At 40.3% G+C, this 72,089-nt stretch overlaps 1 pseudogene; it reads left to right on the top strand.

Annotated features, from left to right (window-relative positions):
* The first annotated feature begins 53,341 nt into the window (after positions 1 to 53,341).
* LOC104247962 (nuclear pore complex protein NUP88-like) lies at positions 53,342 to 64,713 on the top strand (annotated as a pseudogene).
* The last annotated feature ends 7,376 nt before the right edge of the window (positions 64,714 to 72,089 follow it).

Below are 72,089 nucleotides of genomic sequence, written 5' to 3'. Positions count from 1 at the left end.
CCCATAAGCTAGGGTTGTGGCTCATCCCTAGTGTGGGTAATTGATGGGTCTTGGGTTTTGATGCTTGATTGTCTATGGGTGTTTGATATTTGGGCTAATTTATGGTTTTAATTGTTAATTAGTGGTTGCAAACACTAGTTTATGCCTAGTAGACTTTGGGTCTTCTTGAGAAAGAGAGCCTAAGTCCATGAAATTAGTCCAACAAGGAATTGGGGCGTACTCAAGAGATTGATAGCCCCAATTAAAGGGTTAAACCTAGAGATAGTAATACCCGACTTGAACCTTGATTGCTTGTGCAAATTTGCGTACCCAATTGGTCTTGAGAAAGTCAATTCGGGCAAAATCACTCGAACTACCGAGAGGTATAGAGTGAGTAGAATCGTGCAATGGTTATATCATACTCCCCAAATGTGACAATCTAGCTTTACACTCAAGAATCTGTCAATTGACCACCTAGGCGAAAGTGACTACCCTAGTGCCTTTTAATCATTTGAACAACTCACAATAGTTTAATCTTAGTTTATTTTAGTGTAATTTAGCATTGTAGTTTTAAAAAATTAGAATCATAATCAAAACCAAAAATGTGTAGGAGTGCAATTTGGAGCAAATACACAACTCCACTTTAGATAGACACTCGACTCCAATATCTAGCTCCCTGTGGAAATCGATCCCGACCTTAATCGGGTAAAAGTTGCTTCGACCTCTCTCGCTAGTCCATAGTAGTGTAGGGCTGGCCTCGATCACTTTTTGGCACCGTTGTCGAAGAGCTAACAGTTTTGTCTATCTATCTAAATAGTTTTGTGTATTGTTCTTCTTTCCTTCTGTGTTACTAATTTGTTTGTGTCACAACTTCAGGTACAAAATGGCAGCAAACATAAATAATTCACCTCTTTGAGATCTTCCACCAGGGGAGGAAGTAGATGACAATGTTGAAGATGAGGTCCTATTGTGCCTGAAGGACAAAGGAGAGGCCGCCAGGCCAATGATAATATTCCATACCCTCCCCCGCCACCTCCAAGATTGGCTCCTCGAGTGCTTCCAAACCAAGGCTATGCAAGTGCAATTGTCCCGCCTCGGATTCGGGCGGGCAAATTTCAAATTACCAATGTGATGCTGACATTGCTGGAGCAGCGTTTTATTTCACGAGCGCTGCCAATCAAAATGCTTACCAACATCTCAAGGGGTTCGTGGATACCTGTTGGGGGAGAACCAAGCTAATGTGTCCGAAGATGCACTTCGGTTGAGACTCTTCACATTCTCACTTAGAGGGAAGGCATTGGATTGGCTCGAGCGACTTCCCAACCATTAAATCACTACTTGAGATAAGTTGGTGGACAAGTTCATTGCAAAAAATTTCTCACCAGGGCATATGGCAGCATTGAGAGATGAGATCTTGGCTTTTAAGCAGGAGCCCACCGAACCTTTACATAAGATTTGGGAGTGTTATAGAACAATGGTGAAGGAAATCCCTAACAATGATATGATTGAGGCGATGATCCAACAGACTTTCTACCGAGGCATTAACACAATAAACCAATGCATAGTGAACCAACTTGCTAGGGGCAACTTTATGAAGCTGTCTTATGATGAGGCTTGTGACATTCTTGACGAGATGGCTGACACTTCTTCTGCTTGGCAAAGTAGAGCCAATGTACCCTAGGGTGACCCCACGGTCACTCATTTGCACAAAGAGTTACATGATCATGGGTAGGCTATAGCTGAGTTGACAACTACTATGAACCAACTAGCAAAGGCATAGTTGCATCAGGTTCAAAATCCTCGCCAAGTGAATGTCGTGGAGGGTGTCAACATGCTTGTCAACAAAAGAAGACAAAGAGGTCAATAGAACCAAGGGAATTCGGATCAATTTGACAATGACTGTGGTGGATTTCAAGATGATAGTTATGATGGACAGAGTGAAGAGGTGCAATACTTGAACAATTATCAAGGCCAAAGGGGCAATTCTTCCAACCAACAACAATGGAGACCCCAAGGCAATTGGGGCAATCAACAACAACAAGGCAATGGTAATTGGGGGAACAACAACCAAAATAACAACTGGGGTAATCAGAACAACAATCAAAACAATCAAGGAAATTGGAATGGTAACAACAACAATTGGGGTGGTAACAACAATCAAAGTGGATGGATTAATAGAAACTAAGGAAATCAGGAGCAAGGCTTTCAAAGGCCCCCAATGTACCAACAATCAAACAATCCACCCATATTTCCATCCCAAGGTCCTAGTTCTTCTAACAATGATATGGGTAGAATTGAAATGATGTTCGAACAAATGATGAAAAAGAATGCAGATTCTAATGCGCAGTTGGCTTCCCACAATACCTCAATCAGAAACTTGGAGGTGCAGTTAGGCCAAATCTCACAGTCTTTGAATACTCGTCCTAAAGGGGCTCTACCTAGTGATACGGTGGTTAACCCGAAGGGTGGGAACAATTATGTTATGGCAGTAACTACAAGAAGTGGGAGAGGCGGTGATGTGAATGCCTCCAAACGAAAGCAAATTTTGAGTGATGAAGTTGAGTTGCAAGAAGATAAAGTTCCTTTGGTGGTTGAAAATGTGATTAATGAGAATGTGAATGAAGAAGTGAGGATTGATATTCAAGATACCGAGGTGGAAACTCAAAATGATGTGAACCCGTCTAGGGAACACATAATAGACATGCCGGAGCCAATTGTGCCTAAAGCCAAGGCTCATTTTCCAAGGCCACCTCCACCTTACCCTCAAAGGCTTGCGAATCAGAAAAATGAGAATCAGTTTAAAAAGTTCATTGACATGATAAAGAACTTATCCATTAATGTTCCTTTAGTGGAGGCTCTTGAACAACTACCGGGCTGCTAAATTCATGAAGGACTTGGTGACAAAGAAGCGGTCTATGGATTGTAAAACTATAAAGATGACTCACCAAGTTAGTGCAATAGTGCATTCAATGGCCCCGAAGCTTGAAGATCCCGGTGCTTTCACCATTCCTTGCACCATTGGGAGTGCGGATTTTGCTAATGCTCTATGTGATTTGGTAGCTAGTATCAATTTTATGCCCTACTCAGTTTTCAAAACTTTGGGTATTGGGCAACCTAGGCCGACTTTCATGAGATTACAAATGGCGGATAGAACGATGAAGAGACTATTGGGTATTATTGATGATGTGCTTGTCCGGGTGGACAAATTTATCTTGCTAGCGGACTTTGTTATCTTGGATTGTGAGGTGGATTATAAATTTCCTATCATATTAGGGAGACCTTTACTTGCTACTGGGAAGGCATTAGTTGATGTGGAAGCAGGGGAACTCACCTTCCGAGTGAGTGATGAAAAAGTGGTCTTTCATGCGTGCAAGTCAATGAAGCAGCCCAACATTTTCGAGGTGTGCTCTTTTGTGGACCTTGTCACGGTAGTAATAGTTAATGATACCAGTGCAATGATCAATGTGAAGGACCCTCTTGAGGCCGTTTTGTTGAATCTTGACGTCAATGAGGATGCAAGACAGGTGGAGTGTGTGAATGCATTACATGGAATGGGCTCGTACTCTTATGAGCCTAGAAAACTTTCTTTGGATCTCGAGAATAGGAAGACTCCACCAACAAAGCCTTCAATTGAGGAACCTCTAGTGTTGGAGTTGAAGCCATTGCCTCCATACCTCAGGTATGAGTTCTTAGGCCCAAGTTCTACTTTGCCAGTAATTATTTCCTCTTGTCTTACTAACATGCAGGTTGATGCCACATTGGCGGTGCTACAAAAGTGAAAAAAGGCAATTGGGTGGACTTTAGCTAATATTCAGGGGATAAGCGCCACATTCTGTATGCACAAGATTATCCTAGAAGATGATGCAAAGCCCTCCTTGGAGCATCAAAGAAGATTGAACGAAGCAATGCAAGAAGTTATGAAAAAGGAGGTGATCAAGTGGCTGGATGCTGGGGTTGTGTACCCCATCTCTGATAGCTCTTGGACTTCGTCAGTGCAATGTGTACCGAAGAAGGGTGGCATGACCATGGTTGCAAATTCACAAAATTAGTTGATTCCTATCGAACCGCCACTTGTTGGAGGGTATGCATGGACTACCGCAAGTTGAATAAAGTGACCCGTAAGGATCACTTTCCATTGCCTTTTCTTGATCAAATGTTAGACAGACTTGTGGGGCATGCCTTCTACTATTTCTTGGATAGGTATTCTGGGTACAACCAAATCTTTATTGCTCTAGAAGATCAGGATAAGACCGCATTCACTTGTCTATATGGCACCTTTGCCTTTTCTCGGATGCCTTTTGGGTTGCATAATGCACCGGCTATATTCCAGCGTTGTATGATGGCCATTATCGTTGATATGGTGGAAGACATTTTGGAGGTGTTCATGGACAACTTTAGTGTTGTGGGTGATTCATTTGATGAGTGCTTAAAGAATCTTGATAGAGTTTTGGCCCGTTGTAAAGAAACCAATCTTGTTCTCAATTGGGAGAAATGCCACTTTATGGTGGAAGAGGGCATAGTTCTTGGGCATAAAATTTCAAAGCATGGTATTGAGGTAGACAAAGCAAAAATTGATGTGATTTCAAGGCTCCCTCCCCCTACCTCTGTTAAGGGAGTTAGAAGTTTTCTTGGGCATGCGGGTTCTACGGGAGATTTATCAAAGACTTTTCGAAGGTAGTGAATCCTTTATGCAAGCTATTGGAAAAAGATGCCAAGTTTGTGTTTGATGAAAAATGTATGCAAGCCTTTGAACTTCTCAAGAATAAGTTGACCACCATTCCTATTATTACCACACCTAATTGGAGCTTGCCCTTTGAGCTCATGTGTGATGCGAGCGATGTTGCGGTTGGGGCGGTTTTGGGTCAAAGAGTGAACAAAATGTTTCATCTAGTGTACTATGCGAGCAAGACAATGAATGATGCTCAAGTGAACTACACGGTGACCGAGAAGGAACTTTTAGCTATTGTGTTCACGGTCGAGAAATTTCGGTCGTATCTCATGGGTGCCAAGGTAATAATCCATACCGACCATGTCGCACTCTAGTACTTGATGATGAAGAAGGATTCCAAAGCTAGACTGATGTGATGGGTCTTGTTACTTCAAGAGTTTGAGTTGGAGATTGTGGACCGGAAGGGTAGTGAAAACCAAGTGGCAGACCACTTGCCCCACTTGGAGGAGGAGGGGAGGCCTTGTGATGGCCTAGAGATCAATGATTCATTTCCCAACGAACAACTCCTTTCGGTGTTGGTGAATGGTATTCCATGGTTTGCGGATGTTGCTAATTTCCTTGTGACTGGTATAATCCCGTGTGAGCTCTCTTCTAACCAAAGGAAGAAGCTCAAACGGGATAGTTTGGATTTCTATTGGGATGAGCCGTACTTGTTCAAGATTTGCACGGATGGTGTGATCCAAAGGTGTGTCCCGGAGGAAGAGCAATTGAGTATTTTGGAGGCCTGACATTCCTTTCCCTATGGTGGCCATCATGACGGGGCGAGGACGGCTTCCAAAGTTCTTAGTTGTGGGTTTTATTGGCCAACTTTGTACAAAGATGCAAGTGAACTAGTGAAGAGGTGTGATGAATGTCAAAGAGCGGGTGGAATTTCGAAGAAATATGAGATGTCTCTCAATACCATTCTTGAGGTTGATATTTTTGATGTATGAGGCAATGACTTTATGGGCTCGTTTGTTAGCTCGTGTGGGAACACATACATTCTTGTGGCGGTGGACTATGTTTCAAAGTGGGTTGAAGCCATGGCTTTGCCCAACAATGAAGCCTCGAGTGTTGTTTCATTTCTCAAGAAGAGCATTTTTACAAGGTTTGGTACTCCTTGTGCAATCATAAGTGATGGGGGGTCTCATTTTTGCAATAGAGCTTTTGACATTTTACTTGCAAAGTATGGTGTCAATCACAAGGTTTCTACTCCCTATCATCCTCAAGCAAGTGGTCAAGTTGAAGTCTCCAATAGGGAAATCAAGAGCATATTATCAAAGACGGTCAATGCAAATAGGACCGATTGGTCGAAGAAGTTGGATGACGCTCTATGGGCTTATAGGAATGCTTACAAGACTCCGATTGGTATGTCTCCGTATTGATTGGTGTTTGGGAAAGCTTTCCATCTACCGATTGAGTTAGAGCACAAGTCCATGTGGGCTTTGAGGAAGCTAATTCTTGAATGGGATGTTGCAGCCAATCTTCGTGTGGAGCAGCTTAATGAACTTAATGAATTCCGATTTCGTGCCTACTCTAGTTCGTCCTTGTACAAGGACAAGATGAAGTACCTTCATGATAAATTTGCTCGCAGCAAGGAGTTCAAAGTGGGTGATTTGGTTCTCTTGTTCAACTCTCGGTTACATCTGTTTCCGGTAAAGCTCAAGTCAAAATGGAGTGGACCTTTTGAAGTGGTGTGTGTGACCCCGTTTGGTGCACTTGATTTAAAGAACAAAAATGGGGAAATTTTTAGAGTGAATGGGCATAGGGTCAGGCAGTACTTGGGAAAAATTGATGACAGCCACGTGGTGGCACTTCTTCATCTCAAATGATTTGATGGTAACCTGCGCCGTGCCGCGACGTTAAATCAGGCACTTCTTGGGAGGCAACCCATGTGTTTTTCTTTTTATTTTCCTTTGATTTTCATTGTAGTGTAGGATTTATTTTTGGACTGACTGGTTATGAGATGCTACAGGATTGTGGTGATGCAGTGCAGGACAAAGTGGAAAAAATCGTTCAAGTCTCTGAAGTTTTCAATGCGGACCGCACTACATTATGTGCGGCCGCAAAGAACTTAGTGCGGGGGCACAAGAACCATTGCAGACCACATTGATGATAGTTGTAAAAACCAACTCTCTGAAGTTTGCCACCGCGGCCACATTACATTTTGTGCGGTCCGCGGTGGACCACTGCGGCCGTGAAGCATTTTGTGCGGACCGCACTGCATTTTGTGCGGACCGTAGAGGGTAGGTAAGTTGGGCCCCAGGACTTTTTCTATAAATAGTACATGAGGCCCACCGGTTGAACTTTTCGATCCATTTACTCTCAAAGCCCGAAAAATCATTGTTCATCAATAAAATTGCACAAATTCATCCGCATAATCTCGATTAATCATTAGTACTTCTCACATCTGATAACTTTAGCTTATTTATAATTGTTTAATTTTGTTATTTTCATTTAATTTTTGTTTTTCTTGATTTTTCTTCTTGCCCTACCCGTATTTCTTTCAGTAATGTAGCATTAGATTAGTTAATCCTTGGTTAAAGTAGATTAGGTAGTTAAAATGTTGGGCAAACACTTAGGGACTCGTTATTAGGGGTAAAATTGGACTTAAATTCAAAATATCATGAACCCTAGGTTGGTGCTGCTACTTGATGCTCTGTGCAGACCACGGTGGAAATTGTGCGGTCCGTGGTGCCCTTGTGCGGTCTGCAATGGTATTTTGTGCGCACCGCATTGCTAAAAGTTCTGAAATCTGATCATTGAGGACCGCGGACGCATTGTATTTTGTGCGGTCCACGGTGCCTCAATGCAGACCGCAATGGCATTTTGTGCGGTCCGTGGTGCATTTATTCAGAGAGTGGGTAGTTTGAACCCCACCTCTGTGTGGACCGCGGTGCCATTTTGTGCGGTCCGCAATGACCTCTGTGCGGCCGCACTGCATTTTGTGCGGACCGCATTCTGCAATGTTTTACTGTCTGCAACTATTTTTCCTACAGCTCTAAATTACATTGGTTATATTGATACTAACAATGGTGAAACAAAAAGGCAAGGGTGTTAAACAAGCAGGTAGAGGAGAGTCCTCCCGGGGTGGGAAACAAAGATGATAAAGTTGACCCCCCAAGACCGACAAAACATAAAAAACACAAGGAAACTCATCAGAGCTGCTGATAGGGCTATTGATCAGTCGGGGAGTAGGTACGAGCCCTCCTGGGAGGCATCATCAGATTCAGTGCCAGAGTACATTGCTGACTGGCCAGAAACAAACAGACTGAGAGACACTCTTCCACCTTCCCCCACTGCCCAAACTTCAGTGCATATATCTTCTGAGTCATCTGAGGGCTCAGCTGCTGGTAGTGAAAATGAATACTCCACCTCTCCCACAGCTTCATTATTCGGAGAGGGTGTAGAAGGAGAAGAGGAGGTAGTAGGAGAAGAAGAGGTAGTAGGAGAAGGGGTAAACCTCAGGTGGGAGGAGTAGCAAGAACTAGAAAATCAGAGTGGCAAGACTATTTTGTGAGTGAGGTGGCCATAAGTTCAGAGAATGGTGGCATGTGAGGCAATTGATTCCGGAGTGAATTTTTGTGGATAGAGACCTCTTGCCTCACAACCCCAATGTGAGAAGGCAGTTTAGAGAGAGAGTGGGCTGGGAGTACTTCTTAAGCAACTGTGTGGATGCAAACGAGCACCTGGTCAAGGAATTCTACACCAATACTGCCCACATCAAGAAGGGCACAAAGGTGACCAAGGTGCGGAATTTGAAAGTGCTATTTTATGGGAGAGCAATAAATGACTACTTGGGATTCAATGAGGAGGATGAATCACTGTATCTGGAGAAGATGGCATTAGGTGAGGCAGCCCGTCCTTGGTTGGCACAGTACTTGGAAATCCCAGGTACCACCCCCGATTGGTTGAATGCGGGAGTGAAGATCTTACGGAGAAGTTTAAATTTTGAGTCTAAGGGGTAGGAGACATTCGTGTGCAGTAGACTGGACCCCACTACCCACGACAACTCACTCCCTCTTCACTGGGAGGTACTGGTAGCATCAATTATGGCGGGGTACCCGATTAACATTGGGAATGTGATGTCTCGGGTTATTTCGCAGGTAGTGAGTGAAGGTGATAGAAACTACCCCTTCCCCAGCTTCTTAACCATGTACTTTGGGGACCTAGAGGTAGAAAAGCGGAAATTTGATGTCGAAGTAAAAGCAAAGGCACTATTCTCATGGTATAGCATGCAGGGTGATGACAACCCTAATGGAAAGAACTACAAGGGAATAGCCACTGCTTCAACTGGCCAGTCTGAAGATCCAGTAGTGGTAGTGGCTCCTACTCATCCTTCTTCTACCTCAGAGGACATGCCCTCTGGTCTATCCACTTCGGTAGTTCCAGACATAACCTCCACCCTGGCCTACCCAGTGACCGCCCATCGTCTGAGCCAGGCCCTTCTCTGCATCAACAACTGGATGCAGACAGCTTCCTCTAAGTTGTCTGTCCTTACTACTACAGTGGTAGATCATTCGGCACCTCCGCCTCCATAGGTCCCACAGTCTATTAAGGACACCCTCAAGGATATTCTGGACAACCAGAAGAAAATCCTTGACACTCAAAAAGTGCTTGCAGAGGCTATGGATTCTCATGGGAAACCTCTCAAGGAGCTTGCTAGGGAGGCCAAGAAGATGAGGAAGGCGCAGGCCTCCAAGGAGTCCGTGAAGGAGTTGCGGGTTAAGGTTGACAGGTTAAAGGAAGATCACCTACCTTTGGATTTATTGCTATGTGACCCGATGCTAGCAGCCCATCCCCAGCCAGTGCAGTCGAAGAGGCCTCCCAAGAGGAAGAGGGTGATTCCCCGTGCAGATGACGCATTTATATAGTTGGAGGACCCGCAGGGAGATTCCTCCAGCTAGCCCCAGGAGTTAGTCTAGGCCTCGGTCCAGGTCCAGGTCCCAGTAGCAGAGCCACAGGTCATAGGGAGCCAGTCTCAGGTTCCCAAGCTTATAGAGGACCCAGGGACCACTCAGGATCCCATGCGGACAGACGGGCCATAGGGAGTTTCTGTATCTTCTTCCCTTTATTTTTGGTGCTTATTTTGCTTAGTTGGCATTGAGGACAATGTCAGCTTTCATTTGAGGGGGTAGGCCCTACTTTGATTTGATTTTGATGACTGTATATATTTGATAGATTTTATGCTTTCTTTATTTTTCATCTTTGGTGTGTATATAATTTCAGCACTTCATTACCCTTTTCTTACTTTTTATCTTGGGTCTGTTTATAAAAGTTACATTACATTGTATATATTCATCCCCCTTATTGTATATTCGATCAAACCCCTCTTGTATATATTTATTTTACTCTTCGCAATTTTTCTTTCTTAGCTTCTTATTTGTGTTCGTATCTCCTTGTTTTGGATTTTTGCAATAAGTATTTGGTTTTCTTAATGCCACGGTTCTTTCCAAAGGTGGAATTTGTGTGAACCGGATGGCTCTTCCCGATGATGGATGGCATGACTACCTTCTTAAGGGTTTGAGTCTATTTTTCCTTTCTTTTTGCTTTTTAGTAGTTAGTGGTTAAGAGTACCTCAAGCAAAGCTTCACTTGGGCCTAGCACATTTGCCTTTGATCTTATGGTCAAAAATAAATCGTTGTGTATAGGATGGTGAAAGTTGTGACCTTGAGACTTTTGTTTTGGCCGATAATCATCAAGTGTTTTTCGGAACCATTGTGTGCTCAAATCTTATCTAAGGTTGTTGTGGGCCCCCTACTCTGTGTCTTTAGCAATCCCATAGCTTGTGTGGTGAGAAAATTTGCATTGCAAGTCCAAGTCCCGAGCCATTGGTCTAAAACTTGCCCTGAATGTTTGTTGAGGCAAAATCCTAAATGAATTTTGACTTGAGACATGATTATAGGCTATCATTGATCCAAATGATAGTTTGAACACTTCCATAGCCTACCAATGATAAAACCCCTAGTCAACCCTTTTGAGCCATAGATCTTTTTCCTTCAAGAACCACAACAAAGTCTTTACCCATTCTAAAAGATACCCTCTCTTGGCACCCGATCTTTCCTTAGCACATGACAAAAGTATAAGTTTGGGGGGAGAGATGAGTAATGCAACAAAGTGGTAAAAAGGCACTAAATGAAAAAACGGAAAGGCAATGAAAAAACAAAAAAAAAACAAAAAAGACAAAAAGAATGTTTAATGTAGAAGTGAAAAAAAGGGGGATTCAAGAAAAGTAAAGAATGAAAGGTGTGGAAAAATTGAGAAAGGAGAAAAGATTTGAAATAAATAAGAAAGAGTGACAGTGTGTGTCTGTCTAACCCCTTAGAAAGAGGAGAAAGGAATCAAAAAGTCAAGTGAATGTGTGCCAAACTGAAACAAAAGAAGTGCTTAAGGAAAGATGGAACCTACTTAGACCAAACATTACCTACCCTCAACCAAAAGCCTTCACTATGTCTCCATAAAAGTCCTATATGATCTTGAGTTGAATGAAGCTTACATTAGTGGTGACTCACATAAGGGGCAAGCATATGGTACTTATAGTTGTACTTGCGACTTTTCCTTGAGAGAGATGAGTGTATTTCCATTAACCTCGTTCTGAGTGCCACAATCTTAAAGGTGAGGTTTGCTTAGGGAGAGTTGAGGATGTGTGACCTTGGGTTCCACAATGACCAAAGTAATAGAAAGAGTTCTTTGATGTGTTGAGTCAACTCTTGATGCTCTTGTGTCACACTTAATCCATGGTGTTTAAAAGAGTAAAATGTTGTTAATGATTCATTTGTATTGAGAGCAATTGTTAGTCCCAATTGATGCTAGATGAGGTCACTTTAGGACAGCTGAATTTTCTTGGATTTTCTCTTAAGGGGTGGGTCTTATTTTGTTTGCTTGAGGACAAGCAAAAGCTTAAGTTTGGGGGAGTTGATAACTAGGAATTATGATGCATTTTACACTCCTTCATGCTCAAGTTTTGATTAGAAATGTGTACAAAATAGTCCCAAAGGCTCACAAGTTATGCTTGATTGTAGGTTTGATCAACAAGGTGACAAGATGTCAAAGATCAGCTCAAAAAGGAGTAAAACTTGCACAAGTACCAAGACAAGACAAAGCTCAGTCAACAGGGACCATTCTGTGCGGTCCGCACAAGTGAAGTTCAGAGAGGGTGTTATTCAGGCCAAAAGGCAATGCGGCCGCAAGGGGTTTTGTGCGGTTTGCATTGGGATCATTGCGGCCGCACTCAATTTACTGCGGTCTGCGGAGCCAAGGTTCAAAGAGGTGGTGTTTTGGAGGTTAAAGATCAATGTGGTCTGCAGTCCTTTTTGTGCATACCGCAATGGAAGGCACTGCGGCCGCACTCGATTTCGTGCGGTCCGCATTGCCCAAGTTCAGAGAGCTGGATATTCAAGTCAAGAGCCTTAGTGAAGCCGCACTTGATTTTGTGCGGTCCGCACTAGCCCCGCAGGGGTATTTTTGTCCAAGATTTTTAGCCTAGTATAAATAGATTCTTTTCCCATTTTTAGGTTATCAGATAGTTTTTGTACTGAGCTGCGCTCGTGACTTCGTTTCTTCGACCTATTTTGAGTAATTTTAGCATGATTGTAACATTGAATCTTCAAGTTTATTTTAGCAATTAATTATTATGAGTTTTTCTTCATCTATTGTTTTGTTTTCTTCTCTAATTATGAGTAGCTAGACCCATAAGCTAGGTTGTGGCTCAACTCTAGTGTGGGTAATTGATGGGTCTTGGGTTTTGATGCTTGATTGTCTATGGGTGTTTGATATTTGGGCTAATTTAGGGTTTTAATTGTTAATTAGTGGTTGCAAATACTAGTTTATGCCTAGTAAACTTTGGCTCTTCTTGAGAAAGAGAGCCTAAGTCCATGAAATTAGTCCAAACAGAAATTGGGGCGTACTCAAGAGATTGATAGCCCCAATTAAAGGGTTAAACCTAGAGATAGTAATACCCGATTTGAACCTTGATTGCTTGTGCAAATTTGCATACCCAATTGGTTTTGAGAAAGTCAATTCGGGAAAAATCACTCGAACTACCAAGAGGTATAGAGTGAGTAGAATCGTGCAATGGTTATATCATACTCCCCAAATGTGACAATCTAGCTTTACACTCAAGAATCCGTCAATTGACCACCTAGGCGAAAGTGACTACCCTAGTGCCTTTTAATCATTTGAACAACTCGTAATAGTTTAACCTTAGCTTATTTTAGTTTAATTTAGCATTGTAGTTTTATAAAATTAGAATCATAATCAAAACCAAAAATGTGTAGAAGTGCAATTTGGAGCAAATACACAACTCCACTTTAGATAGACACCCGACTCCAATATCTAGCTCCCTGTGGAAATCGATCCCGACTTTAATCGGGTAAAAGCTGCTTCGACCTCTCTCGCTACTCCATAGTAGTGCAGGGTTGGCCTCGATCCTATGTGAGTGGAGTTTTTGGGCCCTGGGCTACCATTACTACCCCAATATCTCCTTTCTTTGATATGCCACCTGATTGGAGTGTCTTATTCGTGGCTTGCAGTGCCTCGAAATTTGTTACCATCCCGCTCTTGATTCCTTCTTCGATCATTTCCCCGAGCTTGATGATATCAGAGAATTTGTGATTTTTTATGACCATCAGTCTCTCATAGTATTGTGGATCCTGTGCTCTGACGAAGATTTTATTCAGCTGTTCTTCGTCCAAAGCGGGCATGACCTTGGCAGCTTTCGACCTCCAACGAGTAGCATATTCGCGGAAAGTCTCAGTAGGTTTCTTCTTGAGATTCTGAATGTAGAAGACATCAGGTGCATTTTCTGTATTGAACCTGAATCGGTCCATGAAATCTGACACCATGCTTACCCAATTGGACCATTTCTTGGGATTCTGGATAATATACCAAGACAATGTGTCCCCAGTAAGGCTCCTCATAAAGAGCTTCATTAGAATCATTTCATCTTTTCCAACCCCGACCAGCTTGTCATAGTAAGTCCTTAGGTGAACCCTAGGATCACCGGTTCCATCGAACATTTCGAACTTGGGAGGTTTGTACCCTTCGGGCAATTCCACATCGGGCTGTATGCACAGTTCTTCATAGTTCAAACCTCCTATTCCTCTATCGCCTTCAACACCTTGAACTCGGCTTGTTAATTTCTTGAGTTCTTCGGCCATGTTCTTAATGAGTAGGTCCTTTTTGGAGGATTCCGGTGCATAGGATATTGGCTGGGTAGAATATGGTATAGTTTCTACGTATATGGGGTTGTTCTAATAGGAGCCAGGAACTTGGGTATAGTGATGGTCATTGGTGGAGTTTTGTGGATCAGGAATGAGTGGTGGTGTATTTTGGGAAGTGTGGTAAGTGGTGGTTGGTGGGTATGGGATTGGTTGGTGATCTTGTGGTGGAGTTGGTATCGGCAATGGATTGATATTTTGTGGTAGAGTTTCTTATTGATTTGGTATGGTATGATTTTTCGGCTATTGCTTTTGTGTGTTTTGAGGAGGTGTTGGGTTCTTTGTGTTCTGTTGGTAAATATTAGGGACATTGAGGGTGAGTGACAAGTTTGTCAGGTTGCGGACCTGCTCAAGTTCTCCTTGCAGTTCTAGTATCTTTTGTTCAAGTCTCAAAACCAGGTCATTCGGGGTCGGAGTACTACGGCCATCGGAAGTCCCTGCGTTCTCAATGTTTTCCTTTCGGATTCCGCTTAAGTCGTCCATCTTTGATTTCCCTCTACTTTTTGTGTTTCTTGGAGGAGGAGGAGGTGGAGGGCCTCTAGATCTGGTATGATATGCTGACGAGGCCAGTATGGATGAACTAACGTATGGGGATGGGAATAATAATAAAAAATAAACAAAACAAAAAGGTAACAAGTTAGTAGGGATCTTGAAATATTTGCAGTATTTAAACACATAGTGCGAGATATAAACTCGTATCCTAATTTGGGAGCCTCGTTGTGCCCGAGGTAGGCCTGGCGACAAATAAATTTGGAGAACTTCAAATGCCAATAAATGTTTCATTTCATAATATATAAAAGTAGATGAATCCAAAAACGACACTAACATAATAATAAAACAAGTCACTACTGGCACTTGGCCTTATTACATTTTAAGAAAAGCAAGTAAATCTAATTTATTTGGTCCCAGAAGGACCTTCCCTAGATTCGATCTTCCGGACTCCATCAAACAGATCTCCCAGCTCGCGCAGTCCCAGCAGCAAGTAGGCTCGGGCCAGATGTCCTCCCTCGGCTCCTTCATCATTCTAACAGTTTTCAATCATTTTTATGACTTTGCCCTCCAACTCCATTATTCCTCGCTCCAGGTATTCCAGTTTTCTGTTGGAAATGACTGCCATCTCTTTTCATTCCTCAATCAACTTCATGTTCCTCTCATGTAACTCCCGATGCTCATTCTCAGAGTCATAGACCCTCTTGACTTAGGCTTCAGCTTCCTCGTCTATGATTCTGTTCCCTCGACCAATCCCTGGCGTCATCGTTCCTTTCAGATTGTCCTCCAACCATGTATGGTAGAGAGGCTCGCACCTCGCGTGATATTTGTCTTGCTCAACAGTGCATTTCTCCACAATGATTTTGCAGTGCCGCATGTGCTGAGCTTGGCACTTGTAGGGTATGTCATCGTCTTGGAAATCTGCCGTGAAATGACTCATCTTTATGACCCTTGATACAACCTGCTTTCTGCCTGCTTGCCTCATAACTCGCATAGGGACATATGGATATATCCCTCTCAACTTGATCAACACCAAATGCGGAGCATCCCTAGACCTGATAATGAACTCGTCCGTTGGAAACCATTCAACCTACCACTGCACCTGTTCCTCGGTCAGATTATCGAAGAACTCTACCCATTCGCTGTCACTTTCCGGCAGAGCAAATCTGTCTGGAATGTAGGTCATTTGCTTAGGGTGATGGAAAGCAATGTGGTCGTTCCAAGCCCTTCGCGGAAATTCTTGGAGATAGTGACCCTTTTTGAGATGATCCAACAACCATAACTGCAGCAATAATTTGCAACCCTCGAAATGTTGTACCCCTCTTTGACAGCGCTCCAGGGCCTTATAGTATCAGCTATGATCATGGGGACTATGGTATATGTCTGTCCATTAATCCCCTCCATCAGAGTTTTGGTGACCATGGCCAACCTAGTGTGGATTCTTCCCTTTTTCATTGGGAACACTATTAGCCCTAGGAAGCACGCAATGAACACGACCATTTTGCGGTGGATGTGACCCAGTGAAGTAAGGGCGATCTCATCATGATAAGTGCGGAAAGACTTGCTATGTCCATACCTCTCGTAGAGATATTCGAAAGGTATGTAGGAATCTTTCAAGCACACTAGGTTGACATTCTTTTTCAGCCTCATCATCTTCAAAAATCCCCTGCCTGTACGGTTTTCCGGCACCAAAAGCCCGGGACTGTCCCAAGTCAACCCTACAAGTCCTATTTCCTCTAGGAGCGACCAAAAGCCCGGGACTGTCCCAAGTCAACCCTACAAGTCCTATTTCCTCTAGGAGCGGTGTTATTTCTATGTCACCGAAACGGAATACAGCTCTTTCACTATCCTAGAATAAGGTAGCAGCCTCGATCAATTTGTTGTTTGGTTCAATATCTAGCAGGGATGGCAAGTTACCCAGGTACTTTTTCACATGCTTCTTGTCACTTGAGGAAAGATCCTTCCACCAATCTAGCAACAATGGAGGGATATTGCTAACCATACCGAATCTGGGGATCTCGTGCCTCATTTTTTGCAAAACAAAAGGGTTAGTCCTTACCCCCACCGAACTCGACTATTTATACATTATGATCAGCATATTGGCATTTAGTCCTCCAAATTAATGCACCGAGCGTGGTTGCGTCTGTTGGGTTTATGGAAAACCCGATGGATTTTGGATAAGGCTTATCTTAAAGGATCATGATGTGGACACAATAACTGATCCGACTAGGTTTGACCATGATGCATGCACAATTTAAACAGAGTAAGGTTTCTATGGGGTTTTAGACTGGTACCCTCAAGCGGACAACTTGAGGGGGAAGGCACGGAACCATCGACTGCACCGCTGATCGACTGGTTTTACCGCAAAATAAGCCTTCCGAATTTAAGGGTAATAAATAGGAAGAGCGCAACCACTCTTAAAGCATTGCTATAGGATTTGAAACGCACGAGTGGAATATGATGTGGAGCATGATTTATGCAGCAGTTAATACTATGTAGGCAAGTATTTTCACGTAGGGAAAAATAAATACAGTATTTAAATAATTGAAAAGACAGTTACAGAAAAAGGTAAACAAAGAGACAAGTTAGTTTTCAAGGTAATAAAGAAATCATAAATGCTTGAAAAAATAGATAGTTAAATTTAGATAAGGGAGCAGGGTACGGGATAAGCATGCTTGGACTAATTTGTAAAGACAAGTTTCTTATGGTAAGAGCCTAAAAGCATCCCTAGTAGAGTCGCCATGCTGTCGTGCCCCCTTTTTTCCTCCGCTGAGAAAGTTCGGGTTTTGACATTCACGGGGTGTAATGACTCCTTTTCCTTTTGGGAATTGGGTATTTGAAGAGTCTCCACCTAACGAATTATGGTGCGTTAGGGCATCTAGAGTGATTAATTCTTGAGTTGGTTTGCATTACCAGAGATTAGGGTAATGGCTTGAAGTAATCTTGAAGGGAAGGTGTTAGGAACCCCTATTGGTCCAGAACTATGGGTCCCGACCGAACTTATATTTACAGATTAGTCCATATAAACAGTTGAATAAAATAAGTTGCAAGTAAAGCATGTTGGATAGTAGTAAGATAAAGGTTTGAACAAGTTGTAAAAGATGAAGGTTTAAATATAGAGAGAGGATTTGGTAAGGAGGGGTCGTAGGTTGTTTGTCCTATAGGATCACCCCATGCAATGTCTGGTAAACACTCCTCAATGAGGGGCTACACGTGACATTAATGCATAGTCATCATATCCCATGTCTATCCTTCCCATCCCCTTATTGGTCATGCAAAGTGAGTGTTTGGTCATTGATTCCTATTGCGTGCTGGTACTAGTCCCTTCTTAATAGTCCCGGAGGGAGTTAGGACCTCTACCTATAGGTAGTTCTAGATGCACCCCTAAGGTTTAGAAAGGCGAAAATTCTAAGGCGACAGTCAAAAACGTTTAGGACTTCACACATAATGGGAGCAATCAAGAGGCTCAGAGTTTTCTCCATAAACAGACATACAAGCAGCACGACTCAAACACAGTTAAGGTCTCATTAATCAACTTCCTAAAGCAGGATATCTAAGTGAATATGCAGAAACAAACAAACCTTTTATACCCAGAAGTTATAACCTAGTAGTTGTTTAGGGACTCTTTTTTTACAAGCTTATGAGAAACAGAAACGTTAAGCGACAGAGACAGCTTTAGGGAAATGTAGTTTTTGAAACGCCCTAAGGCTTGCCTATATGCAGAATACTACAGAAACAAACATGTTTTTTGAGATGGACTCCTTTAATACCTATAGGCATGATATCTAATGAGATTGAAGCAATTTTGAAAGAACTTGTTTCAGGGAATATTTGACACTTAATAAGACCAGTTTGAAAAAAAGAATTAGGCATAATGAAATTGATTTATTAGGCTAATTAGATTATCAGACAAAATTGCGATTAGAGATCCCTATAGGCATGGTATCTAGGCATATTACTGGTTTTACTCGATTTGCAATAACATATGGAAAGGCTTATTAGAACTTAATCGGAGTTGAATCCTATAGGCATGGCATCTATATTTAAGACGTGATTGTTTAGAACATATAAACATGGTTTCTAACATGACAAATGCAGAATCTTATGAACATGATTTCTACCTTATGCAAAAGAAATTAGAAATGAGATCCCATAGGCATGATTTCTATTAGGCAAAAGCAATCAGATTAAAAAGAGCAAGCCTATGAGCATGTTTTCTACTAAGTAAAGCAGGCAGATTTGAAAAGTAAGATCCTAAGAGCAGGATTTCTACCCATATTACCCCACAAAGTATACATCTACCCGCCCTATTACTAAATACCCCAAATATCTGTTTACAAATTATTACAGGCCAATGAATAAATTACATAAGTAAAATAGAAAATCAAGAAGCTATTATATAGGGAGCCTGCAATTAGGCCCAAGTTTCCCAAAGCCTCCAATGGTCTCAAAAGCCTCATTTCCATAGACAAATCAGAGTCTAGGTGCATCAAAGTTCCCTAAGGGTCTCAAGGACCCCGGGTAATGCTTACACCTAGACTTAGCAACCAAGAATTAAACCAGTGCAGTGTGGAAAGGCCAGCCTCAGTATGCCAGAGTTCAAAGGGCTCTCAAGAGGATCCCAAGGCAGTACGCATACTAGAGGGGGCAGAACTTATTGACTAAGAGTAAAGTGAGAGTGCAGGACACAAGTTGAAAAAGGTTTATTAGAGACTGTTTTGAAAGCAATTAGTAAAGCAACAGAGGTTGTTTGAAAAGAGGTGGGAGTGGTAAACAAAGTCAAGCACTTCAGGATAGGATCACACACAAAATCCAAATGAATTCAGTAATCACACAGGGGTCAAGGGGTTTGGGGATACACAAACATTTGACTGCAAACACATGACCCCAGCAATGGTTTTAGGACTGGTTTGGACATGCTCAAAAATAGTTGACACTGGCATAATCACAAACCAGTCAGGAAGAACATAAACACATAGAGGGGGATAGGGATTTGGGATTCATAAGATGGTCAGTACACAGTAGGTAAAAGACAATTGACAAGGCATGCTTTGAAACACACATAAGGGAATACATTAATCTAAATGGAGGGGAGACATAATAACATGCTGATAAGGTAACTTAACTACAAGTTTCACAACAGAACCACAAGTAGAAGCAGACTAAAAATAAGAGAAACTGAAATAATAAGAGAAGCATGTTGTTGTTGAGGCTTTAAATTAAAATTAGGACATACTAGTGAAGAGAGAAGTAAGCAGACTGAAAGAACAAGAGAGCACAGATGATTAGCCTTGGCTTGTAGCCGGCTAATAGTAGTAAATAGCACAAGAGAGAGGGGAGAGCAGAGATTTTTAGTAAGAGGTAGTTTTGAAAACCAAGTGTTCGTGTCATGTTAATGAAAGACTTAGAGTATTTATAGTTGAAAGTAGGTAGTGAAATAAGGTAAGAATCATAGTAGTATAATAATTGAAGAACTCAGAATCAATCAATTAGAGAATCAAGGGAGTACTCCCTTAAGTTAAGGGAATCAAATCAAACGGTAACATTCAGTATCATATAAGGCAAGAAGAAAAATCAATGCATGACTAAATAAGGAAGGAGTCAAGTTTTAGTAAACATAGAGTAGTCGATTAGGACTAAATTCATAAAACCTTAATTAGGGACACAACTCAGTAGAAATAAAGTATCATAGCAAATACGGTAATGAAATCAGTCTACTTAAACAGACGGGTAAAGCTTTTAGGGCTTTAAAAGAAAACCTTTCAATCACCATCAATTAAGGAAATCAGAATCAATCAAGAGGGAGTTATGATTCTGTATTTTCAACATATAAATAGAAAAGATCAAACAGACGTAGTAAACAGCAAGGTTAGCCATATTGACATAAAGAAGCAAGAGATTAACAAACAAAATGAGCACAGTCATACAGAAGTGACATAAGTAGGCTAAGGATTCAGTAAAACACATTCGAAGCATGGTAACCACTGAAGATTAACAAGAATCAAGTAAACAGGATAACACATAGAACCAAAGCAAAGAAAATCTTAGAAATTAGGGCTTTTGACATAGGCGAATTAAAAAGCAGTAAGAACATAAGATCGGTCATAATAAGCATGGAAAGAGGTTTAATCGTAAAGAAAATCAGTTAAAACAAGTGTAGAAAGAACTCCGAGGAAACCCTAATTTTTTAAAGAAAGTAAAATGGTTTGAAGTAGAGGATCTTTCAGAAGAAGTTCGAGAATAGTGCAAAACATAGGAAGAAACAGACTTAAAGCATAAAAATAGCACAGATCTAAGAGATTCAGACGAGAGTTAGGGTTTCAAAGGAAACCCAAATAGAAATCAAAAGAACCTGTTGTAAACTTCACCAATCGTGACATATAAGGTGTGATTTTGCCCAAAATCACACCAGAGAAGCCATGAGTAACAGAAACAAAAACCCTAGATCTAAATACGCATGGCCCGGGACCTTTGAAGGCCTTAGAGATGATGAGCAAGGCGGTGGAGTGACCATTGGAGGCTTGGGGTTGAGAGGTAGTCGCCGGAGATGACCGGAGAAGGAGGCGGCGGTTAAAAAGTGATAAAGGTTAGGTTGAGAGAGAAGAGAGAAGAGAGCATCAGAAGGCGGCGAGTTTAGAAAAGTGATTAGGGTTAGGGGGTCTTTAGGATTAAAAAGGAAGGGGATTGTTTAGACCGTTGATCTAGGAGATCAACGGTCAGGAATCAACCGGGTAGGTGGGTTCCGGGTTTAGGTAAGGTTTTATAGGGTATGGGTCGGGTTATTTAATAGGAAATTGGGTTGGGGATTGGGTCCAATTTGGGCTACAATTGAAAGCCAAATCTGGCTATTATTTAAATAGCCAGTTTTTTCCCTATTTTAATTTTAAAAATAATGAGTAATATCTGGAAAATAATTTAAGGTTCCAAAATGATTTAAAATACATAATTAACATTTTAAAAATATAGGGACCAATTTTACACATATATAATTTAATTATACCTTAAAATGGGCTAACATTGCAATTATATGCAATTTAGCTTAAACAAATACCAAACGTAATTATAAAATGCATGAAAATTATATTAGCCATATTTTGGAATAAGTATAGAAATTAAATAAATGAATTATCATAACAATAATTTTGTAAATAATTATTGGGGATTTTATGAATAAAGGGGGAGAAAATAAATCAATTTAAACCCTTGAAAATTATGGGAAAAATAATAAAAACCTTATGCATGATTATCTATGCATATATATGCTATTTTGAAGGCATTTATGCATATATATGCTATTTTGAAGGCATTTATGCATATCTAAAATATATTTGGAAAATTGGGTATCAACATTACTTTCCCGAGGTTATGCTAGGCACTTACCAGCACATGGGATCGGTTGTGCTGATACTACACTCTGCACTATGTGTAGATACCGGCATAGCAACTTTTGGACCTTAGCTTAGGGTGGCTGCCTTCAGTTCATTCGGATATCCAAGGAAGTCCTGAAGGCGTCTGCAGGCCCTGGCGTCTCCCTCTATCCTTTCATCCTGTTTCATTTATGTATTTCAGAAACAGTGTCGCATTTATTTTTCGGACCTTGTTTGTAGTATTCCTAAACCGTCTGTGAAGTTGTGACACAAGTTCTGGGTAATTTTTGTTTAAGAAGTTGTATTGACGTATTTAAATGGTTTTATTCGTTTCTTCCGCTTGTTTAAATTCCGTTATTATAAACTGTTGGTTCCTAATTGATTAAGGATTAAAATGGGAAAAAGCAAATTGTTCAAACAGTTGGCTGGCCTAGCTTTCACTAATAGGCGCCATCATGACTCCCGAGGGTGGGAAATCTGGGTCGTGACAAGTTGGTATCAGAGCTCTAGGTTACATGGGTTTCATAATTCACAAACAACCTTAGTAGAGTCTGAGACGCCTGTATTTATCCCACAGAGGCTACAGAGTTAGGATAAACTTCACATCTATTCTTTCCTGTCGTGCGATTTGGTTTCTTAATGCTAATTGAATTTTTACTCTGTTCTTTCGCAGATGGCGAGAACATGCGCTTCCTCATCCATGGATCAGCAGCCCGAGCCCCCAACAGCAGCTCCCACGAGGGGCAGAGGGCAAGGCCGAGGCCGAGGTCGAGGGCGAGGCCAAGGCCGAGGCCGAGGTCGAGGGCGAGGCCAAGGCCGAGGCCGAGGTCGAGGGCGAGGCCAAGGCCGAGGCCGAGGTCGAGGGCGAGGCCAAGGCCGAGGTCGAGGGCGAGGCCAAGGCCGAGGCCGAGGTCGAGGGCGAGGCCAAGGCCGAGGCCGAGGTCGAGGGCGAGGCCAAGGCCGAGGCCGAGGCCGTGCTAGAGGCCAAAGCAAAGGCAGAGCAACAACACCAGCGGCTGAGCCTTAGGTTGAGTTTGATGATGAGGTTCCGGCCCAGGTAGTTCCGGTGGGTCCAACTCAGGTCCCAGAGGAGTTCATTACTACCCCAGTACTCCAGGATGCTCTGGTCTGTCTAGTGGGCCTTATGGAGAGTGTCACCTGAGCAAGCTTGCTTCCTGTAGCACCAGCCTCTCTCAGGCTGGAGGAGGAGCCTAGACTCCTCCTACTCGCACTCCGGAGCAAATGGCTCCCCAGTATCAGATAGCTCAGCCAGTTGGAGCAGTTCAGCCGGGTGTGGTAGCTTAGATCGGTGATGGAGCAGCTATGTCTGCCAATGCCTTGTGGAGATTGGACAGGTTTACCAATCTCTTCACTACTACTTTCAGTGGTGCATCTTCTGAGTATCCTCAGGATTATTTAGACAACTGTCATGAGGTTCTCAGAAACATAGGGATAGTGGAAACCAATGGGGTCGACTTTTCTACTTTTCGCTTATCTGGATCCGCCAAGACTTGGTGGAGAGATTATTGCTTGGCTAGACCAGTTGGGTCACTAGCCTTGACTTGGGATCAGTTTTCTCAGTTGTTTTTGGAGAAGTTTCTTCCATTCACCCAGAGAGAGATCTATCGGAGGTAGTTTGAGCGTCTCCAGTAGGGTTCTATGACTGTTACTCAGTACGAGACCAGGTTTATCGATTTGGCCCGTCATGCTCTACTTATACTCCCTACTAAGAGAGAGAGAGAGTGAGGAGGTTCATTGAGGGACTCGTTTAGCCTATTCGACTTCAGATGGCTAAGGAGACAGGGAGTGAGATTTCTTTTGAGGAGGCGGCCAATGTGGCCAGGAGAGTTGAGATGGTTCTGTCACAGGGAGGTGGTCAGGAGTCTGACAAGAGGCCTCGTCATTCAGACAGATTCAGTGGTACCTCATTTGGAGGCAGGGATTCGTATGGTAGAAGCCATCTTCCTAGGCCTTTTCAGTCAGCACTTCAGGTTTCTCACGGCGCTTCAGGTGGTCGTGGTTCCCATGCAGTATTCTGATCAGTAGTCCTACAGTGCACCACCAGCTCATAATAGTGCACCGTCGCTCTAGAGTTTTTGGGGTGGTCATTCTGGTCGTCAAGGTCAGTAGCCGAGGGCTTGTTATACTTGTGGTGATATGGGTCACATTGCTAGATTTTACCCTCGATATCGAGCATCTCTCAGCATCAGGGTTCCCATGCCATAGTTCAAGCACTGAGTGTTCCACAACTCGCTCAGCCCACTAGAGGTGGAGGTAGAGGTGCTAGAGGTGGAGGTAGAGGTATTAGAGGTGGAGGTCAGGCAGCTAGAGGTGGAGGCCAGCCAGCAGCAGGCCATCCCAGAGATGTAGTTTAGGGTGGTGGGGCCTAGCCCCGATGTTATGCTCTTCCATCCAGGCTCGAGGCTGAGGCTTCCGATGCAGTTATCACAGGTATTGTTCTGGTTTGTCATAGAGATTCTTCAGTTCTATTTGATCCAGGATCTACATACTCTTATGTGTTATCTTATTTTGCACCGTATCTGGTCATGCCTAGTAATTCTTTGAGTGCTCCTGTATATGTGTCTACACCGCTGGGTGATTCTATTATGGTAGATTGAGTCCATCGTTCATGTATAGTTATGATCGGGGGTCTTGAGACTCGTGTAGATTTGTTACTTCTGGACATGGTTGATTTCGATGTCATATTGAGGATGGACTGGTTATCACCTTACCATGCTATCTTGGATTGTCATGCCAAGATAGTGACCTTAGACTTGCCGGGTGTACCTCGTTTAGAGTGGAGAGGGACTCCTGGTCATTCTACCCGTAGTGTTATCTCATGTATGAAGGCTCAGCGTGTGTTTGAGAAGGGGTGTTTGGCCTATTTGGCATATGTTTGTGATTCTAGTGTCGAGTTCCTTCTATTGATTTTGGGCCTATTGTTCTGAGTTTTCTGAGGTATTTCCTTCAGACCTGTCGGGTATGCCACGCGATAGGGATATTGACTTCTGCATTGATTTGGCTCCGGGCACTCAGCCTATTTCTATTCTGCCGTATCGTATGGCCCCGCCTGAGTTGAAAGAATTGAAGGAGCAGTTGCAAGACTTGCTTGAGAAGGGATTCATTAGACCTAGTGTCTCTCCTTAGGGCGCGGCGGTGTTGTTTGTTAAGAAGAAGGATGGATCGATGCGAATGTGTATAGATTACCGGCAATTAAACAAGGTTACAATCAAGAATAAGTATCCATTGCCGAGGATTGATGATTTGTTTGATCAGCTTCAGGGTGCCAAGGTATTTTCGAAGATTGATTTGAGATCTGGCTTCCATCAGTTGAGGATTAGGGCATCTAATGTCCCTAAGACCGCTTTTCGCACTCGGTACGGGCATTATGAGTTCTTGGTGATGTCATTCGGGTTGACAAATGCCCCAGTAGCTTTTATGGATTTGATGAACCGAGTGTTCAGGCCTTACTTGGATTCATTCGTGATAGTCTTCATTGATGATATTTTGATCTATTCCCGCAGCCGAGAGGAGCTTGAGCAGCATCTAAGAGTGGTTCTTCAGACTTTGAGAGATAGTCAGTTTTATGCCAAGTTTTCGAAGTGTGAGTTCTGGTTGAGTTCAGTTGCATTCTTGGGTCATGCCATTTCAGCAGAGGGTATTCAGGTAGATCCGAAGAAGATAGAGGCAGTCAAGAACTGGCCCAGACCTGCATCAACTACCAAGATCCGGAGTTTCTTGGGTTTAGCAGGCTATTATCGTCGGTTTTTGGAGGGTTTTTCATCTATTACAGCCTTGATGACCATGTTGACCCAAAAGGGTGCCCAGTTTAGGTGGTCGAACGAGTGTGAGGCGAGCTTTCAGAAGCTTAAGATAGCTTTGACTACGGCGCTGGTGTTGGTTTTGCCCACAAGTTTAGGGCCATATATAGTTTATTGTGATGCATCTCGTATTGGACTTGGTGCGATGTTGATGCAGGATGGCAAGGTTATTGCATATGTTTTGCGTCATTTGAAGATTCATGAGAAGAACTATTCGGTTCATAATTTGGAGTTAGCAGCCATTGTTCACGCGTTGAAGATTTGAAGGCATTATCTATATGGCGTGTCATGTGAGGTGTTCATGGATCACAAGAGTCTGCAATACTTGTTCAAGTAGAATGAGCTAAATTTGAGGAAGAAAAGGTGGTTGGAGTTGTTGAAAGACTATGATATCACCATCTTGTATCACCCGGAAAAGGCCAATGTGGTGGCTGATGCTTTGAGTAGGAAGTCAGCCAGTATGGGCAGTCTTGCTTATATTTTGGTCGGTGAGAGACCGCTTGCTTTGGATGATCAGGCTTTGGCTAATCAGTTCATGAGGTTGGATATTTCTGAACCTAGTCGTGTATTAGCTTGCACAATCGCTCGTTCTTCTTTATTGGAGCGTATCTGAGATCGACAGTATAATGACCCTCATTTGTGTGTCCTTAGGGACACGGTGCAGCACAGAGGTGCCAAGCAGGTTACCTTAGGAGATGATGGAGTTTTGAGGCTACAGGGTCGAGTTTGTGTGCCTAATGTGGATGGGCTCCGGGAGTTGATTTTAGAGGAGGCCCATAGTTCCCGGTACTTTATTCATCCGAGCGCTACTAAGATGTATCAGGATTTGCGACAGCATTATTGGTGAAGGAGAATGAAGAAGGACATTGTTGCATATGTGGCTCGGTGTTTGAATTGTCAGTAAGTTAAGTACAAGCATCAGAGGCCTGGTGGTTTGTTCCAGAAAATTGAGAATCCTAAGTGGAAGTGGGAGAATATCACTATGGACTTCATTGTTGGACTCCCACGCACTCAGAGGAAGTTCGATGCAGTATGGGTTATTGTTGATAGGCTGACCAAGTCAGCACATTTCATTCTGGTAGTAGTCTCCTATTTTTCCGAGCGGTTAGCTGAGGTCTATATCCGGGAGATTGTTCGTCTTCATGGTGTGACCTCATTTCGGACCGAGGTACGCAGTTTACCTCACATTTCTAGAGAGCAATTCAGTGGGTGTTGGGCACACGGGTTGAGTTGAGCACAGCATTTCATCCTCAGACGGACGGGCAGTCTAAGCAGACTATTCAGATTTTGGAGGATATGTTCCGAGTTGTGTCATTGACTTTCAAGGCACATGGGATCAGTTCTTGCCTTTAGCAGAGTTTTCCTACACCAACAGCTACCAGTCGAGTATCCAGATGGCTCCTTATGAGGCTATATATGGTAGGCAGTGTCGGTCGCCGGTTGGATGGTTTGAGCCGGGAGAGGCTCGGTTGTTGGGTATGGATCTAGTACAGGATGCCTTGGACAAGGTCAGGATCATTCAGGATAGGCTTTGTACAGCTCATTCCAGGCAAAAGAGTTATGTCGACCGTAAGGTTCGAGATTTGGATTCATGGTCGGTGAGGGGGAGTTGCTTCGGGTGTTGCCTATGAAGGGCGTGATGAGATTTGGGAAGAGGGGCAAGCTTAGTCATAGGTTCATTGGCTCGTTTGAGATTCTTGATCGAGTGGGTAAGGTGGCTTACAAACTTACGTTGCCGCTGAGCTTATCAGCCGTGCATCCAGTGTTTCATGTGTCCATGCTTCGGAAGTATCACGGCGATCCATCCTACGTGTTAGATTTTAGCACTGTCCAATTAGACAAGGACTTGTCCTATAAGGAGGAGCCGGTAGCTATTCTAGACCAGCAGGTTCGTCAGTTGAGATCGAAGAGTTTCCCTTCCGTTCGTGTTCAGTGGAGAGGTCAGCTTGCTGAGGCATCGACCTAGGAGTCTGAGTCCGATATGCGGAGCCGTTATCCCCATCTTTTCCCCGACACAGGTACTTCATTCTTATGTCTGTTCGAGGACAAATGGTTGTTTTAGAGGTGGAGGATATAATGACCCGAAAGGTCATCACCTGTTTTAGAAACAAATCATGTGTTCTAAGGCCTTAAAACTTCTTTTTTACCTCACCTCGATTTACGTGCATGGTCCGGACGTAAATTCGAAAAGCTTTTATGAGAAAATATGAGAAATAAAAATTTCTAGAGTTAAAATATAATTATTGTTGACTTTGGTCAACATTTTTAGCAAACGGACCCAGATCTGTATTCCGACGATCCTGGGAGGTCCTTAGTAAAATATGAGACTTGTGTGTATGCCCGGAAAGGGATTTCGAGGTCCCAAGCCTTAGAAATTAATTTTTGAAAGAAATTGTTTTGCTGAATTATTTATGAAATAAAGAAGAAAATTAATGTTTGAAACCATTATTATCGGGCCTATATTTTGGTTCTGGAGCCCTGTATAAACTTGTTAAAGTATTTAAATGATAACTGTGAAATTTGGTGGAAAATGGAGTTTAGTTGACGTGATTTGGACCTCTGGTCGAAGAGTTATGAACTTTAAAGTGTTCTTGATGAAAATGATGAGTTTTGAGGTTTAATTCATAGTTTTACATGTTATTTTCATGATTTGATTGCATGAGCAAGTCTGTATGATGTTTTTAGGTAGGTGTGCATGTTTGGTTTGGAGCCTCGAGGGCTCGGGTGAGTTTTGGATAGGCCACAGAGTGGAATTTAACTGAGGATGTTGCAGGTTTTTAGCTGGTATGTTGCAGGCCTACAGGCTTGGCATTTGCGAAACCTTGCTCACAAATGCGAGCTCGCAAATGCGACTAACCCATCGCAAATACGAGAGAAGGCTGGGCAGGGCTGATCGCAAATGTGATCCTTTCTTTGCAAATGCAAAGTGACCCAGAAATTTCCATTTGTCACAAATGCGACTTCCCCATCGCATATGCGAGAATAGCATACTTCTGAAAAGTTCGCAATTGCGAACCCTGGTCGCAATTGCGACATCTGCGACCTGCAAATTCATAACTTAGCCGAAAATCTTCCATTTTTCAAACCCTTTCAAAACCAAAACACTCTTGGGCGATCTTTTAAAGACAAGTACTCTTCCAAATCGATTGTAAGTCAATTCTAACTTATTTTTATTAATCTTTAACATCTTTTCTCATGATTTCAACTCAAAATCAAAGGTTTTCATGGTACAAATTGGGTGTTTTTGGTAGAACCTAGGTTTTTCAAATTTTGGGGATTTGGACATCGATTTGAGGTCCGATTTCAAAATAAATTGTATATTTGGGTTTGTGAGGGAATGCGTAATCGGGTTTTGGTCCGAACCTTGGGTTTTGACCATGTGGGCCCAGGGGCGATTTTTGACTTTTTGGGAAAAACTTTAGAAAACCTATTTTCATGCATTGGAATTGATTCATTTAGCATTTATTGATATGGTTAAGTAACTTGTGGCTAGATACGAGCGAATTGGTGGTGGAATAAAGAGGTAAAGCGATAGTTGAGACTTGAATTGCGTTCGTGGCATCGAGGTAAGTGTTTGGTCTAACCTTAGCTTGAGGGATTAGGAGTTGTGTCCTATTTGCTATGCGTTATTTGTTGAGTACAACATATAGGCATGGTGACGAGTATCTATGCATTGGTGTCAAGCATGCCCGTAAGTCTTATATTATGATTATTATGACTCCGTTTGTATTGTTCATGCCTTTTGTGATGATTTCTATTGTTGAGTAAAGTTTGTGGAAGTAATAGTGGTATTTGAGTATTGAAGAGTGTTGGCTCAGGTTGTATAATGAATTATGGAAGTATAATTGGCAATTGAACCTTATAGAGCATTGGATCAAGTTGTGAAGTGAGTTGTGAAGTAAAAGTGAAAAAGAGAAGAGAATTATTATATTGTCTCCCTTGCCGGGATGTTGTTGCTTTTAATGTTATCTCCCTTGTCGGGATGTTGATGCTTTTGATATTGTTCTCTTGCCGTGATTTGATTGTTGAACTATTGTTCCCTTGCTGGGATTTTATTATAATTTTATTTACTTCCTTGCCCTATTGCTTGTGATTGTTGTTTGGGTGAGGAAGAGTGTTAAAGCATGAAGGGTGATGCCGTGCATTGTTTTGGTGAGAGAGTGTTAAAGCACGAAGGGTGACGCCGTGTATGATTTTGTGAGGAAGAGTGTAAAGGCACGAAGGGTGATGCTGTGCCGCACGATGTACAAATTCCGTGCCGATTATATTGATTTTATGGTGAGGACGAGAGTAAAAGCACGAAGGGTGATGTCGTGCAGTTTATATTGATTCTTATGGTGAGGACGAGAGTAAAAGCACGAAGGGTGATGTCGTGCACTTGTTTGATTCTTGAATCTTGTTGATAATTGAGATATGGTGTTCCTCGTATTTACTTGTTGTCTTTCTATTTTTAATTGATGTTTCCCTGCAGCATGTTTCCTCCTCCCATTCCTAACTGTCCATTCCTGCCTTTATTTTCCGTCGTATATGATTTAATTGCACAGGTTTATTTGGTAGTCTGGTCCTAGCCTCGTCATTACTTCACTGAGGTTAGGCTAGGCACTTGCCAGCACATAGTGTCGGTTGTGTTGATACTACACTCTCAGTGTGCAGATCCCGGTGCAACAGCTTTTGGACCTTAGCTTGGAGTGGCTGCCTTCAGTCCATTCGGAGATCCAAGGTAGTCCTGCGGGTGTCCGTAGGCCCTGGCGTCTCCCTCTATCCTTTCATCTTGTTTCATTTATGTATTTCAGAAACAATGTCGCATTTATTTTTCGGGCCTTGTTTGTAGTATTCCTAGACCATCTGTGAAGTTGTGACACCAGTTCTGGGTAGTTTTTGCTTAAGAAGTTGTATTGAGATATTTAAATGGTTTTATTCGTTTCTTTCGCTTGTTTAAATTTCGCTATTATAAACTGTTGGTTCCTAATTTATTAAGGATTAAAAATGGGAAAAAGCAAGTTGTTCAAACGGTTGGCTGGCCTAGCTTTCACTAGTAGGCGCCATCACGACTCCCGAGGGTGGAAAATCCGGATCGTGACACTATGCGATCGCTCTGCTCCTTGAGCTGTTTCTGTAAAGTTAGTACTAAACTTTGTAAATTAGAATTAACTGGATTACCTGACCCTTTATCATGAGATTCGCTAGGAGTTCCTCCACTGCCTAAGTTAACGAGTCCTGAGCGAGGATTTTCCACAGTTTTGTTGTTTGGAGTTGGTGTTGGTGGTACATCCGGCAACTGGTTAGCAAAAGCCTAAAGATCATTACTAACCTGTTGAGCGATTAATTTTTTCAAAGCTTCATTAATAGCTTGATCATTCTCAAACTGCTCGTTCATATTTGATTCAGATCCGTCAGGAGTCCCTTCTCGAGATTGTCGAGGAGAGTTTCGTTGTGAGGGGACTGGAGTTCCATTACCTTGTTGATTCTCCTGATGTTGCTAATTTTCTTTGTGTTGTAAATTTTGTTGGTTGTTCTCGTTGACATTCAACATGATTGTTTTGACAAAAGAGTTGATTTAGAAAGTAAAAGATTATCAGATTCTCGGTAACGGAACCAATTTGTTTAACCAGAAAATAGGAATTTCGATCAAAGCTTAATTTTAGAAGAACTCGGGTGTTTGATAATCAAATAAGGAAATAATTATGTAATGAGAAAGGAAAATTAAACTGCGAAGTAGCCGAGTTAGCAAAATAAAGCAATGAAAATAAATATATTCCAATAATAATCAGTGTCCCGTACAAATGTTGCTTTTCTCCTTTTATAGCTATTTCTAAGTACTACTTTTTTTTTCTCTCATAATAGAGCCATTATGAGCAATTAATGACATTAATGAAACGTTATAATTGGTAATCGTAACTGTTTCGTAAAAATTCTATAATGTTCCCCATTATTTATGCTCATTAATTGCAGATAATACGTATCTGTACTTTTTGCTATCTTGGTTCATTCCACCGATGTCTCTTCAAATTATCAAGAGATCCGAGTAACCTTTCCTTCTAGTTTTCTTGAACCTTTGCCCGTACATATTAAGGCTCGCGTCTCTTTATGTACTCTTTACCAGGTGTCACTCTTTTATTAATCCACGTGTCTTGACATGTCATCCACATAATTAATTTCAAATGTTAACTCTATTTTTCCCAATACAATTGTAATCTTAGAAAAAACAAGTTTTTAATATATAGTTAATTTCATGGGATGAGTAAATTATCATCCTATTTCAATCAACTACTCCAATTGTTAAATAAATTTTCGAAATGACTAATCGTGTTATGTGAAGTGAGCTCAATGAAAATAGAGTCTTCAATATGTTAACTGATTCTTGCCTTAGGAATATTATCAAGGTTTGCATAGTTGATAATAGAACTTAAACTAACTTCTCGATCGAGTAATTTTCTTTTAGGACGTGGATGTTGTTTCGTAGAGATTAAATTAGAAAACTAAAAGTTGTAGGGAAAATCAAGACTAAAGCAAAAAAGAAAAAAGAAAAAAGAAAGAAACAACGAAATCTCGTGAATTTGTTTCTTTTAATAACTACACTTTTTCGGTTAAAAAATAAATAAATGTACTTTAAGATATACTAAAGATATTCTATGTTGACTTGGACTCTATAAGGAATACAAATTTTCCACACGTGAACATAATTCTTTTACTTACCTTCTAAATTTTTAATTTAAGTCCTAAATATTAGGACTTCTTACATAGTCCAAAGAAGGAAAGATATAAAACTCTAAATTTTAGTTGATTTTGAAGTACTAAATATTAGGAAAATAATTTAATTACGATTTTGTTCAAAGTAAAACCTATTTTTAAAGAGTAAAAAAGACAAACGATATTTCGTTAAAGGATTTCGTGCTTTTAATATAGTACTAGTCGCTATATTGTACGAATATCGTATAACAATATCACAAAACGCGTACTTTAAATAATAAACTTTCAACTCCATAGGAATTATAGATATAATTGTTAAAGTTCTACAATCAGTTTCCTAAAATTAATTAATTTAAGCAACTCATCAATAAATTTTCGATCCATTAAAGCACAAAATGGAATTGAATATTCTAAAATTACAAAGTTATACAATTAAAGTTGTAAAATAAGTTAAGAATTCAATAAAGCGGGAGACGTAGTTTGTGTTAGGTTGTTCTTCAAACAGCCTACGATCTTATTACTCTGCAGCATGCACGTCTGCCAACAAAAATTGCCACATAGGAGAACCTTTGTGTAACAAAATTATTTAACATTATTTTCTTCAAGAATTGTATTACAACTACAACTGAATCCTGATGCCATTATGGTCCACTTTGGGATTATTCTGGAAATAAATATTAACCGTCTTTCAAGGGTATAATAAAAACCTCACATGTAAAATCGAATTAGCTTTATACAATTTAAACCATCAATGTATATAAACAAAAGGAAAAATATAAATAACAAAACATAGTTGATTAATATTTTTCTGAAAATCATCTTTATACAATAGTAACATGAACCAAAACAAAATTATAAACACAAGAAACAGTAGATTAGTTTTTTTTCTTCTAAAACCATCTTTATGCAAAGAACAACAAAAATAGATAAAAAGCCTTTAGACTTACAAAAGAAATCTTGAAATAAATACGCAAAGTTTTAACATCTAACCTCTGTAAAAGCTGTACATGCAGACGAGAAGCTTGTGTCACGATCCAAAATCTACTAAGGGTCGTGATGACGCCAGATATACTGTCAAGCAAGCCAACACCAAGAAATTAATTAAATTTTTATTTTATTTGTCACGGCCCGAATTTCCCACTCTCGGGAGTCGTGATGGCGCCTACTCGTGAAAGCTAGGCAAGCCAACTATTAAGATTTTAACACATTAACAACTAGCCCAAACAAATATAAATAGTAACTAAAGCTAAGCAGATATAAAGTGCAGAAGTGTTATAACAAACTCAAATACTCCGATACAAGGCTACCCACGAATCTGGTGTCACAATCTCACGAACGACTAAAATTTTTACTATAAATACAAGTCTGAAAGAAGTACAATTGTTTTCGAAATGAAAAGAGACAGAAGAAAGCTAAAACAGGGAAGGGGACTACAAGGCCTGCGGATGCCTGCAAGACTACCTTGGATCTCCTGAACTGAAGGCAGCACCCTCGAACACTGATGAGCCACTAGCTCCGAAATCTGCACAGGAAGTGTAGAGTGCAATATCAGTACAACCGACCCCATGTACTGGTAAGTGCCGAGCCTAACCTCCATGAAGTAGTGACGAGGCTACGGCGAGGCATCCAACATATACAACCTGCAACAGTTTATACTAAACGGAAATGAGATACAGAATGTAAATAAACAATAACTGACATTAAATAAATTCGGAATCCAACTGTTTTACTAGTATTCAGCTATAACCAATCCTTAAAGGTGTTTCAACATCACAATAATGGACCTCAACAGATATGAATACATAACAACAACTGATGCGGCATGCATCCCGATCCCATCATATAAACAGCAACAACAGAATCAATATTCTCCCTTATTCCTCCCTGTTGTGGCGTGCAACCCGATCCCACCTGTCCATCCGTGTTACTCCTCAACACATATCACCCTTATTCCTCCTGTTACGGCGCGCAACCCGATCCCACCCATCCACCCTTATTACTCCTTGTTGCGGAGTGCAACCCGATCCCACCAGACAATACTGTTGCGGCGTGCAACCCGATCCCAATGTACAAATCAACACCAATCACAAAAACAAAGACAAGTATTTCACAAATTAAGCCAAATCCTCCAATGTACTTATGCCTCAATTCACACCACGGAATATCACTACGTTTATGCAACTTTACCAGTGTAAACTACTCAGCGAGACTAACCAAGGTGCACCATAAGGCACTAATAAGCCAATATAAGCCAACAGTATAATAAAATGGGACCATAAAACAATTAGATACTTCAAATAAGAGAACAACAATTAATATGAAACAATTAGGCATGGATACATTTATGAGCAAGTAGCAGTTAAGGCATGGAAATAGTTTAAGCAGGTAGAAATTAAGACATGAAATAGTATAATAAGAAATGGGGAAGGGGAACAGCTAAACATGGTAATTTGGTGGCGCATAGGTATTCGTCACAATACCTATATGCCACACACATGGAATTTCATATAACACATAAGTCAGGGATTCCTATTCCCTCAAGTCAAGGTTAGACCAAACATTTATCTCAAGCCAACGGATTATTCAACACTCAATCACCGTGTGACAACCCGACCAGTCATCTCATGAGTTACCGATCCGTTACTCTCATTTCTGCTTCTTATTGCTTTGTTTATTGGTTCTATGTGTGATCGGGTTGGTTGGCTCGGGTTCGGAAAGGTTTTGAGAAGGTTTGAGGCACTTAGTCTCTTTTGGGTAATCTTAAGTTGGAAAAGTCAACCGGATGTTGACTTATGTGTTAGAGGGCTCAGATGTGAGTTTTGATGGTTCGGATAGCTTCGGGGGATGATTTGGGACGTATGAGCGTGATTGGAATATGTTTTGGAGGTCCGGAGTAGATTTAGGCTTGAATTGGCGAAATTGGATTTTTGGCGTTTTCCGGTTGATAGGTGAGATTTGATATAAGGGTCGGAATGGAATTCCAGGAGTTGTAGTAGTTCCGTGGTGTCATTTGGGATGTGTGTGCAAATTTTAGGTCATTCGGACGTGGTTTGGTTGGGTTTTTTATCAAAAGCGTAATTCGGAAGATTTTGAAAACTTAGGCTTGAATCCGATGTGTTTTGGTTGATTCGATGTTGGTTGAGGTGTTTTGAAGATTGGTATAAGTTTGGATGGTGGTATATGATGTGTTTGTACTTTTGGTTGAGGTCACAGGGCCTCGGGGTGATTTCAAATGGTTGGCGGAAAGATTTGGAGTTGGTTGTGACGGCTGAAGTTTCCCATTGCTGTCATAATAGCACCAGCGGCTAGGGGACCGCAGGTGCGGTCTCGCAGAAGCGAGATTTGAATAGCAGAAGTGGAAAGGTCCTGCGGAGGCAGAAACCACAGAAGCGGTTGAAGAACCGCACCTGCGATGGCGCAGGTGCGGGTGGGGCATCGCAGATGCGAAAGTGGAGGATTTAAGTGATGACCATAGAAGCAGTCCATTGACCGCAAAAGCGGTACTGCAGAAGCGGGGAATTGGCCACAGGTACGGAATCCCTGGGCCAGAAGGTATAAATTATTTCCTTCGCGATTTTTTAGCTATTCCTCCATTGCTAAGTCAGTTTTTAGAGCTTTTTGGACGATTTGAAGAAGGATTTCAAGGGGATTTCATTGTGGTAAGAATTTTGGACCTAAAATTCGTTCCTATTGTATTATTTCACGGATTAGAGTTGTAATTAATGGAATTTAAGGGTTAAAATTGGGAAAACTAGGGCTTGGTATTGGAGACCTAGATTTGAGGATTTGAGGGACCATTGTGGTCGGAGTTTGGTACTTTTGATATGTATGAACTCGTGAGGAGATAAGGAATCTATTGATGTAAATTTTATTGAATTCCGAGACGTGGACCCGGGGGTCGGGTTTTCGTAATTTCGGGATTTGTGTTATAAATTGATTATTTTTGGGCTTCATTCCCTTAGCATATTTTGACATCGTGATTCTGATTTTAGATATATTCGATGTGAGTGGAGGCCGATTCGAGGGGCAAAGTCATCGCGGGCTAGAGTTTTGACCGGATTGAGGTGAGTAATGATTGTAAATATTGTCCTGAGGGTATGAAATCCCGGATTGCACATCATTGTGCTATATTGAGATGACGCACATGCTAGATGACGAGCGTGGGGTCGTGCACTATTGGGGATTGTGACTTTAGTCCATCCCGAATGACTATTTTACCGCATATTTGACTGAAAACTATTTGTTATCATCATGTTTTGGGTTGAATGCCATATTTGGGCCTTGTGCCAACTCTTTGAACCCTTAGGGGATTTTTACGAATATTTACTCACTGTTTTAACTTTATACTTGTACTCAGTCATGCTATATTCCACTGATTTCATAATTCAGCCATGTTTACTCTGCTTTAACACTTAAAATGATATTTTAAATAATATTTTAGGTTGAGCATCATGTTTTACTATTTTCCAAGTGGCTTGTGAGAATTTTGACTGAGTAAGGCCTAGGGCCTATGTTGTGACGAAATACCTGATTATAATTATGAGGCCGAGGGCATGAGATTTGTACGCCACGGGGTGTCTTGTTTATATGAGGCCGAGATCCCTGTGATTATGCCACGAGATGGCTTGATATTGCGCTTGGGCCGTAAGGGGGCCCTCCAGGAGTCTGCATACCCCCAGTGAGCGCGGGTACCCATTGTGCTATGAGATATAGCCCGAGGGGCTAGTTATTGTTCCATGTGTTGCCCGAGGGGTTGATTCTGTTGGTATTATGCCTGAGGGGCGTTTCTTTATGTGTTTACCTTTCTAGTTGCATGTCTTTTACTTGCTAACTGTTTTAAAATGGGTTTTAAGAAGCTTAAACTGAACTAAAGTGACTTTGCATATTTTCACCGTTTCATTACTTTTACTGGCTTTTACTGCTTCCTTATAACCTGTGATGTGCCTTACGTGATTTCTTATTTCTCAGTCTTTATTTATGATTATTACTCACTGAGTTGGAGTACTCATTTTACTCCCTGCACCCCATGTGCATATTCTGGCATTTCAGGTCCTGCTAGCGATGGTTGAGAGCTTCCAGCAGATTTCGGAGTTCACGAGATAGCTGCTCGGCGTTCGCAGCCCCGTGCTTCTCCCCTATCTCATTTCTTTTCTCTTGTTAGTGATTCTGTAATAGCTATGTAGACTCTTTAGACTTGTAGTATATTGATAGATGCTCATGACTGGTGACACCCCGATGTCGGGCTGTGTTGGTTTTAATTCCGCAAATTATACTGTTCAATGCTTATTTTAGGATTTTATCATGTTAAAGACTTAATACTTATTATTTTAATTGCTTAAAATGAAGTGGAAACGTGTCGACTGGCCTTGTCTTCACAAGATATGTCATCACGACCGGGTCCGGGTTTAGGGTCATGATAAGTTGGTATTAGAGCCTAGGTTACATAGGTCTCATGAGTCATGAGCAGGTTTAGTAGAGTCTCGCGGATCGGTACGGAGATGTCTGTATTTATCCTCGAGAGGCTGCAGAACCTTTAGGTAAAACTTCATATTCTTGAAATTCTTGTCCTGCGAATTTGTTGATCCAAGTACTAAACTTCTGTTATTCTATTCTCTCACATATGGTGAGGACACGCGCTACTGGTCAGGATGGACGACCACCAGTACCACCAACTGTGGCCACTAGAGGCCGAGGACGTGGTCGGTACGGAGATGTCTATATTTATCCTCGAGAGGCTGCAGAACCTTTAGGAAAAATTTCATATTCTTGAAATTCTTGTCGTGCGAATTTGTTGATCCAAGTATAAAACTTCTGTTATTCTATTCTCTCACAGATGGTGAGGACACGCGCTACTGGTCAGGATGGACGCCACCAATACCACCAACTTTGGCCACTAGAGGACGAGGACGTGGTCGTGGTCGTGGTAGGGGCAGGGGTATGGCCCGCATAGCAGCTAGGCAGCACCTGCACATCTACCAGCCGCCCCAGTTCAGGACCAGATCGCAGTTGTGAATGCTCCAGCAGCACCAGCTTAGGCCTAGCTATACCTATTGTAATTTTGAGCCTTTAGGAGGCCTTAGCCCTGATTCTGTCAGTTTGCACTGGCCTAGCTCAGGCGGTCTCAATTACTACAGCCGCAGCTACTTCTCAGGCCGGGGGAAGCACTCAGACTCCTGCCGGTCGCACACGTGAGCAGGTCGTGCAGGGACTTCAAACATCGGGGGCGCATCCAGCCCAGCCGGTTGTAGCTGCTCAAGACTATGTAGTTCCTGCCATGCCCGAGGACGAGCAACGTAGGTTGGACAGGTTTGGCAGACTTCAGCCTCCGACTTTCAGTGGTGCAGAGGGCGAGGATGCCCAGGGTTTCTTAGATAAGTGTCAGAGGATGCTTCGTACAATAGGTATTCTGGAGACCGACAGGGTCGCTTTCACTACTTATCAGTTTTCTGGAGCTGCCTTCACTTGGTGGGAGGCTTTAGAGAGGCGTAGGCCTATTGGTGCAGCACCCCTTACCTGGCAGCAGTTCTCCGTTTCTTTTTAGAGAAGTATGTGTCGTAGTCTCGTAGAGAGGAGCTGCGTAGGCAGTTTGAGTGGTTGCTTTAGGGAGAGATGACTGTGACGCAGTATGAGATGAGGTTCTCTAAGTTACCTCGCCATGCGATTTGGTTGGTCCCGACAGATAGAGAGAGGATTAGGAGGTTTGTTGATGGCCTCACTTATCAGCTTCGTATTCTTATGACCAGGGAGAGCGTGACTGGTGTGACTTTTGAGGAGGTTGTAGACATTGCTCGTAAGATTGAGTCAGTTCGTCGCCAGGAGCGAGAGGAGAGGGAGGCCAAGAGGCCTTGAGGATCTGGTAGTTATGGTGGTCTCCTTCGAGAGGTCAGTTTCAGCACGGTAGAGGTCGTCCATTCAGGCATGCTCAGCCAGCTCGCCCAGGTTACCATGGGGCATCATCGGGTCATGGTTCTCACAGTTCTCATCAGGTCCAGTCATAACTTAGTGCCTTCTAGCTCAGAGTTCGTCCTATGCTCCATCAGTTCAGGGCTCTTCTATGCCAGGTGCATCTGCTAGTCATTTCGGTGCTAGGAGTTCCCTTCAATCCCCGTCTCCAGCACCCGGGAGTTTTTATGAGTGTGGAGAGATGGGTCATATGTGGAGGTAGTGTCCTCATCGCCTTGCGAGTTCATCTCAGCAGAGGAGTTAGGCATCGGCTTTAGCACCAGTTACTTCACCACCACCCGCTCAGCCATTTAGGGGTGGAGGTCAGTCAGCTAGGGGTCGCCCTAGAGAGGGAGGTCGATTAGGTGGCGGTCAGGCCCGTTTCTATGCACTTCTAGCAAGACCTAATGCTATTACATCTGATGTTGTTATTATAAGTATTGTCTCAATCTGCCACAGGGATGTTTCTGTATTATTTGACCCCGGTTCCACCTTTTCTTATATGTCATCATACTTTGCTCGTTATTTGGGTATGCCACGTGAGTCTCTTATTTCACCTGTTCATGTATCTACCCCGGTGGGTGATACTATTGTTGTAGACCGTATGTACCAGTTGTGTGTGGTGACTATTGGGGGTCTAGAGACCCGAGTAGATCTTTTATTATTGTGTATAGTGGACTTCGATGTTATTTTAGGCATGGATTGGCTATCTTCGTGCCGTGCTATTTTGGACTGTCATGCTAAGACAGTCACATTGGCTATACCAGGTGTGCCACGGATTGAGTGGCGAGGTGTGACTGATTATGTTCCCAGTAGAGTAATCTCATTCTTGAAGGCCCAGCGTATGGTTGGGAATGGTTGCCTTTTGTATCTAGCCTTTGTGAGGGATGTTGGTGTAGAGACTCTCAGTATTGATTTTGTCCCAATTGTGAGGGAGTTTCTCGATGTGTTTCCTACAGACCTGTCAGGCATGCCACTGGACAAGGATATTGGCTTTGGTATTGACCTGGTACCAGGCACTCAGCCCATTTCTATTCCACCGTATCGTATGGCACCAGCAGAGTTGAAAGAGTTAAAGGAGCAGCTTCAGGAGCTCCTTGATAAGGGGTTCATTCGGCCTAGTATGTCACCTTGGGGTGCGCCGGTTCTATTTGTGAAGAAGAAGGATGGCACTATGAGGATGTGCATTGATTATAGGCAGTTGAACAAAGTAATAGTTACGAACAAGTTTCTTTTGCCTCGCATTGATGATTTATTCGACCAGCTTCAGAGAGCGAGAGTGTTCTCCAAGATTGATCTCTGTTCAGGTTATCACCAGTTGAAGATCAAGGACTCCGATATTTTTAAGACGGCTTTTAGAACCTGATATGGTCATTATGAGTTCTTGGTGATGTCTTTTGGGCTGACTAATGCCCCAGCAGTGTTCATGCATTTGATGAACAGCGTGTTCTGTCCTTATCTCGACTCGTTTGTCATAGTCTTCATTGATGATATTCTGGTGTATTCGCGTAGTCAGGAGAAGCATGCGAAGCATTTGAGAGTTGTGTTGTAGAGATCGAGGGAGGAGAAGCTTTATGCAGAGTTATCCAAGTGTGAGTTTTGGCTCAGTTCAGTGGCTTTCTTGGGGCACATGGTGTCTAGTGAGGGTATTCAGGTTGATCCGAAGAAGATAGAGGCAGTTTAGAGTTGGCCCAGACTGTCCTCAGCCACAGAGATTTGCAGCTTTCTTGGTTTGGCAGGCTATTATCGCCAGTTTGTTCAGGGATTCTCATATATCGCATTGCCCTTGACCAAGTTGACCCAGAAGGGTGCTTCATTTGTATGGTCGGATGAGTGTGAGGAGAGCTTTCAGAAGCTCAAGATATCCTTGACCACAGTTCTAGTGTTAGTTTTGCCATTAGCTTCAGGTTCATATACCATGTATTGTAATGCTTTGAGAGTTGGTATTGGGTGTGTTTTGATGCAGGAGGGTAGAGTTATTGTTTATGCTTCTCATCAGTTGAAGCCCCATAAGAAGAACTACCCGGTTTATGATTTGGATTTCGCTGCCATTGTGCACGCGTTGAAGATTTGGAGGCATTATTTGTATGGTGTGTCTTGTGAGGTGTTTACTGATCATCGTAGCCTCTAGCACTTGTTCAAACAGCGGAGATTGTTGGAGTTGCTAAAGGATTATGATATTACTATATTGTACCATCCGGGGAAGGCCAATGTGGTAGCCGATGCTTTGAGCTGAAAGGCGATGAGTATGGGTAGTTTGGCATATATTCCAGTTAGGGAGAGACCTCTTGCAGTTGATGTTCAGGCCTTGGCCAATCGGTTCGTGAGGTTAGATATTTCGGAGCCCAGTCGGGTATTGGCTTGTGTGGTTTCTTGGTCTTCTGTATATGATCGCATCAGAGAGCGCCAATATGATGATCCGCATTTGCTTGTCCTTAAGGACAAAGTTCAGCACGATGATGCCAGAGATGTGACTATTGGTGATGATGGGGTGTTGAGGATGTAAGGTCGGATTTGTGTGCCCAATGTAGATGGGCTTCGGGAGTTGATTCCGGAGGAGGCCCATAGCTTGCGGTATTCCATTAATCCGGGTGCTGCAAAGACGTATCAAGATCGAAGGCAGCATTATTGGTGGAGGAGAATGAAGAAAGACATTGTGGGATTTGTAGCTCGGTGTCTCAATTGTTAGAAGGTGAAATATGAGCATCAGAAACCGGGTGGCCTGCTTCAGCAGATGGATATTCCAGAGTGAAAGTGGGAGAGGATCATTATGGACTTTGTAGTTGGGCTCCCATGGACTTTGAAGAAGTTCGATGCTATTTGGGTAATTGTGGATCGGCTGACTAAGTTCGCGCACTTCATTCTTGTGTGTACTACTTATTCTTCAGATTGGTTGGTAGAGATCTATATCCGGAAGATTGTTCGTTTGCATGGTGTCCCAATTTCCATCATTTCAGATAGGGGCACTCAGTTTACTTCGCAGTTTTGGAGGTTTGTGTAGTGGGAGTTGGGTACCCAGGTTGAGTTGAGCACAGCCTTTCACCCTCAGACGGACGGGCAGTCCGAGCGCACTATTCAGATATTGGAGGACATGTTGCCTGCTTGTGTCATTGATTTCGGAGGGTCATGGGATCAGTTTCTACCGCTTGCAGAGTTTGCTTATAACAACAACTACCAGTCGAGTATTAAGATGGCTCCATATGAGGCTTTGTGTGAAAGGCGGTGTAGATCTCCAGTTGGTTGGTTCAATCCGGGTGAGGCTAGGCTATTGGGGACAGACTTGGTGCAGGATGCTTTACAAAATGTGAAGGTAATTTAGGAGAGGCTTCGTACAGCGCAGTCGAGACAAAAGAGTTATGCTCACATGAAGGTTCGGTCTGTGTCCTACATGGTTGGTGAGAAGGTTCTGTGAAGGTTTCACCCATGAAAGGTGTTATGAGATTTGCGAAGAAGGGTAAATTGAGTCCTCGATTCATTGGGCCTTTTGAGGTGCTTCGGAGGATTGGGGAGGTGGCTTACGAGCTTGCTTTGCCGCCGAGCTTGTCGAGTGTACATCCGGTATTTTATGTTTCTATGCTCTGGAAGTATATTGGGGATCTGTCTCATGTTCTGGATTTTAGCACGATTCAGTTGGATGGTGATTTGACTTATGACATAAAGCCAGTAGTTATTTTGGAGTGTCAGGTTCGAAAGTTGAGATCAAAGGATATAGATTCAGTGAAAGTGCAGTGAAGAGGTCGGTCCATGGAGGAGGCTACCTAGGAGACCGAGCGGAAGATGCAGAGTAGATATCCTCACATGTTTGAGGATTCAGGTATGTTTCTTGACTCGTTCGAGGACGAACGTTTGTTTAAGAGGGGGAGGATGTGATGACCCGGCCAGTCGTCTCATGAGTTACCGCCATGTTACACCCATTTCTGCTTTTTATTGCTTTGTTTATCGATTCTATGTGTGATAGGGTTAGTTGGCTCGGGTTCGGAAAGGTTTTGAGAAGGTTTGAGGCACTTAGTCTCTTTTGAGGAAGCTTAAGTTATGAAAGTCAACAGGATGTTAACTTATATGTTAGAGGGCTCGGATGTGAATTTTGATGGTTCGGATAGCTTCGGGGGATGATTTGGGACGTAGGAGCGTGATCGGAATGTGTTTTGGAGGTCCGGAGTAGATTTAGGCTTGAATTGGCGAAATTGGATTTTTGGCGATTTCCGGTTAATACATGAGATTATGATATAAGGGTCGTAATGGAATTTCGGGAGTTGTAGTAGTTCCGTTGGGTCATTGGGATGTGTGTGAAAAATTTCAGGTCATTCGGACGTGGTTTGGTTGGGTTTTTTATCAAAAGCGTAATTCAGAAGATTTTGGAAACTTAGGCTTGAATCCGATGTGTTTTGGTTGATTCGATGTTGGTTGAGGTGTTTTGAAGATTGGTATAAGTTTACATGGTCGTATATGATGTGTTTGTGCTTTTGGTTGAGGTCTCGGGGGCCTCGGGGTGATTTCGGATGATTGGCAGAAAGATTTGGAGTTAGTTGTGACAGCTGAAGTTTCCTATTGCTGTCATAACCGCACCTGAGGCTAGGGGACCGCAGGTGCGGTCTCGCACAAGCGAGATTTAAATCGCAAAAGCGGAAAGGGCCTGGGGTGGCAGAAACCGCAAAAGCGGTTGAAGAACCGCACCTGCGATGGCGCAGGTGCGGGTTGGGCATCGCAGATGCAAAAGTGGAGGATTTAAGTGATGACCGCAGAAGCGGTCCATTGACCGCAAAAGCGGTACCGCAAAAGCGGGGAATTGGCCGCAGGTGCGGAATCCCTGGGCCAGAAGGTATAAATTATTTCCTTCGCGATTTTTGAGTCATTCTTCCATTGCTAAGTCGGTTTTTGGAGCTTTTGGGCGATTTGAAGAAGGATTTCAAGGGGTTTTCATTGAGGTAAGGATTTTGGACCTAAAACTCGTTCCTATGGTATTATTTCACGGATTAGAGCTGTAATTAATGGAATTTAAGGGTTAAAATTGGGGAAACTAGGGCTTGGTATTGGAAACCTAGACTTGAGGATTTGAGGGACCATTATTGTCAGATTTTGGTACTTTTGATATGTATGAACTCGGGTGAGATAAGGAATTTATTGATGTGAATTTTATCGAATTCTGAGACGTGGGCCCGGGGGTCGAGTTTTGGTAATTTCAAGATTTGTGTTGTAAATTGATTATTTTCGCATGGGCTTCGTTCCCTTAGCATATTTTGACACCATGATTCCGATTTTGGATAGATTCGACGCGAGTGGAAGCTGATTCGAGGGGCAAAGGCTTCACGGGCTAGAGTTTAGACCGAATTGAGGTGAGTAATAATTGTAAATGTTGCCCTAAGGGTATGAAACCCCGGATTGCACATCTTTGTGCTATATTGAGGTGACACACACGCTAGATGACGAGCGTGAGGTCGTGTACTGTTGGGGATTGTGACTTTAGTCCATCCCGTATGACTATTTTACCGCGTATTTGACTGAAACCTATTTGCTATCATCATGTTTTGGGTTGAATGCCATATTTGGGCCTCGTGCCAACTATTTGAACCCTTAGTGGATTTTTACTGATATGTCCTCACTGTTTTGACTTTTGTACTCAGTCATGCTATATTCCACTAATTTCATAACTCAGAACATATCTACTCTGCTTTAACACTTAAAATGATATATTAAATGATAGTTTGGGCTGAGCATCATGTTTTACTATTGCCCAAGTGGCTTATGAGAATTTTGATTGAGTAAGGTCATGGGCCTATGTTGTGAGGAAACACCTGATTATAATTATGAGGCCGAGGGCCTGAGATTTGTACGCCATGAGGTGGCTTGTTGATATGAGGCAGAGAGCCATGTGATTATACCATGAGATGGCTTGATATTGCGCTTGGGTCGTAAGGGGCCCTTCTAGGAGTTTGCACACTCCCAGTGAGCACGGGTATCCATTGTGATATGAGATATAGCCCGAGGAGCTGGTTATTGTTCCATGTGTTGCCCGAGGGTCTGGTTTTATTGGTATTGTGCCCGAGGGGCGTTTCTTTATGTGTTTACCTTTCTAGTTGCCTGTCTTTTACTTGCTTAACTATTTAAAAAGGGGTTTTAAGAAGCTTAAACTGAACTAAAGTGTCTTTGCATATTTTCACTATTTCATCACTTTTACTGGCTTTTACTGCTTCCTTATAGCCTGTGATGTGCCTTAGGTGATTTCTTATTTCTCAGTCTTTATTTATGATTATTACTCACTGAGTTAGAGTACTCACTTTACTCCCTGCACCCTGTGTGCAGATTCAGGCGCTTCAGGTTCTGTTGGCGAGGGTTGAGAGCTTCCAGCAGATTCCGGATTTCACGAGGTAGCTGCCCGGCGTTCGCAGCCCCGTGCTTCTTCCCCCCCCCTATCTCATTTATTTTATCTTGTTACTGATTCTGTAATAGCTGTGTAGACTCTTCAGACTTGTAGTATATTGATAGATGCTCATGACTGGTGGCAACCCGATGTCGGGCTGTGTTGGTTTTAATTCCGCAAATTGTACTGTTCACTACTTATTTTAGGATTTTATCATGTTAAAGACTTAATACTTATTATTTTAATTGCTTAAAATGAAGTGGGAATGTATCGGCTGGCCTTGTCTTCACGAGAGGTGCCATCACGACCGAGTCCAGGTTTAGGGTCGTGACACACCACTTTACCTCTCGATTTCCACCACCAATCCGCTTGTATCTAGTCATAATTTACTTAATAATATCAATGAATGCTAAATGAATCAATTCTAATGCATGAATATAGATTTCCCAATTTTTCCCCAAAAAATCAAAAACCAACCCTAGGCCCGCTTGGTCAAAACCCGAAGTTCGAACTAAAACCCGATTACCCATTCACTCACGAACTCAAATATGCAATTGGTTTTGAATCCGACCTCAAATTGAAGTCCAAATCCCAAAAATTTGAAAATCTTAACTTCTACCCAAAAACATCCAATTTTTCATGAAAAACCCTAGATTTTGGAGTGAAATTATGTAAAAAGATGAACTAGATTGAAGAAGATCAGTTAGAAATCACTTACTTATGATTTGAAGAAGTTTGAGCCTTTGAAAAATCGCCTAAGGATGTTTAGGATTTGAGAAAGTTGTAAAATGATGAAAAATCTCGTCTGAAATTCCACTTAACAGGTGCAGTTATCGCAATTGTGATCAAGGGTTTGCAATTGCAACCCTTTGAAAATTTGCTACCTTTGCATTTGCGATAAAAATGTCGCATTTGTGACAGAGGGCCCTTCGCATTTCCTGGCCAAAGTTCGCATTTGCGATGAGGGCCTGCCCAGGCCTGGTTCGCAGTTGCGACATACCTGTCGCATTTCCCAAGCTTGTTCACTTCGCAATTGCGAAGTCTGATCTCGCAATTGCGAGATCAGAGGCTTGTGCAAAAATACCAGATACACAGCTGATTTTCCTAAGTCCAAATCACTCTGTGGCCTATCCAAAATTCACCCGAGCCCTCGGGGCTCCAAACCAAACATGCACGCAAGTCTAAAAACATCATACGTTCTTTCTCGTGCGATCAAATCATCAAAATAACATTAACAAGTACGAATTTAACCTCAAATTCATGAAATTCATAAGATAGTTCAATTTTTTCCTTTTCTCAACCTAAGGTCCGATTTACATCAAATCAACTTCGATTCTTACCAAATTTCACAGATTCGACTTAATTATTATTTTAAGCTTGTACCGGGCTCCGGAACCAAAATACGAGCCCGATACCATCAAGAACACACACCATTTTATTTCCAAAAAGTCTTTATATTTTCCAGCAAACAATTTTCTTTAAAAATTCTTTTCTCGGGCTAGGGATCTCGGAATTCGATTCCGGGCATATGCTCAAGTCCCATATTTTACTACAAACCCTACGGGACCATCAAACCACGGGTCCGGATCCGTTTATCAAAAATATTGGTTGAAGTCAACTTTGATCAATTTTAAAGTCTAAATTCAATATTTCTTTTGAATTTCACATAAAAACATTCCGGGAATGCGCCCGGACTGCGCATGCAAATCGAGGTGAGACAGAAAGAGGTTTTTTAAGGCCTCGGAACAGAGATTTGACTTCTAAAATAAGAGATGACCTTTTAGGTCATCACATTAGTATTTGTTGAAATCATTTTCTTTATACATTAAATAATAACTAATGAAATTCACAGAAATAAACATGAAGTCTTTAATAAACTTAATATTAGATTATCCCATAATCATCCCAGAACCCGGTGTCACAAGTGCATGAGCAACCACTAGAAAATTGAATAAAGTACAATAACTGTCCGGAATACAATTTAGATAGAAAGTAAATATAATACATTAGAAGAGACTATGCTCGTTGCGGGTCACCTCGAGGAATGCAGCTCACCTATGTCTCCGTATAAACTATGCTGCTATGCCCACTAGGCCACTAGAGATACATGTGCATGTGCAACAAAAATGCACAGCAAGTGTAGCATGAGTACAAAAACAACGTGCACTCAGTAAGTATCTCGTCTAATCTTAAAGAAGTAGAGACGAGAGGTCGAATTCGAAACTTACTACTGGTCCAATAATGATACATCAACAATATAATAAATCTAGGATTTTATGAAAATGCTTATAACTCAATAGCATGAAGCAAGTAAATAGTTCTTCTGTTTATAGGAAATTTTCCAAATTCATTTATCTTTTCATCATTTATATGTTTATCTCAGACCATGGAGGAACAAATATTAGCATCTATAAATCTCAAGGTAAGCAATATAAACATGCGCAAATCATGCCAAGGTCGTACGACACAAACCAATAATATTTAAATTGTGCACTGCCAGAGGGTCGAATGGCGCGAACCATAGATGCATCTATTTAATTTACCGAGGCATTCGGCCCTTTCCACAATATATATAAATACATTCAAACAGTCAATCAAGAACTCATCAAGGAGCAATTATCCAAGAAAGGCAATTTCTCTTTAAAAAATCTAGAAACGATGACTAGTCTTTTAGAAATTTATTTACACGTTCGATATATTGTAAGTATTTTAAATTGACAACAAGATTTCAAATATTGCAATTAAAGCATGCTTTTGGGTCCTAAACTACCCAGACTTAATCATAATAGTAGCTACGCACAGACTCTCGTCACCTCGTGCGTACGTAGCCCCCGCAAATAGAAGCACATATCCAATTAATTCACCTATGGGGATAATTTCCTCTTACAAGGTTAGAAAGGAGACTCACCTCGCTTCGAAGCCTATATCCCAATTCAAGAATGCGCTCAAACCTCCAAATCGGAGCCGAACGATTCAAAACTATTCAAATGGGGTAAGAACTAGTCAATACATGCTCAAAAGTTCATATTCTAATTATTAAACCAATTTCTCAACCCTAAATGCAAGGTTCCTAAAATTCATCCCCAGACCCACGTGCCTGGATTCCGAAATTTTTTGAAGAAAGTTGTTACCCATAACCTAAGGATAACAAATATATGATTTCTACTAAATTCCATAACAAATTTCGTGGTTAAATCTCATTTTGTCAAAACCCTAAGTTCTTACCTAAATCCTTGATTTTCCCTAATTTTTACATGTTAATCTACCCATAATCTATGCATTTAAACTCACGTTGTGCAGAAATTACTTACCTCAAAGTGTTAGGTGAAAACCCTCTTCTAAAAGCTCCAAAAATCGCCTAAGACCAAGTGGGAAATGAAGGAAATGGGCTAAGTCTTGGGATAAAAGCCCTGGGTTCCAGTCGCAGATACCGCATTTGAGACATCCGGCTCGCAAACGCGATGGTCGCATTTGCGACAAATGCGTCGCAAATGCAAAGCCAAGCCATCCCTGCCCAGGTCGCATTTGCGACCAGATTCTTCGCAAATGCGAAGGTAACAGCCTTGCAAAAGCGACCCTTAGTTCGCAAATGCGAACTTTTCCCACAGCAGCCCAGGCTCGCAAATGTGAGCTCGAGATCGCATTTGCGACCAAAACACCGCAAATGTGGTCATACCAGTACCAGCAATCCCACTTCTTAACAAATCACTCCAAAGCTACTCCGAATCACACCCCAATTCAAACTTGATGAACTTGAGAAACTCCAACTTCTGCTTTCGATGTTTAAACCTATCAAATCACGTCCGATTGACCTCAAATTTTGCACGCAAGTCACATTTAACATTACGGACCTACTCCAAGCTCTGGAATCATATTCCGACCCCGATATCAAAAAGTCCACTTCTGGTCAAACTTCTCAAAAACCTTCAAATTTCCAACTTTCGCCAAATGACTCCAAAATGACCTACGGACCTTTAAATCCACTTCCGATTGCGCTACCAATACCAGAATCACCATATGAAGCTATTCCCAGACTCGGAATCCCAAACGAACATTGATAACATTGAATTGTACTTCAACCCAAATTTATGAAATTCTTCCAAAATGCTAATTTCCACAATAAGCGTCGAAACGCTCCCGGGTCATCCAAAGGCCGATCCGGACATATACCCCAAGTCCAAAATCATCATACGAACTTGTTGGAACCTTCAAATTCCGATTCTGAGGTCGTTTACTCAAAAATCAACCCTCAGTCAATTCTTCCAACTTAAAGCTTCCGAAATGGGAATTATCTTTCCAAATCAAATCTGAACTTCCCGAAATTCAATTCCGACTACGCGTACAAGTCATAATACCTGAAGTGAAGCTGCTCATAGCCTCAAACTGCCGAACGACGCGCTAAAACTCAAAACAACCGATCGGATAGTTACAGCTAGAGCGCAGGATGAAGCAGCAAATTGGCATAGGATTCAATACTTGGCATTTGTTTGAGGGTTAGCTATGTAGATTTGTCCCCTTAAAAGGAACTTGAATTTGTGCTGAATTCTTCCCAGCATAATGTGAATAGAATATTATGGTCAAAAAAGAGGTCAGTGTAGCAAAAGGTTGTAAATGTCGGTGTATGAGTTTAGGACTTCAATAATAAGTAGGACATAATAACTCAAATAACTAAAACATAGGAACTTAATTAGGATTAGAAGTCCATGATTCGTACAAAGTTGTAAATATACAATTTTATCCGATATAGAATTATCTATTGAAGAAGTAATTTATTTTTTAAAGGACATAAAAGTAAATCAATTTTTCATGGATATTTTTGTCATACAACATTTAGTGTATTAACATTCGTGATTTTATAATAATATAGAATAGATAGATAGATATAGACTAGTTACTATGTACGTGCGTTGCACATAGATCTTTAGTCAATTATTTTCAAGTAGGACATAATACCCGCAATATTAAAACTTGATTTTATCCTTCTCGGACAAAAGAACAATTGAGTTGGAAGTTTACGTAAATTTATTGAATCTCTAGTGTATTGTCCAAATATAATTTGTATAGCAGTTGAATCAAATAAGGTAATGATCCCTTTCTTTATTTGAAAATAATTTACCTTTATGCAATGATTTATAATCATACAAAATATATGTACGTACCTTATTTTACACCAAAAGTCCAAAAGTCTTCTTTCTTCTCTTAAACTCAGTGTCCTATTAAATATGTTCACACAAATTGAAATGGAGGGAGTAATAATTTTTTTCAATATAAATTTTATTCTTAACGTATAATAGTATAGTAAATAAGAATTACAGGCCACAACTCATTGCTAATTTATTATTATGCCACTTATGTTTGAATGTTTCCCAGTATTTTCCTCCTCTAAATAGGGTATTCTTCACTTCCTTACATGATTTATTACTAAATGGTAGAGGAAAGTGATTTTTGCACTCACCACCTCTCATGCACGTACTTATATTACGATAGCTTTCATATGAACCATGCAACATATTTTTGACACTAATATGCTGGTGTTATCTTGTGGTCTTCTTTAAAAACTCTTAAAAGATGTATGTGCAATATATCTCCCGCTTGGAATTTAATCAAAAAATATGTAAGTTGTGACTACCCAAAATAATTATTTCTTGAAAAATTGATCCTTAAGTATACCCATAATCATTTAAACTTTGAATCTCATACACGGTAAAAAAGAGCTCAATTGGAGTCTGTATTAGACTTGTACTTACATAGGTATGTGGATGTTATGGCTTCCTTTTCCATGTCAACATGGTTCTTTATGTTCTCATATTTCAATTGGTACATTGACTTTCTCATTCTCTTACTTCCGTTGGGAAAGTGAGCTGCTTATTATTTTCTTGTTTTTTTTCTTTTGACTCTAACATGTCCATTGATAAAAAAATTCCGCAACTCCCTATAGTAATAGAACTCTTGTTCATAACGACAATTGTGTCTTTTTCCGGTAGAAAGTTAACTTTACTGATTCACAAAGGCCTGGTGTCGATTATGAAGAGACATATTCACCCGTTATGGATGCTATAACTTTTCGCTATCTCATTAGTTTTGTTGTCCATGAAAAGCTTGACATGCATTTAATGGATGTGGTTACCGCCTACCTTTATGGCTCACTTGATAATGAGATATATATATGAAAATTCCTGATGGATTTAAAATACCAAACGCAAATAATTCAAAGTCCCGGAAAATGTTTTCAATCAAATTGCAAAGATCGTTGTATGGTCTAAAGCAATCAGGACGAATGTGGTATAATCGTCTTAGTGAGTATTTATTAAAGAAAGGCTATATAAATGATGCCATTTGCCCATGTGTTTTTATAAAGAAAACAACATCGGAATTTGTTGTACTTGTCGTATATGTTGATGACATAAACCTTATTGGAACTCCTATAGAACTCCAAAAGGCAATTGATTATTTAAAGAAGGAATTCGAGATGAAAGATCTCGGAAAGACAAAATTATGTCTTGGTTTGCAAATTGAACATTTGGCAAACGAAATTTTTATTCATCAATCTGCCTACATAGAAAGGGTATTGAAACGGTTTTACATGGATAGAGCACATCCATTAAGTACTCCGATGGTTGTTCGATCACTTGATGTGAATAAGGATCCATTCCGGCCTCAAGAAGAGAATGGAGAGCTACTTAGTCCTGAAGTACCATATCTTAGTGCAATTAGTGCACTAATGTATCTTGCTAATACTACAAGGCCTAACATAACTTTTTCAGTTAATGTCTTAGCAAGATATAGCTTTGCTCCTACAAGGAGACATTGGAATGGAATCAAACACATATTGCGATATCTAAAAGGGACTACCGATATGGGCTTATTTTATGGCAACAATTGCAGTCCCGATCTGGTTGGTTATGTTGATGTTGGGTATTTATCTGACCCACACAAGGCTCGATCTCAAACAGGTTATGTATTTACCTGTGGAGGCACTGCCATATCTTGGCGATCGACTAAGCAATCAATTGTGGCTATTTCATCTAATCATGCTGAGATAATTGCTATTCATGAAGCAAGTCGAGAGTGTGTGTGGTTGAGGTCTATAATACATCTTATTCGAGACAAATGTGGTTTGAAATGTCACAAGTTACCCACAATTTTGTATGAACAGAATGCAGCATGCATAGCTCAATTGAATGGAGGATTATAAAAGGAGATAAAACAAAGCACATTTCACCAAAGTTATTTTTCACACATGATCTTCAAAAGAATGGTGATATCAATGTGCAACAGATTCGTTCAAGTGATAATATGACTGATTTGTTCACAAAATCTCTACCGATGTCAACCTTCACGAAGCTAGTGTACAAGATCGGGATGCGAAGACTCAAAGATGTGAAATGATACTCTCATCAGGGGGAGTTTAATGCGCGTTTCACTCTTTTTCCCTTACAAGGTTTTGTCCCACTGGGTTTTCCTTGTAAGGTTTTTAACGAGGCAACCAAAAGGCGTATTACTAAACATGTGTACTCTTTTTCCTTTTCTAGAATTATTTTTCCCATTGGGTTTTATTTTAGTTAAGGTTTTAATGAGGCACATTACTTATCGAATAGACATTCAAGGGGGAGTGTTATGAATAGAATTCTATTTAGAGTGAATGTCTATCTTTGTAGAGAGTTTTATTTTGTGGCTAACTTATTTTTCCCTTATAAATCTCTTTCTCTACAATATTGTTCTTCTACTTTTATTTTTTTATCACAGCTTAATATTAATCCGCATTTTCCTATTAGAGTTTTGACAAATGAAGCAAGACTGTGAAAAGAGCAGGAGAGACAATCACACAAATTAAAGAAGAGAAAGGCGTTGGAGAGAAAAATAATGGAACGAAACGGAGAAAGATCTCAAATGTTGAAGGAGGGGAATTTGAGAAATAAAGATGAAAGAGAAGTGTCCCACAACACACTCGTCAAGAATAGGGGTGCCTCACACAACTATTGTTGGTTATGCCTCACTCAGAATAAAGTTTTTCGGAGGAGGAGCATCTGAGCATGAGATACCATTTCAACTTGTCGGAGCCCCGTGACGCCGACGACGGTGTCCGTCAATCAGCAACGCCAACTTCAGCTTCAACACCCAAAGAAGAACTGGAATGGCTACCCTTATAAAAACCACCCAGTCTTTTCTGCTCCCAACAGGGATGGCGCCGCCCATTCCTCCAACTTCACAATGCCTAAAAACCTTTTGGCGTGGGACGGAGCTTCTCGTCTCTACTTTTGGGACTCCTACAAAAGCTGTCTGCATCGGCTCTCCGTTCGGTTGGGCGAACCGGACCCTACGTCCGTCCTTGCCGCTTCTCCCTCTAAGGTCCCTACTTAATTCTACATATATTCACGAAATGCGTATTCCCTCTTCATTGTTTGCGATTTTAGTATTCTCAGAAAAGTGAGCATGAGAAACTTTAAATTAGGGCTGAATTGAGGATTATGGCATTCTCCTAAGATTGTTCTAGTAACATATGGAATGCAGCTCCAATGTTTTAAATACAACTCTAACCGAACCCCCAAAAAAGAGAAAAGAGAAGAAAAGAAGAAAAAAGAGAAAAGAGAAAAGAGAAAAACTAAAGAAAAAGAATTTTATATGTATGGATTGTGTAATAGTAACTAAGCATGATGAGATGAGATGGCACACAAGGGAGCGCGAATGGAGCAGAATGGATGTATATGATTCATATACAGACTTGAATAGTTTGTGATGGAGGCTGAGTTGATTGATATATGACAAAAAACATGAGATTATTATAAAGATATGACACTTAAGCTAGACTCGTTAGGCTTATTGAAGACAATGGGGAATAGAACCTTGAGAGTTGAGACTGTTTGATCCTTGTGATCTTTAGAACCTGTGGCTGTGGGATTTATCAACACATTATGCTTCTTTTTCCTGAGTTAAGTCATAGGATTATTTCTCCAAAGTTCAAGGAGCTAGAGGGATCGCTCCTTCGAGTTCCTCAGATGTTGCTGTTGAAATGTTGATTTTCCTTCTTCAAAAGTAACATAATAAAGCTGAACAATTTGTATTATATGTTAGAATAAACTTCAGCACGATCTTAAACTATTATACCTCTTGTTTCTTCAGGTTCAGCCTCACAGGTACTGCCTAGTTGAGACATATTTGAACTTCTCTTACATTATTCTTTGATGCTCTTGGCATTTTATCTGAAAGAGGAAATTATGCTAACTTAAACTTTGCTAGCATTTTATTTCTTTATTTAATTTAAACAGATCATTCTTGGGGCTTTGAGATAGTTGTGATATCAGATTCATTCTGCTAGACAATAATTGATTTGACAATTATGTTCACTTGGATAGCTGAACTGTCATTTATCTACTGCACACCAGAACACCTATTCTACTAGACTTCTACAGAGAATGCTTCCCTCTTCCTACTTTCGAAGCTTCTTTTTCTTGTTGTACGGCGTTAAGAACGACATGCATAGGACAAGAATTGAAGACTAACACTCCTATCCATGTTATCAGGTCACTAGTCCATTGATGACAAATAAAGCATATCTGTTCGCTTTGATTGTTTTTTTTTGTTGAAATGCATTGGTACTACTACCTGATACCAAGCTACTACTGCTTTAAGCTACGCATTTGGTGATGCTGGTTGTTGTTTAGGTACTGCAAGCTGATATGCAGTTGGATTTTGAGGTTCAGCGAATTTCCATTAATAGAAATGGATCAGCACTTTTCCTAGTTAGCTTGTATGGTTTATACGTCATGTATCTCTATGGAAGGACTTCGACGAAAGAAAATACAGTTATATGCCGGTATAACTTCCTCCTTTTGGTTTTTCTAGGTTATGTTTTCTTTGGGCTCCAAAGTGTTAAAAACAATATTGTTACCAACGTCATTGTCCTGTTGATGTTTGTTAACAATTTTTCTTCTGACGAGTACATTCTCCTTTATCTTCGAAAGCGTCGTGTGTATTTAGTCTGATGCAATATTATTGCTCGTTGCATTAAAGAAGTTATGACCTTTCTGGTATAGCTATTTAAAGCCACTGTTCCTTTTATTTTTTTTTCCAATCATTTGAAACCTTATGACTTAACATTTGGAAGTAGCATTGGTTCTTGAAAGCTGATTTTGATCTTGCATATGTAATATTCCCCCTTTGTTTTTTCTTTATTTTATTTGCTTATTTATATTTTTGAGATTTATCTTTCATCAAGAGGCCTGAGAATCCGTAGTTACATGCTGATGTCTCATCTGATTCAAAGCGGTTCAGATTTCATGTGACTGCAACTAACAGCAATACCATCTGTTTGTTCTGACCATTGCTAATTTAATAACGAGATTGATATGACTTCACACATGGCTCCTGAATCTTTGTCAAAAATGGTTCCTGGGATTCTTGTGAAGAGATATTGTACTTTGTGCTTTAAGAAGAAAGTGAGTGAGTTAGGAGCTAAAAAACGGCAAGTGATTGCAAAATTTGGTTGTTGGGGTTTTCTGGTGAAAAATAGGCTTATTCTTCTTAATTTGAAATCTAGGTGTTTGAATATATCAAATGACGGTATACTTATCCTCATATGCCGTGAATGAGCAGTGATGGCATCCTGATATGAATTCACAGTCTAATGCATTGTGCATAAGCCGATTGGTCTGAGGTGCAGCAGTGATGCTTGGTTTAGTAAAAGGGCATGTTACATATTTGGGCTTTTTGAAAGAAAAGAAGACTCAAAGCATAGAATGTTGCCACCCTAGCCATCATGTGGATCTTGTGGAAAGAGAGAAATGAGAACTTCTAAGGGGGTATAAAAAGATTTTGCACATTTTAGAAATAGCCTATTGGTTTTAGTTAGTCTTTGGTGCACCCATGAGGTTCTTATTGTGTAAAAGTTTGAGTGCCATTTATGGAGAACCATATTCCGTGTAGGTTCTTCCCTTTTTGATACATCACTTGTATACAGGAGCTACCCTGCACTTTATAAAGTAAAAACTTCAAAATTTCTGCTTTATTTTCATTTGTTTGTATTTAATATAAATAAAGGACTTTTATAGGGTCAGAATGCAGGTTATTTGTTTCGACCTCCTAATTTACATTCTATTATGTAAATAGCAATATCAGGAAAATTCAAGTGAAGAAGAGTTTCTTTCTAAGAGTGAAAAATATTTATTACTGTAATCCTTGAATAGACCAGTCAGATTATCCTCTCACCTGTATTAGGAGATTAAATGAAAATAGACATGATGGATTCCTTCTTCAGTAACAAGATTTGATGGTAATTATGTTGTCTGATAATTAGTTGCGGTGCACTAGAAGTCGCTTTGAATGTGTTCATTTTCTTTTGTCGGTTGCAGGACAGTTTCAGTTGGTTCAGAGATTTACTTTGACAAAAACAACTCAATACGCACGTTGCAGGTTTGATGGCACCCTTACAGTGACACCCATCTGGGAATCCTCTCTTCTGATTCCGTTTTCAGGTACTTGTTTCTTCATTGTCAATTTGTATTAGGACTATTTGATGATAAAGTTCTCAACTGGTGTATGTTAAAAACCTGTAAAGAGTTTTTAAATCTTTGTTTGTGTAGACATCTTAACTGGATTAGTGATCATTTTGCAGTAAAAACTGTGGTTGCTTCCTCGTGATCCTCTTAAATCATGGTTTAATGCATATAGAGACCTACCTAACACTTATTGGATATCTTATACTATTGATGGTACTGGCGCTGGTACTTTATCTACTACTTAAGGATTGCTAGCACGAGCAGAAGGCACTTCTCTTGGATTTCCTACTGCTTGATCAGTTTTAGTTACTAATATTCTGCTCCTTGTTTCTTTTGATGAGTTGAATTATGGTGTTTTGCATCTATAACGATGCTTAATCACATTTTTTTCCTATGAAGTAAATGTTTTAGACAGATTTGTGAAGTTTAAATTGTTTAACACAAAGTTCGCTAGAGTAAGTTTCTCTTTGATATATGCTTCATTTTTCTTCTGATATGGTTCCGGTAAAATTATTGGAATTTGGCACCTAATGATGTGGCCGTGGTCAATGAAGCGGATGCAAACCTTGGAGATCAGGGTTCAAATCCAAGCATAGACAAAAAAATACTAGGTGATTTCTTCCCGATATGCCGAAGCCTTGGTGGGTAGATTTGCTAGGTATCTGTGCTGCTAGAAGTTAGATCTCTGGCGGAATAGTCCAGGTGTACACAAGTTGTTCCAAACACCATCATTATTAAAAAATTTGCTGAAATTTGGGTAAGATGGTCCTGGTTGCCCTGACTTGGGATAGTAAATTAGTGTTTCTTGACAATGACTTCGCTTAAAATAATCTAAGCAATTAGTCTTTTTTAAGATTTTCAATTTGTTTAGTCGTTACTGGTCATTTGAAATGCATATGGATGCCTCAAGTACAAAATCCACGGTTGGTTTCGAGACGAGGAAGGAGGCATCAAGATGGCTCATTCCCTCATCTTGTCTCTGGACGCGAAAAGGCGTATAGGGATGAGTCATTCCAATGCACATCCTATCCTAATATGAAAGATTATTTAATTATAGGGAAGGTAGTATAAATAATAACATATTAAAAGAGACTATTATGCACTTAAAACGAATTACCAAGCTACAAATGATGTGCTGCTTCATGTTGCTGAAGAGACACTAGTACTCTAGTAGTCATGTTACTTCCAATCATTTGTTCTCTGAGCTGCTCCTGCTCAAGTACTGAGTATACCAAAGAAGTTGTGGTGCAATTTAGTTGTTCGGTTTCTCTAATGGATACCAAATTAAATGGATATTCGGGTGCAAACAGGACTTAAACTAAGATACAGGAGGACCTCACTTATTTTTTTAACTGTATTTATGAACCATTAGATAGGCTGACAATAGACAAGTTTGAAAGAGATTGAAGGATAGAGAAAAGAATCTCTTTATAATAGAGGAGAAGGGGCTTTGGGTATGTTAGTTTTGACTATTACTTCATGTTTTGGGAGTTTAACTGATATGGAATCTTAACTATTATTAAAAATTCTCTATTTGTATAAAATAGATGCCATAAGCTTTGTTATTCACGAGTTCCTATAATCAAATTAATCTACTTTACCGTAAACTTTTTTTGGGGGACTTAAATGACGTGATTCTTAACTATGATCAATTCTTTATTTGTTTAAAGTAGATGCTACAAGCTTTGTTATTCATGAGTTCCTATAATCAAATTAATCAAATTTGTCTTTGACTTTTGAATTCTGAATAAAGACATATTTCTTGTAAAATGCCTACCTAATCTTTGACCTCCTCACAATGCCTAGGTTTTGATTTAAAATGAAGTTTGCTTATCAAAAAAAAAAAAAAAAATTAAAATGAAGTTTCTTTGTTTACTCTTAAACTCTTTCTTAGCCAGGTATACAAGTACTCCCCAAGTTGCATGTTAGTCATACTTTCTCTGCTGGTTGACCCTTTTTCTTTGTAAGCAAGATGGCTATATTCAGAAATCACTGCAAAATTTCTTAACCTATATTTATTGATAACATTGAGGGTAGCAAGAGATAAAGCTGTTGAGGAAGGTATACTGTACCTATCTGCCTGCCTGCACTACCTCCCGCTAGGTTTAATTATTGAAACCAAATACCACCAACATATCTTGAATGGTATATTGGAACTAAAAGTATGCCAAGCTAGCTTCATTAATCTTAGAAGAAAAAGCACCAGCTGAGTTTTGAGTTTTCCGACAAAAGCCTTAAGTGCTGATTGTAGGATCAGTGGCATGCCCATAGCCTTAAGAGATTGAGGCCTAAGCAATAAGAAGGGCTGTTGGGAAGGTTTTGTTTGGTGTTCTAGTGCTACATGGTTGTCGGGAGCTGTCAATATATATGCCACTTCCACATATATAGAAAAAGAAGACTTGTGGCGAGGATGACTTCATAGAAAACATGTTATTAGATTGGCTTACTTAAACTACATTGATTGTGAAACATCTATTGAGTATTTGAACTAACAAAAAGAGGTTTCTGTTTGTTCTGTTCTTCTTTTGGGTGCACACCGTCATGTTTGCTTTTCTGTCAATGATATATCTCTAAACTAAATTGTTCCCTAATTTGGACAAGTAGGCCTTCTAAATCAAAGAGTTATGGAGAACACCATGCTGTTTTTTGGTCTGCTACACGAGTCTAAATGTACTTGTGGCCATCTGAGAGCTCTCTAAATTGTCTAAGTCAGATGCAATACATCATTAGCATATTCGTTCAACTGCAGATCCTTTTGGACATGGTGAGCTGAAAAATGTTAAGAAGCAACAAATCCCAAAGATTGTAGATGAACAAGGACAACAACCTTACTTTAGGAAGTGAGCTGTCAGTAATTTCACCCATATGGTTGCTCATTAGGACAAATTGATGATGCTCTTTCATATGCAGTAGTACAAGTTGATAGAAATTGGAACTCAGAAGACTTGGATCCATTTACATTTAGAGCCAAAACCTTGGTTTCATTGGAACCATGTTATTGCATAAAGCGACACTGCCTAGACAGTAACATCTTCTCCCCTTCACTTCTCACTGGGTGTGCATGTGCAAAGGATCACTATTTTTGGGGCTTTTAGTTGTCAGAGCACGTATAACTGGTGTGTGGCACTATCTTTTTGTTATCCAATGGAGGAGACATCTTTTTTTTTTTTAAAAAAAAAAAATTTATTCTCTACGACTTTCTTAACATATCAGATGCATGTTAAGTCACTTGCTGATTGGAGAATTATGTATTATTTCTTTTTATCGACAAATTACATTGAGCTATATTTACTGATGTTCCTTCATATACAGGGTTTATGATCTGTCGTCGGCCCTTGGTCAGCCAGAACAGGAGTATTATTTGCAGCCTGTGGAGCCTGGCAGTTCGCACAATGCCACATCAATCTGCCCCGTCGATTTTTCTTTTTGGGGGTGATCATTTGTGGGACAGGTTCAGTGTAAGCTCCATTCCTTAACACTTCTCTGTTATACTGTAGACCTAGTGCTTATATGCTCAGGTATTCTGTGGTGATGCCCTGATGACACATTCTGGGGACTTGATAGAATTGGACTTCATCAGTGATTCATAATCTTTTAGCTATATGGATATGTTGGATGATAAGAATAGAAGGAATGGCATGGTAATAGTTTATGATTCAAAGCTGTATCGATATTTTGGTGATAACTATATAATGAACAAGGTTTACACTTCCAGATAGATCGAGTAATAAATGTAGGGTAAGCAAATTTAACGCCCATTATCTAACATCTCCAGGTAGCGGTGGTTATTGATAAAGTGGTTTTACTGTCACTAAATTTGTGTGGTAAAGTTGAGTTTTTATTTTATTTTCTGCAGGTTTTTATCTTGTTTAGTGATGGCTCAGTTTACATCCTATGTCCTGTTGTTCCATTTGGAAGGTAATTTACCAGAGATCAGAGTTCTGCTATTCTTAAGCTTTTGTTCAGAGATACTTATGGACAGAAAAATTTAATTTTGAATTGACGGTTGTGAAGTCAGTGTTGTCAAAGGCGCGCTTAAAGCGCTTAAGCCTTGAAGCAAGGCTCAAAACATGTTGAGCGCTTTGCCTCGCTTCGTGGGTGCTTTAGTGTCGCATCAAGGCTCTAATGCATACTTTTCCTTGCCAATGAGTGTAATCCTAAAAAGGCGACATTAAACAATTGATATTTAACTATCGTAATTTTTTTTCAATTTCTTTGTCCATATATTTGTTATTCATGCTTATAATTATTAGTCTTGGACTACATACACATAGTTTTAGTTTTTCTCCAATTGCGCCTTTTTTCATTAAAGCTCACGCTTTATTTGCGCTTTGCGCTTAAAGCCCCAACATACTTTAGAGTTTTTTGCGCTTTTCGCCTTTGATAATAGTGTGTGAAGTAATATGAAATTATTTTAAAGGTCTTTATACAAAATATATTTCCATAATTTTCTGACTTTTCTTATTCTTGCTCAGTTGTAAAATTGATCTGCTGATAGGTAGTATTTTTTAAGTTTTTTTTTTGATAGGCTTGTCTGTCTATATAAGAGATCTCATAGACTATTGTCCTCCCCCAAGAGGAATTATTTCCCCTCCCATATTTCTCGTTTCATTTTTTCCTGAAGACTTCTAATTTGAAAATGTTTTAACTTATTCCTTGTGTCTGCTATTTTTAGCCTATGCAAGAGGCAGGTCGCAATATTTCACTTGATCTCACTAAAGTAGATTCTTTCCATTTGAACAGTGTGTACAAGTGGGAATCTATACTGGAGTTATATAGTGATGCGCATGTGTTTGGTCTGAAATCATCGAATTCAAAAGCTGTGAAGAACTCAAATTTGGCAATCTCTTGGTTGGAAGCAACATTTCCTGAACTAGCCCGGAAAGAAGTTCATGCAGAAAATGCTTCTGTACTTAGAGCTCAGCCTTATGCTTTATTTGATGCGTCAATCACATTGCAGGTACTTTAATAAGTACTAACTAACAGTTCTTATGTTCTTGAGTATATCCAGCTGGTCCATATCCGCCAATACCCACTTTGACTTGCTTAGATGGATGAGAACCATCGTAGAAGTTAAGGGAATTTAATCTCTTTTGCATTATGGCTTGATTCATTTTTCTTCTATTATTTTTTCTCTCTCTTGTTATTCAATGGCATATGTGAATATTCATGAATATGAACTGTCAGATTTGATTGCCCTAGTTGATATGCTGTGCAGCATGCTGTCCTTCCTTACAGCAGGAACAGGCTACTTGTGTAAGTTAGTTCTTGTCTACTAATTTCATCTCACATTCACTTTACACTTCTAATTATTACCCATCAAAAAAAAAAAAGTTGGACTTCATCGGGCATCATTTATACCTTGAACTTCTTCAGAGACCAACATTAATTTGATTTTCAGATTTTCAGTGAGTAACGATATGAAGGAAGAACGCATCCATGTTTACCTCGTTTTTATTTTTAATCGTTCTGCTAATATGAAAGAGGTAAAAAATGGTTCTGATTGCTGATTGTAGTAACATGGCACCATTGAAAATTGTAAGCGGTAATATTGTTAAAAACAGAAGATTGGTTGATACTGATCCATATGGGAGAACAAAACAGTTTTCTACCTTTCATTTGAGCATTCACGGAGGAATAAGTACTCATAGTGCTTTCTAGCTGGATTGCTCTAGCAAGAAGCAAGATACAGTAGAAAGTCTTTTCCGCCTGTCCTTATTATCTAATATATTGATTTTTTGGGATAATGTCTTGTTGGATGAGATACTCTTTTGCTGTCTCAGTTGCTTGTGTATCGGTGAAGGATGCCGACTCGGACAAGTCTTATAAACCTTAGTATAAAGATTGAAGTGGAAAACATGGTGAAACAAATTAAGGCCGTATTTGAACGGAAATAGCCCCTATTCTTCTCTTCATGTATCTCCTCGGAAAAGCAATCCACTGAACTTTTATTTCTTCGTGTGGAGGGCCTCATTTCTGTTCTCTCTTATTCTTTTTATGCTGAAATAAATACTACTATAATCTTGCATAAATGAGTACTGTGTTGTCCTTTTTTCCTGTTTCTTGAAGTAAAAAGTCTGTGTGAAATTTTAATTTCACGTGGTAACATCTAAGTTTGGCTGCACTACTATTCCTTATCTGAAGGAAAAGAAGTTATTTCCAGTGATTAGAAAGCAAGCCACTTTTTTTGCTCTGGCTTAATCTCTTGGTGGAATTGTTTTTAAGAAAAGCTCGTTTATTTGTCTTTCCAACTATATAGCACTGTTTTAACATGGCTTTACTTGCAGGGGCCTTTACGTAAAGTAAGTCACGGCGTTGAAGAAGACTCGGTTCATCCTCCAGTTTGTGAAGGGCGTGCTGTCAGTTTTCTTTATGATTTAGTTAGCAAAGATTCTATTGTTGTAACTGCTTGGAGTGGTGGCCAGTTGCAAATTGATGCTTTAGCTGATGAAGTACAGCCGGTTTGGAAGGTCGGTAGCCCACCTCGGGTTTGTCTGGATTCAACTGATAGTATAGTTGGCCTTGCAATGATTTGCGAGTCATTGGCCAGTGACACCTCTATTTTGAAGCTTGACATGCCACCTGATCATACCTTATGGTTGGGGCATCCACCTCCTCTTTTGAGGCTGGCTATTGTGGATTTAGCTCTGCCCAGAAGAAGCGGTTCCATTATATCAATGTTTGTTGATCCCTTATTTCAGAAAGAATATATTGCCTTCATGATGGAGGAATTGATTCAGTAGTGTTGCACTTTTTGCCTTTCACTAATCAGAGTAGTGGCAAAGAAGACATGATTAGAAGTCCCTCTGTGCATCCCGTTCTTAGCACTTTCCAAGGAGAAGCATCCTCAGCCTCCCCACTTTGTGGTTTCTTGGCTCTGTCAGATTCTTTCGGAGATTCATGGATTGTGGGTCTTACCCCTTCTTGTGAGTGTATAGTGTTGGAGATGTAGACTTGGAATACACTGGTTCCCCCAATTATTGATAAGGTTGACAAACTCATAGACTCAGAGGGGCCAAAAGATACAGATATTCCTACTATCATAAGCAAAGAGCTCCTTACTGGGCCCAGGGTAGTTCTTTTGCCCCCTTCATCGCCTCATTTACGCTCCGTTGCTGCTGATTCAATTGAAGGCCGATCAACACTTCATCAGTGTTTCAAGTTTTTCATGAAAATTATGTGGAATATGCCCACAAGGTAACTTTGTGCTGTCATTACACTATAATCTTGATAGCAGTTGTTACTTTTTCCTGCTGGACTTCTCCTTTTAAGTTGGATTTTACCTTATTATCTATCTGATCCTTCAAATTTTGCCCTCTTTTGAGGTTTCAGTGGGGTGTCTGTGTCTCTCTGTGTGTGTCCGTCTCTCTTATTCTTTGTGGACTCAGATTGAGAGGTTACGACATCTGCGTAATAGATTAGAAGACAGGGACTGGATGAATGGAGGCAAGGACACTCTGTATTTGCTAAAAGAGAACAGTGGCTAGTACACTGTAAAATTAGGGAATAAAATTCTTGCTGGGACTGCAGTGATAACTGGCTATGGGAGGAATTATGGAAAACAAAATTCCTCCTTGAGTGCCTTGTTTGGGCTGGATAGCTAGCCTTAAATGAAGCATGTCTCATGCAAGACACCCTAGCTAAAAGAGATGTTGCCACCTGCAAGTATGTTAAAATGTGGCAGAATCAGTAAGTCCTTGATTATCCAGTTCCTTGGGACATTTGGAACCTTTTCTTGAATCTATTCCACAGTAAATTGGCATTCCCAGGAACATTTTCAGCCGTTTGAAAGGGAAGAGAACCATAAGAGTCTTAGAGAATCAGAAAATTGTGGAATTCAATCCCTCTTTCCGTAATCTGGGTGCTATAGGAGAGGAGGATATGGTATGCAAGAAAGAGGACTGTAGTGTATCAACTAAAGCACTTCTGCCTATATTAATACTTGAGCTAGTATAATGATACTCGGATCATATAGAATTTATCAGCTCCCTCCATAGCAAATTATGGAAACTGCATAATCTGTAATTTGTTTTTTCCGGGCATCATCTGTAAATGGATTTTGTGATCTAGCAGTCCCTGGGTGCTACATACATCTATAGTCACCTTACCTTCATGTATAAGACTGGATGCTTAGACTTATCGTTGGCATTGTTGCTTTGATGATTTTATAGGTTCTCAGATACTCTTCTAATATTTGTCTCTAAATTTTATAGTTCGTTTTCACTCTTTTTCTGTCTGAAAAAGAAACATTAAACTAAGAATTTTATCTTATCCTGCTGTCTTGGAAGTCATAAATTTTACGCAGTTTTAAAAGAGAAAATATAAATGGGACTAGAATATTAGACGAGCTACATGTTCTATAGATTTTTTCCCTGTAGTATGTATCGGTCTTCCTACAGGGGTCGTTTGGTTGGAATACGGATTATGCGGTACAAGTTATGTCGGTATAAGTTACGTTGGGATAAGTTATGTTGGGATAAGTTATGCTGTGATTAGTTATGCTGGATTGTTGTTTATTCATTGTTTGGTATGTTGTATTAAGAATGACAATTGCATAGTTTCTAAGAAGAAGATATAAGTTATACCAGTGCTAATTACCCCACATTCTATAAGGTATAAGTTATTCCGGTGTTAAAATTAACACCGAGATAACTTATACCTAGTTTGCTAACCAAATATAATATTAAGGTGATATTAAATTTTTATACCACCCCTATACCTTCTTATACCTCATACCAAATACACCTTATTGTACTACTTATAGTTCTAGTTTCTAAGAAGGGCAACATCCCATATCAAATACTACCAATGTGATATAAATATTATTAAACTATTCATATCATCTATATCACGAATTTTGAAAAGCATACAAGTTCAAAATGCACTTAATGCACCTGCCCTTTATACAAGTTCAAAATGATGAATAGCAAGTTTTTGATTTTTCTTTTTTTATTCAGATGAATGGTGAATCTATTAAATCTTTCAAGAATTAAAGGTAAATCAACTGTAACTTATTGAAAAAACATAAATTTGACCACTGTATCTTAGCTCTTGTGAATTATGTTCTCGCAAGTTAATTCACAATATGTTTGTCTCTATGGAGCGGTTAAGTCCTACATGTGTCCCAAATTAGCTTTAATACTTTCTTTAATGTTTTCCCAAAATATTTTCATTCTCCAAAGCTGTAAACTTGATTTCTTATGCTATAAACACATATTAGTACAATTAAATGCCTAGATCCAAATAGCAAAGGTATATAATTGACTTCTCTAAAATTTTATATTTCTTTTCAACACTCGTACAACCTTATCTATCATAGGCTAAGCCTAGAAAACTTAACGTGAAACTCAAGTAGTTTTCTTTATTTCGAACTGATTTTATGTTTTTTTTGTATTTCTTACGGGAAGTTAAATATAGTTGGAGAATGATAGTAACTAAAGAAGAAAAGATACAGGAACTCCAACTATTTCTATCCATAATTAAACTAGTATTTTATATATCAATCAACTTTATCTTCGCTTTTGTAACTAAAATAATTCCATCTTTTATTCCCACTATTCTATAGCTTGATCTTTACTTTTTTCGCCTGTTACCCAAGTATCTCAACCACTCCAAACGCAAAAACATTAAGAAAGAAGCTGATCTACTTTTTCAAAGAAAATAACCAAATAAGAATGTATCTAACAAATAAAAAGGGCACATAGCTGGAAATCATTTGGCATATCATGTTATGGTTTATAAAACTTGGAGATTTAGTGATATTTTAATTTACGGTACTTTTGTCAAAATTTTATCCATATTAAGAGAAATATAATTTCAGACAATTATAGAATCGTAGTTGTGTTTCAAACAACAGCCATAAAAGTGGCTATTTGACCAAACCTCACCTTTTCTACTGTGATACGGCATTTCTCCAAGGGCTACGGTACCCTCCAACTTAGCCTTGCTTCGGTCCAAGAAACTGTTCTAGGCAAAAGATTTTCAACACCCTTTCATTTATCCAAGTGATTTGTTTGCTGGAAAACTTCTTCTGTACCATTCCCTTTTAAAAGTATAATGCATCACAACGCTGATAACATAAAAACAAAATTTAAAATCTTGTCAAATAATTGTTGTTCATTTTCTCATACAGCTAAAAAGTTTAGACTTTCATTTTGGTTGTCACGACCCAAAATCTCACCTTAAGGATCATGACGGCACCTAGTCTCTAAGACTAGATAAGCCAACACATGAGATCAAACAAAATAAAGCAACTTAACTACTAAATAAAAGCTGAAAAATGCTATAACATAGCCGTAAAGTGAATACAACATTCGCACATCCCAAAAATCCGGTAATACTGAGTCATAAGCTCTACAAGAAGTGCATAATAAGTCTCAAAGGATACATCCCTGTTTCGAATACATAAACAATAATAAAGCAACTAAAGAGGGTGACTCTATACACCTTGAAGTCTCCACAGCTCTGGCTTGACTCTCTAGTGACCAACACAATCCAAGATACCTGATCAACACAAAAATGTGCAAAAGCGCAGTATGAGTATACTACAATCGATACCCAATAAGTATCAAGACTAGCCTCGGTGGAGTAGTGATGAGGTTTAAGTCAAGATACTCACTAGTCAAAAAGTCTGTGCAGAATATCAATATAAAACTGACAACAGAAAAGCATAACAAAATAAATATCATCAAGGAATAGGGCATGTGATAGCACGATAAATTAACCAACAACTCATAAAACACAAAGTGAAATCATTTAAGAAAAACAAAGATATATTTAAATCATCAAGCCGTTCCAACATAAGAGTAATATCAAGAATAACCCTGAAATACCACAAAGCATAATCAACAAGCCACCCTTCTGACGCCACGTGAGCTTCACAATGAAATATTTTTCTTTGTATAGCTACATGCGCATAAGTCCCCTAATCTCGCTGCGTGCGCATTACAATAAAGTATTCCCCTTAATTGCAATACGCTCATAAGCTACCTTATCTCGCCGCATGCGCATCAATAAACACCACCCTTATGTCTCAGCAAACACATCTCGTCACCCTTGTACTCCATACAAATACAATCACCGGCACAATACGTACACATATGCCACAACATCACCACAATAAATATATAAAAGTCACAACAAAATATAGCCCACAGCTCAACAACAATATGTACAAGAATCATAATAATAACATAAGGGCACAGAGAGTGAACAACAATAAAACATGTTTCATATAACAAACAATCCAACTCAAGGCATAGTAATATCCTAGGGTCTAATTCGGACAATTACCATACATATTTTCGTGTACACACTCTTCACCTTATGTACATGTCGTTTCACATATCACAAATAAGGAAATTAGACCCAATCCTAGGAGGAAATTCTTTCACACAAAGTTAGGGAAGGTACTTACCTCAAACAAGCTAAGTCAATACTCTAAGAAGCCCTTCCCGCGTGAACCGATTGAATCGAACCTAACCAAAACAAATTAATAATATCAATAAAAGCCATAGGTAACAAGCCAAAACGATAAAGCTAAGATCTTAGTTCAATTATGTAAAGTCAACCCGAAAGGTCAACCCCGAGCCCGCATCCCGAAACCCTATCAAACTCATAAATTTCGAACATCCATCCAATACGAGTCCAAATATAAGTGTTTCATCCAATTCCGGCTTCAAATCGACCTTCAAATCAACAATTTTTACTTTAGAGTTTTTTTTTTACTAAAATCCCCAATTTTTTCACTTAGATTTATCAATCAATCGCTAAAATCAAGGTTGGAATTATGAATAAAACAAATTTGAGTAAAAAATACTTACCCTAATCCAAATCATGAAAATTTCCTTCAAATCGTCCTAATTCGAGATCTATAGCTCAAAATGTGATTAAATGACCAAATCCATCGAAATAAAGTACTTAAATGATCTGCCCAGGTATACACATCGCGATCGCGGGACCTACCTTGCGACTGGGAAAGCAGAATTTCCCCCCAGCTACTGACCCTTCTATGCGAATGCGAGGACACCCTCACGAATGCGATGCTCAACCTGATCAGCCTGCGCGAACGTGGCCTCATACACGCGATCGTGAAGAACAAACACCTGCCATTACCCCTAGCCGGCCTTCCTCTATGCAAACGCGATCTCCCTTCGCGAATGCGAAGACCACTACCTCTTAAGCTCCACGAATGCGACATCTCCTACGTGAATGCAAAGAACAAACCTCGCATGACACCAAATGCTCTCCGCAAATGCTATTACCTTGTCGCCATCACGATTAAGGAAACCAGACATCAACAAATCATCAGTCCAAAACAAGGGAAAAAAATTCGAAACCCATCCGAAACTCACCCGAGGCCCCTGGGATCCCGTCCAATCAACAAACAAATCCCAATCCCAAAACATAACACGAACCTACTCGAGGCCTCAAATCGCACAAAACAACATTTAAACCACGAATCACACCTCAATTCAAGTATAAGAAACTAATCCAAATTTCCAAATTCAAAACTTACGCCGAATATGCCTAAACAACTAGAAATGACCTCAAATTTTGCAAGAAAGTACCAAATAACACAATGGACCTATTCCAACTACCAAAACCAAAATCCGAAAATGATATCATCAAAGTCAACTCTCGGTTAATCTTATCAACCTTCCAAACTTTTAACTTTCCAACTTTCGCCAAATAGAACCAAATCAACCTAAGAACCTCCAAATCCAAATATATTCCTAAGTCCAAAATCACCGTATAAAGGTATTGGAATAATCAAAATATTATTTCAAAGTCGTCTACATAAAAATCAAACTCTAATTAACTCTTAGAACTTAAGACTCCAACCAAGGGACTAAATGCCCCAAATCAATCCAAAACCTCCCCAAAACCTAATTAACCATCCTAAAAAATCACGTAACCACAAACACGCATGTGTAAATCATCAAATAGGGAAAATCATGACTAAAATACTCAAAACAATCGGTCAGATCAGTGCATTCTCCCCCTCTTAAACAAATATTCATCCTCAAACGAGTATAGAGACATACCTGAAGTACCAAAAAGGTGAGGACATCGGCTCCGCATATAATTCTCGGTCTACCAAGTCACCTCCTCGACTGGTTAACCTCTCCACTGAATCTTCACCGATGCAATTTTCTTCAACCTCAACTTCTGGACATGTCTATCCTAAATAGCCACCACCTTCTCAACATAGGTCAAATCCTTGTTCAATTGCACTAAGATGAAATCTAACATTTGCACTAAGATGAAATCTAACATATGTGACATATCACCATAATACTTTTGGAGCATGAAAATATGGAACACGGGGTGAACTCCCGATAAGCTGGGTAGCAATGCAAGTCTATAGGCCACCTCACCCACTCTTTCAAGAATCTCAAGAGGACCAATATACCAAGGTCTCAACTTTCCCTACTTCTTGAACCTCATCACACCCTTCATGGGCAAAACTATGAGTATAACCAACTCACCCACCATGAAGGCCACATCACGAGCCCTCCTATAATGACCTGACTGTTTGTTTTGTGTATTTGAGCTCCTTTTCCCTTTTAAAGATTTATATGTGTGTATTTATGGTTATATAAATTTATGGGATGGTTGGTTTAGTTTCGGGGAGATTTTGGATTGATTTAGAACATTTGATTCTTAGTTTGGAACCTTAAGTTGGAAATATTGACTAAGGTTTGACTTTTGTAAAAATAACACCGAAACTGTATTTTGATGGTTCCAATAGTTTCTCATGGTAATTTTGGACTTAGAATATGCCTAGAATTGGATTTGAAGGTTCCTAGGTCGATTTGGCTCTTTTTGCCGAAAGTTGGCAATTTGGAAGTTGGAAATTTCCTAAGTTTGACCATAGGTTGATTTTGTGGCTATCTGGCTTAGATTTTTGTTTTGGGACTTGGAATAATTCCATTTTGTCATTTGGAAATTGTCTGCAAGTTTGATATCACTCTGAGCTAGTTTGATATGAATCAGACGCTTGGTTGTGTTTTTAGAAGTTCTTGAGTTGCATAGAGATTTTCATGCGTTTTGGTGTTCGATTTGTGGTTTTATATGTTATTTTGATGTTTTGAGTGCATGAGAAAGTTCGTCAGATATTTACGTACTTGTATGGATGTTTGGTGTGGAGCCTTGGGGGCTCGGGCGAGTTTCAGTTGTGTTCCGGAGTGATTTGAGGGAGGTACAATTTTGCCGGTGTTTCTGTTCTCTCATTTGCGAGGAGATGGTCGAATTTGCAACCACCGCATTTGCGAGATTATTCTCTCTTTTGTGGATCTAGGCTGCTGGGAAGAGACCTCGTATTTGCGAGGATTAGGTCGCATTTGCAACTGTTTGGATGTTCGCTTTTGCTAACGTGTGTCTCGCTTTTGCGACTGGTCTCCTAGAGAGGGTGCTTTGCATTTGAGAAGAGTTTTATCCCAAATGCTAATTGCTGGGTCTATCGAGTGTCGCTTTTGCGAGCCTTTATTCACTTTTGCGGATGTCGCATTCGAAACACAGGTCGCAAATGCGACATCTGCTACTGGTGTAAGGGATGAGATTTTGAGACTTAGTCTCATTTTTCTTATTTTGAGCCCTAGACTTGGTGGGAGACAATTTTTGGAGGGGATTTTTACATCTAAGCTATTGGGTAAGTGATTTTGACTCAATCTTAATATTTTAACTTTGTTCCTTATGGATTTTAATATCAAAATAATGGGATTTGAAAGAAATTTTTGGGGATATTTGCCTATGTTTTGGAAAACAAAAATTTGAGATATGAGAGTCAAATTAGACTCGGATTTGAAAACTAAACACATATTTAAACTCGTGAGATTATGAGTAGTCAAGATCTACCCTTTGACTCAGGTTTTGACTTAGAAGGCCTGGGGTTAACTTTTGTTGACTTTTGGGAAATTGTGTAAAGATCTTACCTTTATTAATTAGAATGAAATTTTCTTGAAACGTTTGATGTTATTAAGTTATTTTTGGCTAGATTTGGGCCGAATGGAGGTCAATT

The sequence above is a fragment of the Nicotiana sylvestris genome, chromosome 3, assembly GCF_000393655.2.
Source record: "Nicotiana sylvestris chromosome 3, ASM39365v2, whole genome shotgun sequence".
NCBI lineage: Eukaryota > Viridiplantae > Streptophyta > Magnoliopsida > Solanales > Solanaceae > Nicotiana > Nicotiana sylvestris.
Note: the sequence above shows the minus strand (reverse complement) of the source record. Positions and strands in the feature narration are given on the sequence as shown.